This window comes from Natator depressus, chromosome 5 (assembly GCF_965152275.1).
Source record: "Natator depressus isolate rNatDep1 chromosome 5, rNatDep2.hap1, whole genome shotgun sequence".
Taxonomy (NCBI): domain Eukaryota; kingdom Metazoa; phylum Chordata; order Testudines; family Cheloniidae; genus Natator; species Natator depressus.
Window position 1 is genome coordinate 20,297,672 of NC_134238.1, and position 72,089 is coordinate 20,369,760.

The 72,089-nt window shown below is 41.7% G+C and overlaps 1 protein-coding gene across 1 annotated transcript; it reads left to right on the forward strand.

The window, feature by feature from the left end:
- The first annotated feature begins 12,517 nt into the window (after positions 1-12,517).
- ONECUT2 (one cut homeobox 2) lies at positions 12,518-57,593 on the forward strand. Its single transcript, XM_074953903.1, has 2 exons — positions 12,518-13,670; positions 54,808-57,593. Exons 1-2 carry the CDS (start codon positions 12,518-12,520, stop codon positions 55,092-55,094), a joined length of 1,440 nt encoding a protein of 479 aa, XP_074810004.1. The 3' UTR covers positions 55,095-57,593.
- The last annotated feature ends 14,496 nt before the right edge of the window (positions 57,594-72,089 follow it).

The following is a 72,089-nucleotide window of genomic DNA, read 5'->3' on the forward strand; positions in this document are numbered from 1 at the left end:
AAAGTCAGCTGAAAATGAGCTGAATAATAATAATAATAATAATATTCAGGGCGTATATAGTGCTTTTCATCAGCAGCTCTCAAAATGCTTTACAGAGGAGGTTGGTATCATTATCCCCATTGTACAGATGGGAAAACAGAGGCTCTGAGAGGCAAAGGGATTTGCTCACAGTCACCCAGATGACCAGTGGCAGAGAGGGGAATAGAATCCTAGTCTCCTGAATCCCAGTCCCGTGCTCTATTCACTAGGCAACACTGCCTCCCCGCAAACCCAAGGGAAAACAAATTTGAAATGATGACACTTCTTCTGTATTCTACCACCAAGTGGAAGAGCATTCCACTGTGGAGGGGTTTGAGTGAGCAGTAGATCCGCTGTTTTACAGTTACAGTTATACAGCCTTCAGCATCACTCATGCTAAACAGCAGCACTCTGACAGTATGGTCATATGAATGCTGTTAAACTGGGTGAGGTTGCATAACTCATTCAAGGATCAAGCCTGCAGGGTGCTGAGTACTCTGGCACCAGTCCATCAAAGCACTTAAGTACTTACTTAAATTTAGGCATATGCTTAAGTCCCATTAAAGTCAATCGGACTTTGATATCATAGAATCGTAGGAATGGAAGGGAACGCAAGAGGTCTTCTAGTCCAATCCCCTGCACTCAAGGCAGGACATGTGTGCTTAAGTTAAGCATATGCTTAGGTGATTTGTTGAATCAGGGCCTTAAGCAGGTGTTGAACTCTAAGCATGAGTTAGTTTCTCTGGTCCTACTGAAAAGAATACACATCCTTTTTCTTGTCATGACCCATTAACTGGTTTTCCCTTCTTTGTGGTTTAAAGTACCTGACCTGGTGATATGGTGAAAGCTTTATCTCCCATCCTGCTTAGGAGAGTTGGTACATTGCATACTTTGGTGGCTAATGATATTCTAAATGTTCAGTGTAGGACTGCTCCACATTGGCAGCAAAATGGCTCCAAGGTCTTGTTATAGCTGCCATTATTGTGATTTTTAGAAAAATAATTAAATCCATAATGTTCACTGAGAGGCCAGATGGACTAAACCCTCTGAAAACAATGTTTCCTAACTCATGGGGTCTGTTCAAAGGCACCCAAATGAATGGTGCACTAACAAGCCCCCCCTACCGTACCCAGGGCAAGGGACAAACCCCCCCTTCACCAAAATCTAGCCCATTGATTTCAATGACCCTGTGGAGTAAGGTACTTACTATGATGAGGGGGGACAGAATCTGGCCTTTATATGGAATTATGTGCACAGAGCACTGGCGTGATCAGGACCCCATTTTTGTAGCACCTAGATGTACACTTGAAGTCTCCTATCCAGAGGCTAGATTCTGCCACCCTTGACCACAATCGGTAACACCTTACTTCTTGAGTAGGGTACTACTCTCTGTGAGCAAGGGTGGCAAAATCTGTCTCTCAGGGCCTGATCTGAGGCTCATTTAAGTCAATTGATTTAGAGCACAGAGGGATCAAAGAACATTTTTGCATTACAGTTGAGATAATCCATCATCTCTGCCACTAATCTCAGATCTGCCTGATGGATCTGAAAAGAGGATACAAGCACTAGGCTTACAGCAGCTAACTACAGAACCTTAACAAATATGAACGCTGCCCCCAAACCAATTATAGGGTGATTTGTGGTAGCAGGACATAGAAGAGGAAGGTGATGGAGGGTGGATAGTAGGCTCTTTAGAAATAAGAAAGAATCAATAAGCAATAATGTAAGGGAAGCACAGTTAATTTTTGTTCTATACAAATATTTTAATTCACCTAAATTATGCAACAAGTATTGTAACATTTTTACAAATTTGTGGGCCTGATATTCAAAAGATGCATAATCTTTTTGAAATAGCAGTTTATTATGTTCTATAGACGAATACACAGGTAGATATGATGGTGAGTGAATGCACAGTTAAAAACATAAGCAGGTATTTTACAGTGATGTTTTCCCTTTTGCTACACAGGAAGGTACCTTTTCAGTATACAGGTAAGTAATTCACATTTTTCTCATAACACAGCTGAGGTCTTAAATCATTTTTTCCCCTGTTTTAGTGGGCAATGAGTATTATTTGCTAAGTGTTGTTAAGTGAATCACTATTTCATTGTTGTCTTATTTTTTCATGCAGCCATGAGGCCATAGCTTTTGAATTAGGAAATTGTCACTTGGAAAGTAAATCCCTTATTTTTGTTAAGGTGCACTTGCTTGGTATGAGCAGCAAATAAAATTGATAGAAGAGAATATTTTACTAGCCTCAGACCCAGGCCTCAGTTGTTTGCATTTGGGATGATGGTGGCTAGCAGTCATTTCCTTTGTTTCTTATCTATCAATGCTTATTGGTTGCTGTCAGTCTTGTTTGGGTTTTGTTTTATGTGGACCATGAGCAGTCTGTGTGTTGGAGCCCATTACTCTTCAGACAAGATCTGGGACTGTCTAGCTGGTCTTGTATAGTTTAACTGCACTGTAAGGCTTTTCAGTGTTGTTCTGTCATAGTGAGTGGTGGTGTCACTTTGGGGAGCGGGGGTTGAGGGAAGCTGTAGGGAAGCAAATAACTCTATGAGTAAAACATTTGAGTATCCACTTCAAAGACAGTCTGTGAGCCAGTGGAGCCAAGGAGCCTGCCACCCTGAGTAGAAGTAACCTACTCAAGAGCTGCTGAGGTATCCAGGCCCCACCCCTCCTGTCTTTGGCTTGACTTAATGGCTGCAGCCACCACCCTAATATCAGAAAGACACTGCACATACACTGCACCTTCCCATCTCCACTGGGTGGAGCAGGTCTCCACAAATGGTTGGCAGTTAGAGAGAGAGGGTGAACCCTGGCCCCGCTGAAGTCTACAGGAGTTTTCTAGTTGGCTACAATGGGACCAGGAGTTCACCCAGGGAACCTGAAAGGGGCCATGAGATCTATCCATCTATTCCATGGTCTGACAAGCTTCTGTGCCTCTTACTCAGACACGGTATTAGTTAGGGTCAGGGTTTGGCACTTTGCCTAGGATACTTGAATTTCTTCCTAAGAGATTAATGCTTGTTGCTTTTCTCTCCAGTACAATTGAAAATGACTTACCTTTCCCGGGCAGGCTTACATGGGCAATACCTGAGAACAGAATGTTAAGCTAGCTCTCAGGCAGGGAGACTGGGAATCCCGATATCACTCTAAGCACACACAATGTGCATACAATACAATTGCTGGTGACATGGCTGCATACTTTATTAATGTAATGAAGACAATAGCTTTGTATTGAAAGTTTGATTCTTCACTAACATAAATGTTTTCTATCAGTGTAATAAGCCTATTGGTGCTGTTATTGTTTTATTTGTCCTTACTACTAATCTTTATAATCATTTATAATGAAATGTCATTATTTATCAGGAACAAACTAAACCTTCTAATAGAGAGTGGATTTTTTTTCTCTTCTGCAATTCTAACCCTACAAAATATGTTGAAATAAAGGTTAGATGTGACTTGTGAGCTCCTTCCTAATGAGATAATGCATTCATTTTCCTTCTACCCATGGCTCTCCGAAATGAAAGGCCCATGCTAATAGGAAAGCAAGTGCTGACCAGGCCTGAAGGTGCTGACCTTTGCTTCCCTGTGCCCTGGAGTGGGGGCGGAGGAGGGGGAATCTGGCAGTCCATGGATCAAGTGACCTCCGAGATGCTACAATGGGACCTGAGCACAGCACAGTGTTCCCATGTCCATCCTTCTCAATACACAGCTCATCCTTGCCCAGTGAATGAGGGACATTGCCAGTGAGGGCGACAACTTTACTGGAGCGGGTGGTGCCATGTTAGAAGGAAATTCTTCCTGTATACACACACAGAGAGACTCACAAAACCATTGGGAATTTCTGTGCAGCTGCTGTGAATATATCATGGCAGGCTATGATCTATAAAGCTATTTACACTGGGGTAGTAGTAACAAGCAACCTGTTTTGAAGTTAACCCGATCTCTGTGCCTTTTCCTAGTTTGCTCTGTGTGTGTGTGTGTGTGTATTGCAATACAGACCTTGTTTTAAGTTCTGTTTTAGAGAGAAAGAGAAATTAAAAAAAGATATATAAATTGCATTTTGCATATATTCATGTACATAAATATACAGAAGGAGAAAGAGGAATTGCACTGTAATTATTGATTTAGTTTTGTTGAAGGAAATAATACTTCCAATAGAGTAGGGTGGAACTGAGACCCTAATGGAAAATAGTTTTACAGTGTACAGTGAGTCCTGAAGATTATCCCAGATCTCTCCCTGCCCGACCCGCAAAATCACCAGATCTAATTAGTTTCATAATGGGATGCTACTCCTCCAATTGCATCAAGGGATTAGCTGCTTTTAGGCGATATAGGATTATGTCCCTCACACACCAGCGCAGGGCGATGGAACACAAAGTTTTCAATGGTCCAAACCGCTGTTTCACCTGAGTAGAGGACAACCTGAGGACCCTTGTTAGGTTCTAGCCAAAACCGAAGCGATGGGACTTGCTGCTTTTCCACAATAATTGCAGCTGTCTGTTGCATCAGTGAATAATTAAATGGAAGAAGACCACAGGCCTCCTGGCATTAAGAAAGATTAGGAATTGGGTGGCGTGGTCTTCTTCTGAGATATTTCCTAACTTCATCAAATCTGCCTCTAGGGAAGAGGGGAAGGGGCCATTTATGCAAAATATTCTGCTTTAGAAAACCCAGGTGTGCGCTAAACACTTTCGTTCCGGGTGGTTCTTCTTTTTTCAGTTTGTCGTTGTCGCACGATGTCCTTTTCAATGCGTGCTTACCCTGGGTTGTGTTAGACATTTTATTGCTGCTAAAATCCAACCCAACCTGAAAAGTGGCTCTTCAGGGTGGAAGGAAGGAGTTAGTTTAATTCCCTGTAAAGCTGAGCTCTTTCGCGCTGTTACTATTATGCTTAAAGCAGCTGGGGAGCCGGATCCTGCGTTCACACTGGGAGCTCGGCTGAGTTATTGTTACTGGAGTTACCTCCCAAACTAATCAGGCCAATTAACCCAATTTTTGCTCCTTTAAGAGTGTGTGGCTGATTTCCCCCTCCCGCCATCCTTGACTGTTTGCAACAGAGTTGCAGAGATCCCCCCGTCCGGACTCTGGGATTTGCTTCTGGAGAAGATGAACACAAACAAATGGACATCCACAAAAGCGTGTCACAAAGTGTTTCCTCCCCGCGGCGGGCGTGCGGACATGCGCGTTTCTCCCATAGAAGTCAAGGGGGGCTTAGGGAGCCCCCTGGGGACCCAGGATCGGACCCCAAGTCTGAAAATGTTCCCCTTTTCAGTGGTTCTCAGGAGAGATTTCCCTTTTCAGTTGCCCACAGCTACATCAGCAGCCTCAAGAACACACCTGGAAAAGGGTCTCTTGCTCGAAAACATTTTCAGGGTTGCTTTTCTTCCTTCCTTCCTTGTTTGTTTGTTTGCAGCCCGGCGGTGCACTGTCCTTCCAACTCTTTGCTGGTGCCTTTTTAAAAACCCGCTATTAGGAGCCTATACAGGCATATTCCCTTGGAATCAGGCATATTGCAAACCAATACAGCATGGTGCACGGCGGGGGGGGGGGGGCTGGAGGGAGAAGCAGGCAGGGAATTAATAAACCTGGGTTGATTTTTTTTTTCCCTTTCCCCTTTGAATTTGCTTTCTCCGACCTCACCCCCGCTTCATGCCTTCTAATCCAAGATTTTTAGGTAGCTGGAAAACCATCGATTCCTTCAAACGCAGTGGTTTGGATCTGCCAGCATAATCCCCAATGGGTTTCTAAATAGTATTTCAAATCGTGAAAGAGCTTGTTACTGCAAAGTACATTTCAGAGGAATAAGTTTAATTGCATATATATGTATATACAGCACTTCTATGCGTATTTGGTAATATATGTCTCTGAGTACGTACACAGCCACATATATTCTCTTATATATCCCATTGCCTATGTATACTGGCTGATTTAATTAGAGGTGCCATAAATATTTTATTAATTTGGCCAGTCGAAATTAACATTTAACCACCGTTAAAAAGCTATTTATATATTTTCCCAAGGCAACCGATCAAGACGGCTTTCTGCAGAAACGGCTGCACTTTTGTGACTGTTTGAAAGTCAGTGAAAAGCTCCTAAACCTTGAGTTCCTTTTCAAAGTTTTGTACAACAGTACTAAAGACGAGCTGCGCTAACTAGCCGTCTTTGCTTTCCTGGTGAAACTACAGCCTTGTGGAAATCCGAAGATCACGGTAATTATGCGGCTAAATAACTAATCATACAGCTGTAAATGTCCTTATGTGTAAAGGTTTTACATAGAAATCTTTGGATGTAGACACACGTAGATGTAGATATAGATAAATGTTAGCAAACGGTGTGTATAGAGATATATAATGTTAACAAAATGCGCACGTTTAAAATCGAAACAACTTTTTAAATGTTTAACATCAGTTGTAAAAAAAAAAAAAAAAAAAAAAAAAAAAACCCCAATAGTTCCACTTTCCTGTTAATGAATAACCGGGAAAATTGTCCAAATAGAAGTCATTAGTTGATGCTGTAAGCATTCAATGCACAAACATTTGTATTAAACCTCTTTTTTAAAGCACTTTCCTGTTAAACTTCTATTGGCGTGGGTCGGTTGAATTTCCATAGTCAAAAAACCCTGTGTGCTTCCAGGGCAAATGAAACATTTAAAGAGGCAATAAATTAAAAGCGACGCCAGAATTTAGTGTCTACGGCCAACTTTAGAAACATTTCCGCTTTCAGAGAGTTAAATTTGTCTTTTTTACAATCAACTGCAACTTTTGCCTTTCTTTAGAAAGGACAACAAAAAGATTTCACGCACAACTTGCCCTGAACAAAGAGACCTCACGCCAGTTTCTTCTGTTGTAGGCTGACAACAGGGGTGGGGGGAGGACCTAATTTTATACACACTTGGGGGGCTAGTTCTGAAAACTAACTTGAGCTTTATGAATGACTATAAAGGACAGATATACAGTTAAGTATCTGAAGCACGTTGGGATCGACAGAGGAAAGCGCAGTATAAGAGCTAAGTTTTATGATAGGTAAAGTGTATGTAGCTACACTAAGTGTATCCGTAAAGTAGAATAAAATATATCTAGCTAGATAAATTAAATGTATCTGTAAAGTATAATAAAGTATATCTAGCCATATACAAACTATATCTTGATATAAAGTATATTTATAGTTAAACCTATATGTCTGTTTTTCTGTATAGCTATTTACAGATATATATGTATGTAAAATGAAAACAGACTGGTCAAACTGCTGACCATTTGATTTTTTTTTTTTAATTAGGCGATGGACAATGTCTCCCTCAAAGTCACAACAATTATCCTTAACCACAGAAAAGGGATACTTTTAAACTTGCTTTAAATTGAATCCATGATGGATACATTTTAACGCACACAGTGAGAATTGGCAGAGCTGTAGTTTGCATATGCACAAACAGAACGGATACCAATTTACAACCTTTCCTTTCCTTTCCTTTCCAAAATACTGAGCTGCCTTAATGTTGAGGGAAATTTTTCTTCTCTTTTCCTTTCTCCTATTAGGAATTTTCCTTCCTGATATTCTCACGGATCCAAAAAAGACTGAACTTTCTCTGGTCCTGTCAAAAAAGGGCCATTTTCATCTGCCTTACCAAAATAAATAATTAAATATGGCTGCAACCCTAAAAAAACCCCAAAGCTGATTATCAGGGTCCTCGATAAGATTAGCATAACGCACAAGGACAACGTTTCTCAAAGTTATCGTCTCTGCGTTACTGATTAAAATGGAGGAGGCGGGAGGCTGCAGCAGGCTGGCAGTGGGCAAAAGCGTAACATTGGTGTACTTGGGAGCAGCGAACTCAGCACCAACGAAGATTCAAACAATCCCCACCGCCCCGGCACCCCGCTTCCTTCAGCTCAGAGCCCGGCTCGCAGCCTCCGCGAGATCAGGCAGAAGAAGCGGGTCCCGCTGGTGCTGGTTCCGCAAAGGGCCTCCTATTCAAAGCCAGCAAGTCCCATTCCTCACTCTGTGCCTAATTTGCGTGTGGTATGATTTGCTCTTTTCCCTCCTTCTTTCTCGCGCTCCCCGACCCCCGCATCCCCTTCCATCTGTCAAAGTTGTAGCGGGGGAAGTTCCCGAATCCGTGCGAAGGCCAGAGATGTCTCAGAACGATGGTTGCTGGGCTCTGGTTACTTCCAGGTCCAACCTGGAGCTAAGAGAACTCATTGTCTGGTGGTCCAGCACTTTCCCGGCTTGGATTTACAGTCCAACCCCGACGTGATGAGTCCTGGCGAAGTAAAAGCATAGCAAGCAACAGTGGGATTCAAAACCGCACCCTTAGCCAAAACAAAAACTTCTCGCGTTTGGTTAAGGAGGGAGGCGATCCTGCACAATTCAGCCATTCCTCGGCTCCCAACAGTTACCCAGGGAAACAATTCTTGGTCGTGATCTAAATGATTTTTTGTCTCTAGGCTGATCACACATTTTTTCACTTGCAGGCTGGCTTTATGTACTTTTCCTCTCCTCTTACACCTATTGAATGGTTAGATATAAACAAGCTACATGTGTCAGAAGCTACAGGGATCTCCTTTGGAGATTGTGTGTGTGTGTGTGTGAGTGTGTGTGTGGATGTATACACCCCCGTACATATGCATACAAATGGCTGCACACTCTTCAGCATAGCCCTCTTACTAACATAGAATTTAGTGCTTAAAATGCAGCTCTTCATTTTTAGGTAGTATAATGATTCTTCTGCCTCTCCTAAAAATTCCCCTACAATAGTGAAATTGAATTTGTTGTCAGATTAATACAAACGCTTGAGGCCTTTCTGGAAAACCATTATCATTCACTGGCTAGAAAAAACTGCTCTCATTCCTTTAAAACCCAACAACATAAACTTTCTATCTAATTCTCCTTAGCAGAATCAGAAAGGAAGAGGATTGACTTACCCCTGAATGGATGATTACGCTGGGGAAGGGGAACTTTTTGGAAGATGTTTGTTTGATAGCAGTACAGACAGATGCAATTCATTGGCGAAGCTGATTGCCAGTAACGCTATAGATTAGCATGGGGTCTGCAGCACACAGATTCTGATCAATACCCCTGCACTCACATGCCAGATGGTTTTGGTAAGGACAAAAATAAAGTAGCTCAAATCAACTCACTATTATTGTATCTTTTTGTGCTTCTCTCATAACCCTAGTTGGAGAATAAATGTGTTTCTGGTCTTTCTACATTCAAAGAATTGCAGGCATTTTTGAATATTCTAAAAATGGCTAAAATAGTCTCTAAAATAGGTGTTGTGTGTGTTATCAGCAAGATAAGTGAAGATTGTGAGATTTGTTTACTTCTGTAAATATATATGTAGTTTATTTTACATTAATCATGTATATCTGCCAAGCTTTAGTTGCTGATATATTTAATCTAGTTGGAAGTATTTATATCTCATTAATTTGCCTGATATCTTGATTTAAGAACAAAATAGAGCATGAAACACCTTATTTTCAAAATATTTGTATAATATCTACTTTTATCACACTGTTATGCACGGTGATTATACCCTCCAACTATCTGTATCATATTTAAAGTGGAATATTACATGTGCTTTGCTATACTATTTTACAGGATAGTTTGGCCAAATATTATTAATGAAGGAATTGTATTGACCATATATCACAGTTTCTGCATTGTTTACCAATATTTTGAAAAATCATTCCAACGGGGGAAATAACTCAATGGAATCAAGAGAGTAAAATATGGACTCTTAAATTCTGCAAAGTGCAGTTTACAAAGCTCTTCTCGTGGCCTTTGGAGCTGTAGTTTTCATCTAACGGTACCATTACAAAACCCACAAAATAAATTAACACTTTAAAAAAATGTGACTGCTATCAAAATTGCCACTGTATAAATGAACCTGAATGGGAACACACAATTCAATATTTTACTAAAAGGGGAGGAGAGACTTCATTTAAAACTAGGACCTTAGACTGTGGTTCATTCAGTCTGTGCATCTCTCATGTAAATGTTTGCTAAGGGTAAACCTCAAAATGTCCCGTTTCCATTAGAAACTAAACGTGAAACCTGTCGAAATCCTGCCCGGTTGATACACAAAGGAAGAAAAAGGATTGCATGATTTCACAGAGAAACCCAGTATTGATCCATAGGTGGGAGCGTGCAACAACTCACCTTTAAACTCCGTCACACGTGATCATTCCCAAGCCCAGAAGTGCAGCTCACAGGGTATATCTTGATCATGATAGAAAATAGGTTTATTTTACAGTTTACACACTCCCACCCCCGCACCTCAAAACCACTCCCAGAAAAGGAAGAGAAATAATATGCTAATTTATTGATGTAAGAAGAGCTTCTTATTTGTGCAAGTGTGAAGTTAGTGGGGTTAGACCTTTGCATATGAACCACAGATTACAAAAGCCATTAAGAGCAGCTGTACTTCAGGATGGCTTTTTTAAAACTTCATGGAATGCTTCAGGAAATGTACAAGCACCTTGGGTATCAATGGTGACACCAACCAACTAGGGACTAAGAGCTTGCAATAGCATGAGCTCTTGTAGTGAATTATAGATGCCTGACAACCAAGGCGATCCAGCTTTATAAATATAGAGAATGAAACAATTTACTAAAAAGATCTGGCGCAAGAGGGAAGGAAGGGTCAGTTAAGAGAATACTTGCACTGACCAGAACTCTGTGAAGTTGACCCCATAACATTACTGTATATTCATGTGAGGGGATGTTTTCTCCCTGTGCAGATAGCAGGAGAAAGGGAAAGATCAAGGGAGAGTCAGAAGTGTTTTCCAGATGAATCAAACCTTTTTCTAGCCAAGATGGCACATACAGTATTTTGGACACTTTTCCTTCTTTTCTTATCAAGTTTTCTCTAACAGCTGGAAGTGGTTGGAAGGGGCTGCCTTAAGAAGACCCCCTGCTCTTCTTTTGACAGCTGATAAAAAGAAAATAGGTCACGCTTTTCAAACTTATGTCCACCCTGCCCTTAATTACTGTCTCTGTAAACAAAGGCAACATCTGCGCAACCTCAGCCTGTTCAAACCTCCAGAATAACACAGGGAGAGCAACCTGCTCCTCAAGAATCTGTTACTTTGGGGGGCAGGCAGGGGCTGTTGGCTGTAATGCCCTTTCTCTTGGTGATTGTCTTTCTTCACGGTTTACAGAGGACACAGATTCAAGGAATAGATATGGAGAGGGGCTTTTGAAGAGAGGAGGGAAAAGTGAAAGACGGGCCCTGGTCATGCCTTCCGAATCCACTGATCCATTTCAGAACAGAATTAGGACTATGCAAAAAGTGTATTACCTTCTGGAACGCAGAGATTGCAGAGCCATATGGCAGCGTGTGCTGCATAATGCCTGGCTTTTCTTGGGAGAAAAAGTGGTACACAGCTTTTTAAAAAGTCAAATGAGCCCGGAGCAGGCTGTTCAGACGTGCTGCAGAACTGGGGGGAGCTGCAAAACTTCGTCACTACAAGTAATTAGAACATGAAGCTAGACTCTTTGGGGGCATTGTGTTTACGGGGTCCTTCACTTTAGTTTAAAAAAAATCATATCTGGAGTGCCGAAAGATCCAGCTTTGTTTTGCAGTCTGCAGGGATCCAGAGAGACGGAATACTGTAATAAAGGAGCGATTTGTGAGAATAAACTTAAAACAATGCCTCTGTGCTAAGTTGGCTGGCGCTGTGCAAACGCCACCCGCCCAGACTTTGTGATGGGGTTAAAATAGTGACCCTCGGTTGGCAAGCACGGTGCAGAGACAGTTCGGAGGGGGGTGCCCTCTGCGTGACACTGAATTACAAGACAGCAGCAAACGGCCGCTTACACGAGTATTTGTGTCAAGTCACGATTGTAGCATCTTACTTTGGACTGTTACTGAGAGCAAATTCTGCGTCCTGATTCGCAGCTGCTGGGGTGGAGGTGGGGGGGGCGCTTTCCCAGGCTCGGAGACACAGCGCCTGCCTTTCCCCCGGACAAGGGGACGCTGCATCTTTAAACTCGCTCGCTCGCTCTCTCCTTGACGTTTGATTCCAGTGGGGGGGGGGGGGGGGAAGGAGCTCTGAAATCTCAGCCAAGCTTTAAGCCTCCAGTCCCACCCTTCCCCTCGCCCATTGGAGGGCTCTCCCCGACAAAGCGAGGGCTCAGCATTCCCTCCCTGGGCTCTGGCTGGGCTGCCTGTCAGTCCTGGCCCAAGCCCTGCCCAGCCGGGCTAAGCTAGGTTGTTTGAGCAGCAAACCCACTCTGGACAGCTCCAGCTACCTAAACAGAAGACGTAAGAGGAGGAAAGCGCTAGGACATGGCGAGGGAACGGCGCTGGCCCGGCTGATAGAGACTGGTGATTCCCCCCTACCCCCACCCCTCACACACACACACGCACACACCCTTCCCCCTGCCCACACACACACACACACACACACACACACAACTGAGAGGCCTTATTTTACCCCCCCCCGCCCCCCAGCTCCGAGCATCCCGCCAGCCCAGCACCCCCATGGACTGAATGAAGACTGCCTACACCGCCTATCGATGCCTCACCAAAGAGCTGGATGCCTGCGCCATGAACCCGGAGATGACAATGGACAGCCTGGGCAGTTTGCACGGGGCAGCCAGCCATGAGCAGGATTTGCTGGGCAGCCCCAGCCCGCACCACCCCAGCCGCAGCGCCGGATCGCTACGGGTCCACCCTCCTCCTTCGCACCAGGACTTAGCTTCTGCCTCGTCCCGCTCGGCCATGGTGTCCAGCATGGCTTCCCTGCTCGACGGGGCAGGGGATTACCGCCCGGAGCTGTCCATCCCCCTCCACCATGCCATGAGCATGCCCTGCGACTCCTCGCCCCCTGGCATGGGCATGAGCAGCACCTACACCACTCTGACTCCGCTCCAGCCCCTGCCGCCCATCTCCACCGTCTCCGACAAGTTCCACCACCCCCATCACCACCCCCATGCCCACCACCCCCATCACCACCACCACCACCAGCGCCTCTCCGGCAATGTCAGCGGGAGCTTCACCCTGATGAGGGACGAGCGGGGGCTGCCGGCCATGAACAACCTCTACAGCCCCTACAAGGAGATGTCCGGCATGGGGCAGAGCCTGTCCCCCTTGGCTGGCACCCCCCTGGGCAACGGATTGGGGTCCATCCACAACACCCAGCAGAGCATCCATACCTATGGACCCCCCAGCCACGACAAGATGCTCAGCCCCAACTTCGATGCCCACACTGCCATGCTGGCCAGGGGTGAGCAGCACCTCTCCCGGGGGCTGGCTACCCCCCCTGCGGCCATGATGTCCCACTTAAACGGTATGCACCATCCTGGACACCCTGGCCATGCTCAGCCTCACGGGCCCGTGTTGGCTTCCAGCCGGGAAAGGCCGCCCTCCTCCTCCGGATCTCAAGTTAACAACTCTGGGCAGTTAGAAGAGATCAACACCAAAGAAGTGGCCCAAAGGATCACTGCAGAGCTGAAGCGCTACAGCATCCCCCAGGCGATTTTTGCCCAGAGGGTGCTGTGCCGTTCTCAGGGGACCCTTTCAGACCTTCTAAGGAACCCTAAACCTTGGAGTAAGCTGAAATCTGGCAGGGAGACGTTCAGGAGAATGTGGAAATGGCTGCAGGAACCCGAGTTCCAGAGAATGTCAGCCTTAAGACTTGCAGGTGAGTTCTGGCATCAGTAATACGATCTCTGTGCACATGCAAATAGACAAAGCGTCCCAGGGAAAGAGCCACTGAAAAGTGTAGTGTGATGCTGCCGGTACAGGCTTTAGGCACAGCCTAGTGCTTGATTCAAGGGGCTGGTTTTTTAAGGAGCTGCACGATGAATAGATTGCCCTTGTCTTGATTTAACGTCTCCCTTTAATAGTCTTAATCTGACTACTTCGAGCTACTGGGTGCTACGAGACTGGCTTGTCTGGTGGCACTGCTAAGAGGACAATGGTTTGGATGTTTTGTTTTCACCCTGCTCTGTAATCTTTACACATGATCTGGGCTAGAACAGTGCCGAGTTTTTGACATTTCCTATTGCACTTGGAAAAGCCCCAATACACCCAGCAAAAGGCTCTTCAGTTTTGACCCACGATAAGGATGCATGGTAGGTACATTGCATCCTTATTTCTAGGGTAGAGGTGTTTTGTTTTGTTTATTTCTCTCGGAAAACTTCCTTGGACATAACGAGAGGTCCCGGGGTGGTGTCGGATGTATTTTATCAATTTTAGGAGAGGAAAAAGCAACAGATCCTGGGAAATCTCATATAAAGAATGACGCATTTTGTGAGGGGCAGTTTTAGAATAGCTGTTCTCCAGGCTTTGAGTGCTTCCGTTTGATATTTTTTACCCACAGCGCCAGTATCTTTCATTTCTGGTAGTAGTAGCCGTAGCATCAACGCATTTATTAGACAAATCACAAAATGTGTATTTCCTTTGCACGGCCGAGGTTGTGTGAATCATTTTCAAGTCTCCTAGATTCCTCAGTGAAAGGAAGCACATTAGGAGTGTGATACATTACGCGCCGAGAAATTAAGCTATAGGTTATTGCATGCAAAAGTATAAGGCTGCAATACCCTCTTTGCAGTCACGGGCGCTTATTTTTGTACAGAGCAGAGAGCTGGATTTGAAGCCGAGGGAGAAGACAATCACACTTGGTACATTGTTCTAATGTGAGGTGAGCTGTTTTGTGCTCCCTCTGCTGTAATCAAAGAGAAGTACAACCCTCTATTGTTCTAAGATTACAAGAAATCGTCCATTAAGGCTGCTTTTCGAGGGGGAGTGGGGGATAATAATACAGATGGTTGGAAAATAAATCGCTTTCTGGAAAAGTGTACATGGGATTATGTATAGATGTTTCTTTCCTTGATATAGTGTGCAGTGGAGGAGCGAACCGATAGAGTATTTATGCTTCAAAAAATAGACTTGTCAAGACTGGAAAAACCTATATTCTGGGGGGGGGGGGGGGGAGAGATCTCTTTTCATACAGAGAGGAGAAAGTGACTGCCTAGAGGAACATCTGCAGTCCTTTCAGCATTGCTTTGGCTCTACATCTGGAAAGAAAGACATGCCGGCAAGAATTAACATATCTGCATTAATTGGAATTTGCTTCACTGTCCCATCACATTTTAACATAATACATAAAATATTGGCAACCTGTTTTTGACACATACTAGCCCTTTACCACAAACTTGTTCCCATTATATATATATAATAGTGTGTGTGGCTCGTTTTTATAATGTGACAGCTGCGTATTTACAAGTGCATTTTAGAAGGGATTTCTTCTCTGACAACTACCTAGTTCACCTGTGGTTGGATTGATTCCAATCTGTACCAAGTAATCGTTTGGTATTATTGATTAGCAGAGGGCAAATAGGAAACAACCTTTCGGAAAGATTACTTTTTGCTTCAAAAGCCACCCTCCATTTGTGCGCAGAGGGGGTGGTGGTGGTTGTTGTGTTTTCCTGGTTGTGTCAAATCCTGAGTGAAGTTCTTTCTGGAGCTTCTGATATGATTTCTTACTAATTATAATTATTGATTAATATTAATTGTTATTATTATTACCCACTACATCGTGGAAATAAACGCAAAAGGTAGGGGAAGTTGTGTGCGTTGTTGTTGTTAACAATGTCCCATTGAAACCTGGTGTGAGATTTGAAATCCTTTGTTTCTAGTTGTGTGTGTGTGTGTGTGTGTGTGTGTAGTTCCACACTTTCTAACAAAGCTTTTTGGAAACACTGTACAATGAAAGGCAAGTTCCACTCCCTTCCTCTTTTCTCATTCGGTCTTAGGGACAATTCATGTGTGAGAAGTCCAGAGTGAATAGATCTCTTCGGCCTATCTCAGTGGTCGGTGGGACTCTTGCAGTGCGTCGCTGGTAGTGGTGTAGCTGATATGGCAAGCTTTGTGTGAACCACGATTTCCCCCCCAAGTGCAATGTACAAAACAGAGAAGTTGGGGCTCTATTCCGATTCATTTAGAGATACCGTTTGGAATTGGTCAGAGTTGCTAAAATTGCAGGATAAGGTCTGATCGTTCACTTGAAGTCTTGAATAAAGAAAAGAGGCATATAAAATATATTGCTCTTGAGAGGCGGTTAAATAGATGCATACAAGTATCCGGATTGTATCTAGTATCTAAAGTAAGGTGAGATTTTGCCATTTATTGTGTGGTTTTATTAGCAACAACAAGTGGGTTAAGGACTTCCTGTATATCATCGGAGACTATTTTTTCGGTCAATAGATCACTCTCCTGTAGTAAGATATGCCGTAGCGGGGATTTGGGTGAGTAGGTATTATGTACCCAGTGTAGCTACAGGGGCTGGGGGCTGGGGGGAGAACAGAAGCCATCTCTCCATGCATTATTGATAGAAATCTCTGCACGCCCCACAACTGGAGATGCCAGCGTCACTTTGGTTTGGGTTAAACAGGCACAAACCCGGAGCCTCTGCTTTCGGATCTATGTCCACCACTGAGGGCCTTAGAGATTTTCTGGGGGAAGGTGGCGGCCGAAAGCCACCTGGGTACATTCATTTTTACAGCAGCGCTGTGGGCTTGGTTATTTTTCCCCCTTCGATTCCTATGGCCCCGTCTGGCCAGGGGAGGAGAGAAAGAGCACGGGACTGGGAAGGTGATTTTGTTCTTGACTTCGTAGGCTATTAAAAATTCATGGTATCTTCTCTAACACACCCAGGGCGAGAGGGGGTTGTGTGTTTATCCCTTCGCCTTTTCAGCATTATGAACGTATCTCGCCGCAGAGTCTGTGTGTGTCTGCGGCTCTGGGATCCTGGAAGTAGAATCAATTTTGGGATCTTTTCGGAGGGAGGCTCTCAGGAGTGCGACGTACGTTTAATGTTACTAATCAAATTATGATGCCTTCGAAGCGGGAGAGATCACGCGTTAATGGTTTTCACCTTTGTGATACAATCACTTACGCGCGCGCACACGAAATTGAACGATTTTCAATTAGGGAAACATCACTAGTGGAGGCAGAGGAGATCTGCATACAGTAATGAGGTGACGAATATGCCAGTCGCCTTATCTACATTGGGGAAGAAAATTAAAACTAAAGCCGGTCATCTGCTACAAGAACAGGAGGACTTGTGGCACCTTAGAGACTAACACATTTATTTGAGCCTAAGCTTTCGTGGGCTACAGCTCACTTCATCGGATGCATGCAGTGGAAAGTACAGTCATGAATGCATCCGATGAAGTGAGCTGTAGCTCACAAAAGCTTAGGCTCAAATAAATGTGTTAGTCTCTAAGGTGCCACAAGTCCTCCTGTTCTTTTTGCGAATACAGACTACCACGGCTGCTACTCTGAAACCTGTCATCTGCTTTTGCTTTCATGGGGGAGGGGTAACTTGTGGCGCTAATTCTAACATGCGACTTTTCCTTCAGTTAGCTCATTTAGGACATTGTCATTTCGATTAACATCCAGCGTGTCCCAGCCTCCGTCCCTCGACGAAAGAGTGCCGTTCGCGTGGCGGATGCACACGCCAGATCCCTGCAACTGGCGTTGTTTTCTCGGCCCAGTTAGACACATGGTCCCTTTGACACCAAAGGAAAGAGCAATCATGGTTAGGTGGCGAACTCCACGTTCCAGACCCTGTCCTGCTCCTGTTGAAGTCAATGGGATTTCGGCTGCTTTCTGGGACGGCAGGGTTGGGCTGTAACTTTTCATATTTGAAGCCCTGTTAATTTATGCTAACCGCCCCCCTTCCAGCTAAACCGAGAGAGGGTAGAAAAGAGGTAAAGGGACACATCTAATAGTTGTTAATGATTATGGATAAGATTTCCTAATATTTTAACCTATTCCTATAATTACATTAGACAGAGAGTTCACATTTCTCTGCAGCTATGTCAGTGAGAGAAGAGACATTTATGAATATGTTTATGTGTGTGTGTGTGTGGACACATAGAATCTCAGCTCTAGCTGCACATATGGGAATAGCCTTATGCCTGTATGTGTAGCCACATCTTATCCTATAATATCATATTGCAATATTCTATTATAACCAATGAAAAACACAATCCTGTACCTACGGTGTCAAGTCACTTGAGTCAATATGCACCTTCCGCCCTATAGAAACGTGCATTAACATTTGTACATAACCCAGACATACTTTTGCTTGATGGGCTGATCAAATTAATAATTGAAGGGCTAGCTCACTACTGTCCTTGTCTTTTCGAGTCCCCTGTGAATCAATAACACCTTTCTAATATGCATTAGTGCTGGGTCCCTGAGAGCATTGAGGGTAGGAGAGAGAGAACACCACACGCGAAATAACCTGGGGAACAGGATCCCATAAAGCGAGAAGGCTCCAACATTTATTTTTATTCCAGTCTTTCCAACCATGTGGTTATGTCACTTTTCTCAAACAAATGTGTATATGGAGAGAGATCGATGCTGATAATGTTTAGAAGATTAAAAGAGCATTAATGCTGGCAACAGTAACATAAACGTGTGGACCCAGTTTTCATTGATCTGGAACCTGATCCGGCTTGTTTCCAGTAAAGCTGATGGCTCTGGCTTTCCCAGCACAAGACTGCCCTATCGTGTGTGTGTGTGTGTGTGTGTGTCGCAATCCTTCCCTCTCCCCATACCTTGCGAACCTTCCCAAAACGTTGGCTGAGCAGATTGTGAAAGATAATGGCCAACATGGCGATTCACCCTACAAGCCACGTTTCGGTTCCCCGAGGGAGCCGATCCTGCAGCCCTGTGGGGAAGCAGGCTGCAGGTCGGGCCTCGGGTTCGCTCTCAGCTCTCCCCCAGGAGTGGTGCCAAGAGGCGACCATACGGCGGGGTGCTTTGCTTCAGTGCGGTACTAAGCTAGCAGAAGGACAGGCCGGCGTTAGAGGGGAGGCTTTTCACTTGGACCAGTACAAAAATGACCCCCGTGCCTGTCTCATCCTCCTAGGAGATGGCTCAGTGTGAAAGCTGCCAGCTCCGGACAGAAGCTGTCTGACACGGCGTCAGGCTAATGGGGACAGATTGAAGTGGGGCTTCCATCACCCCTCTTCCCAATGCCTTCTCTCAGCCCCCAAATCTGGACAGTTGCTGCGGTGCATGCGCAGTCGTTGCTTTCCCTAACTTTGCTTAAAAACTCTGCATACTATAAATGACTGTATGTAGGTGATGTCCATGTACATACAGCAAGCCAGCCGTAACTAGTCACAGGAGCTAACAAGGAGTGTATGCTCTTAGACCAATACAGAGGGTTTTAAAAACTCCCTACACAGGTAAATTACACAGTAGACAGTTGCTGTCTGAGCAATAACAAACATTTTACACACTTCTAAATAATCGGCCTTCTTTTTGTTTTTCTACTTCTTTATGCTCATTTTTTCAAAGCTTCAATACAATCAAATATTTTGGGGGTAACGATCCGATGAAACCACACAAAAGTTTCAGCGTTAAGGGTTTATTTGACATCCCTGTGTAGTCTAGCGGCGAGGGAATGGAAATTATTTCACTTCTTGACCCCAGAGGACTATGGCCTCTGAAAGCCCTACCCAAAATTGTGAATAAGGCGGAAATTCCAACTTTAAACTTGGATTTCTTTCTTTCTTTCTTTCTTTCTTTCTTTCTTTCTTTCTTTCTTTCTTTCTTTCTTTCAGGTTTAGGTAAAAATTTATACATTTGATCTCTCTCTCTCTAACTCTGTGTGTGTTTGTGTGGCACACTCACGCACAACACACACGTTCTTGCTATATAGTTCTTTCCACCCTTCTCCCAAAAATATTTCAGTTCAGAACAAAACCAGATGTATACAGTGGATCCGAGTTCGTTTGTTTGTGGCTAAGATGGAGCCTCAAAATGAGATGGATGGTGGGGTTTTGCGTTTGTTTGTTCGTTCGTTTGGTTTGTTTGTTTGTTTTGATAATTCGTTTTTTAAGGGTATTTAGATCGCCATCTAAAGAATTTTGTGTTTTGAATTGGAAGTAGCCAAGCATTCTTTAAATAAAAAAAACCTTTACATATGACAAACTAAAACCAAACATAAAAACTCAGCAACGACAAATCTGTCTCCCCCCGATTCTCCTTCTAAATGGTGCTCTCCAGGTGTTTTTTCCCTCGTGGGTAGGTGGATAGCCTCTGGGACGGAGGGAGTTCTGCAAAGGACTTGTTTGTCGTTTCATTTTTGTGGCTTCCTGCACAGAATAGTTTGGCAAGTCCCTCAAGCCGTGGTTTTCAGCTGATCTGAGCCGGGCTCCCAGGCAGGTAAAGTCTGCTGGAAGATCCTAGCTAGCCGGGTGTAGAAGAGGGGAACGGCTTAGCCCAGACCTAGCCCCTGTACAATGTCCGATGAGACGTGATGGGGCAAGGCAGCTTTGGATTTCCATTCGTGCCACGAGTGTGTTCCTGCCGCTTATCCTTCTCCAATCGCATTACCGCATTGCCACCGGCTCTGGAGCTAGCTGCTGTCTGGAAACACAAGTCTCCCCCAGCGCTGTCGGTGCAGGGAGGGGTCACCTCCACGGATCCGGGGTGCTCTGTGAACCTGCAAAATCTCGGAGCTGGCAGAGTGGGCTGGAAGATACAGATGGTCTATACTGTACTCTGGCTCCCCGGTAAAACCAGGGCGCGTTTACTCCCTGACCTCAGGTGGTAACAGTGAAACGCCCTTGATGGGTTTTGTGTGTGTGTGTAATATATTTAATTATTGCTTATAAATCCTACCCCCTCCCTCCAGCAGCCCACTTTCTGTAACCGTGGCCTACGCATTTTGTTGCTTGCCTTTAGGGCATTGCAAGCAGGGAGCCCCACCGGCTCAGGGAGCTCGTTGAGGGCAGAGCTCTCGTGCCAAGAGTGCCCTGTTTCACGCACATCCCATCCCAGCACCCATCTGTGCCATGTGTCCGTCCAGCCTGGCCCCTGATTCTCCCGGGGAGAGGAGACCCGCGTACGCAGGCCCGGAGAGATTCCCAGCGGGGAAGGACCTTTGTAAAAGACAGCGTCCTCCGGGCCATGGATCTCCGGCCAGCCCGTGTGACCATGCAGCCTCGCTGCCTCAGTGTTTGCTTTTCCCTTCTCCTCTTTCTTCTTCTTTCGACCCTGACTCTCCCCTTGAATGAGAGGAAGAACCCAAACGCTGCCCAGGTTACAATAACACTGCCACCGCATGCTGTCCTCTTTCCTGCCAGCTCTACTCAAATGTAGCTAAGCTGTGTTGTCTTCCGGGAGAACCCCGTCCCTGCTCGTCAGGGAACGCGAGCGGTGCGGCTGTTCCTAGTGTTTATTTTTTTCATGGATTATGAAGAGGTCGGTTGCTCATCTCCAACCGTTTCTGTACTTGAATTATCAGAATTGCTTAATAGCTTTATGGCCTTCCGTGCATAGATATCAAACTATCTGCAGTGTTTGCCCAGCTCTTAGAGATGTATAAGAAGCTCAGGCGGTACAGATTTCAGTCATGATCTCGGATTTATGGAACATAAATATAGCTAAAGCTCACTATACATAGATCTCTATGGGTCAAATCCCATTCATTTTGCAGCTGATTTTAATAAGGCCAAGATTTGGCTCCCATGTCTCCCTTAAGGAATTAGTTGTTCATCAAATGTTTTGAAGACACAAGAACATTATTTCCATTGTCTCAGTGTGTGCGCATGTGTGTACAAATCTTTCCAAAAGTTTTCTATAGTGTGAGGTCCTATACGTATTAAAAGGAGGAAGCTTGAGATAGTAATATTCTAAGGAAAGGCCAGAATCTCAAATAACAGTTGTCAGAATGTCTAAAAATAGACATAAGAGTTTATGGACCGCATTGCACACAAAGGGACCAGTTTGTAATGCTTACCAGGATACAACTCCCATTGTTTTCACTGGGAATTTTTTATTTCTAAGGCCTGCAGATTCAGGCCCAAAATATTCAAAGGGAAGACATATTTGTATTCATGCAGGGCTGCTCTATATCATTTTCGGATGAATTATTCTCAACAGGCAGGCAGACATTGTTTGGGTTATAAGCATACCTCTAAAGTAATTTAAACACACTTGGGCCTTAGCTCATGTAATCAAATATACATATACTTTTTCCTGTAGGAAGAAAATAGTTTAAATGTATATAGTCTATATTTACTTTGGCAGCATGTCACAAATACTAATCATATGGAACGAGGAAAGGGAATGGGAACATGTCAGGAAAAAGAATCATACTTTTTGTAGAGGACAAAATAACTATATTTGTTTTTAACGAGGAAGGAATGTGCATTCCTGTGTATCCACCTCCCTTTTTCAGAGTGTGTTTATCATCTCAGTATGTAACGTAGGCACTCCTGTCATCGATTAATTTCTGTTAATATTAAATTGATCAGGAACCTGCAAACCTTACTTAACCAAAAGTCCCACTGAAGCCAGTGGGACATTTGCCTGAATAAACAGTGCAGGATCAGGTCTTATGAATAATAAAATAGCCATTTGCAATTGGAGTCCTGCCTGTTGAGGACTGCTGGCTCAGGAGCGGCCAAAGTGCTGGTTCTACAGAGCTGTCCAGTAGCTTCCCCAGTCAGCTGGTTTTGGTTTGGATTCTTTGGACCCGATTCTAATCTCCCTGACACAGAGTGCAGTAGCAGCAACGCTACTGAAGTCAATGGATTTACACTGGTGCAAAACAGGTAAGAGATCAGAGTTAGGCCCAGTACATTGGTTTGAATGCTCAGACCCTGACCCTGCTCTGTCTGAAGTCATTGGCAAAGCTTCCATTCATTTCAGTGGGAGCAAAAGCAGGCTGTTTGTTTAGTGATTGTGCATTACTACCCTTTTTGAATTTTACTGATTTAAATGTACTTTCGTGCAGTGTTCGGAGGTGCCTGTGTTATTAATTAGTTAATTATGCCATTAAGTGAATGGCTAAAGTCAATTTGTTAAAAATAATAACAATAATAATAACGAATAATAATAATGACTCAAGCATGGCCTGTGTTGACTGTAGGTTCCAATGTTCCTATGTCCTTGGACCAGACTTTCACATTAAAGATAAGAGGGCAGCTTCAATCTGCTCCATTTTATGCAAATTGATATGACCCTGGGACTTCTGCCCAGTTTCCAGTACAGCTACCTCAACTTGCAAACTTCTCATCTCCCTGGTCTACACGGGAATTCTCTGAGTCTGTTAGAGAATCTGTTGTAAACACAGATCCATTGATTTGCATTTGTCAGAGAGGAAAGTTAAACCAGTGAAAAGAGAAGCTCTTTACTGTTTTATGCAGGGCCAGGGAAACCTTTTGTGTTGATCCTATTGATCCAATCTTTCCCTTTAAGGAAACCACATAGTTAAAGACACCCCATTCAATAGATTTAGCCTTCATGCTTGCAATATTCTTTTAAGTGGTCTCATGTAGGGTAGTATGGCAGCATTAAACCTGAGATCTAAACAAAAGGCAAGATAGAAAAATACAATGGGATTTTAAATATTAGAAAACTAAGGGCCCATCCTGCAGCCTTTGTCCCAGTAAAACTTCCATTAAAGTCAATGTTGAAGTCAGTGGGAGTTCTGGCTGAGAAAGGACTCGAAGGGCCAAGCCCTAAAATATTTGCCAAAATGTGCAATTATTTCTCCTTCAGATATGTTAATTTTTATTGAGTCTTTAGTGTATTTACATGTACAAATATTCTTACAAATTGTAAGGTAGCCTTAATACATGTGTTTTTCACTTGTATTTCAATGACAATTGGTTTTTCAAATGTATGTCCAGGCCAGAATTTTGAACTGCTCTATTTAAGTATAGAATATATTGAAACCAATGGATTTGCAACCATTTGCATCAGCTGAGATCTCTTCCATACAGTTTTCATGTGGCATTTTGGGGGTAGATACGATGTTAGATGGGCCCTGGCAAAAGTCCATAGGATTGTAAGAATAAGATAATACAGGACATAGTACAGGAATGACTGCTACATTCCTTGGATAATACTAACGTGTTATGCTAATTCCAATAACTACAACCTGTGAAAGGCCCTTTTGCTTACCGCACTAATCTGCTAGATCAGCCTCACTAATTCTGTGCCTTTTAACTGCATGAATAACAAATAAGGAGACATTCTGTTTTAATTCTCTATTTGATCTGGGCTTAATAGTGCAGTTCTTAAATTTTTGTCAGGATGAAAAATATTAATGATCCCTAGGTGAGTTAATGTATTTATCTGTTTAGGGAGTTCAAAGGGCAGAGTTCAACTATGGTTCAGGTTAATTGAACACAAAGCCATATCCTAATGTCTGTGTTGACTGCGAGGTACTAAAAGTCTGAATATTATCACTTAAAAGGTGCACCAAATCTCTGTTAAGCAAATACTGCACCAAATGTAAGGTAAGCAGACATATGAAGAATGCAATTAAAATGGCTCTCATTACAAAGTCTTAGGCAAGCTACCAAGCTCAACTTGGTTATGAAATGCCTGGTAAAACCTTTGAGTCCCCTTGGGTGAGAAGTGTTTTCTCATTGGAAAATTGCTTTATTGGTACCAGTGACCTGTAGAGCAGCTGCTGCAGCTTGGACTGAAAATCAGCTCTCAGAATAATGTGCTCCTATTAAAATGGATAAGACATTTGTTTACACAGTCAGGGCTTGCAGAAAGTGCAGTTAACCCCATCCAAATTGTTTACTGCTTTGAAAAGTCAATGGTCACAATTAGCCCTCGTGTACAAAAAATGATAGTTCACAGGGAGGGCAAAACACTGTGTAAGACCAATCCTGCACTCTGTAAATACTTCTGATTTTTCTGGGCTGATCAGCAAAGTGCTTGCATAACTTATTTGCATTTCCTGATTGCTGAATCATGTTGCTGATGATGAAACATTTTTATACCTAAATTCCATCAGTGATTCATCTGTGCAAAATACTCCCACTGACCACTTTTTATTTATATTCACTTGATCACTGTGCATTTCAGCAAACACGAATGTGCAAACAGTGCTTCTATTTGGAATATAGTCTGGATAAATGCAGGATCAAGATAAAGACAAATATGCAAAAACTGCTGGAGACAGGCACTGAATTCTGAGCTACTATTTTCCCAGCAGAGGTGGAAGAGAGTCCCTTCCAGCTCTGAACCATAGCACCACCTATTGGTGGCTTTATTGTCACACGAAAAATGCCACACCGGGTCAGACCAAGGGTCCATGGAGCCCAGTATCTGACAGTGGGCATTCCCAGATGCTTCAGAGGGAATGAACAGAACAGGAGAATTTCAAGTGATCCATCCTCCATCGTCCAGTTGCAGCTTCGAGCAGTTGGAGGTTCAGGGAAACCTGAGCATGGGGTTGCATCCCTGGCCATCCTGGCTAATAGCCATTGATAGACCTATCCTCCATGAACTAATCTAATTATTTTTTATCCTTGTTATATGTTTGGCCTTCACAACATCCCCAGGCAATGAGTTCCGCAGATTGACTGTATGCTGTGTGAGGAAGTACTTCCTTATGTTTTGTTTTAAACCTGCTGCCTACTAATTTTATTGGGTTACCCCCAGTTCTTGCGTTATGTGAAGGGGTAAATAACACTTCCTTATTCACTTTCTCCCCACCAGGCATGATTTTATACACCTCTATCATACCCCCACTTAGTCATCTGTTTTCTAAGGTGAACCCATTCTCTTTAATCTCTCCTTGTATGGAAGCTGCTCCATACCCCTAATCACTTTCGTTGCCCTTCTCCAATTCTAATATATGTTTTTTGAGATGGGCTGGCTAGAACTGCATGCAGTATTCAAAGTGTGAGTGTACTTTGGATTTATATAGTGGCATTATGATATTTTCTGTTGTATTACCTGTACGCTGTTTATCTTCAGAAAGTGGGCCAAAAAAGTTAAGCAGTTAAATCCATATTCAAGCACCTAAATAAAGGAAGTTTAATTTTCTAAGGTGCTGAGCATGCACAGCTTTGCATTGACTTTAATGGAAGCTATTAGTACTCAGCACCTTTGAAAGTTACTGAGGCCCAGATCCTCAAAGAGATTTAGGTGCCTAAATCCCACTGATTTCAGTGGGAGGAACATCTGGGCCTAGCAGCTTCCGTTAAAATCAAAGGAAGCTGTGGATGCTCAACATCTTTGAAAATCAGGCCACTTTTAGATAGAGGCCTAAATAAGGACTGAGGTGACTGTAAGAATTCTGCTTTGAAAATCTTAGCCATGAACAACATTCACTGTATGCACAATTGCTAGCAAAATCTGTTCTATTCTGTTCCGGTTCTTAGACCACCCTCAACACCATGGTATCTGACCACCTTCCAGAGGTGCATTAAGAGATATGGCTAATATCTGTCATGTGTGGTTTGCTCTCACTCTCTCTTTCATGCTTTTCCCAAGGGAGAAATTGTGTGTGCAATGGCTTTTATTATCGTAGTTGTTGTTAAGTGATAGATGTATATTGCTATTAGCAAAGGCAAGGTCAAAGAAGTGTACCGTGCATTGGGTACAGAAAGAGGTGAGGTTTGTGGTGGTACTTCGTTCCTGTGGAAGTTTGTTCCACAGTCTTGAACCAGCACCCAAGAAAGCTCTTCTTCCTCTTCTTTTATTATCTGCCTACCTGCTACATAGCTGCAGTGGTGATTTCCCCAAGATTGCTACTATGCTTTGTTGCTATATGGTAAAATCATTTATTTGTATGTAATGGGCAATATCTTGGAACTTCTGTTACCAATATAAGATATTCACCAAGATTAGAAAATTCAATATGAAATTTTTAATCAACAAAGGAAGATTCATAGATTCATAGATATCAAGGTCAGAAGGGACCATCATGATCATCTAGTCTGACTTCCTGCAGAATGCAGGCCACAGAATCTCACCCACCCACTGATAACAGACAGAAGTTCATGACGTTAAATTAATTAAAAGCTAAGACATCTTAACAGCAATTACAGAGAAATTAGAGGAGCACACTGCGATACATAACAGCATTCTTTGGCAATATGAACTGAATGTCGTGAATGCCATTGCTGTGTGGAAGGCAAGCGTGTGTGTGTATTTCTTTGCACAGTAATACCGAGCATACAAATACTTTTTGCAACTGGATCTTCATGTTAATTTCAGTACCATGAACAGTTACTGCTTTGCAACCTTAAAAATATCAGGTCAGTGTTCTTCCCAAGAGACCATGTGGGGTAAGAGCTGGGCCAGCATGCGACTGTGAGGCCCCAGATCTGCATGTTCCTGCAGACCAGAGGGCTCAGTCCTAGAGGCTCTTTCTTCTCCCTGGGATGTTGCTAAGTAGGCCCTTTGAGGGCTAGTTTAATAAAGAACTAGAAAGGGGTGAGGAATGCTGGTTAGGATACTGGGACATCTTTCTTATTTAGATAAGGAGAAACCTATTGGTGCAATTTCTAGGACACACACAGACATTTATATTTATTTCACTGCCTTCAGCAGTAAGAATAAGAATATAGTTTTGCTATGACTTCCTTATCCTCTCTAGATGGTCTTTGAATGCATCCTGATTCACTGTTCATTGGTTCATTTTTACCATCTATGTCAGCATGTCTGTCTATATTTTAGCTAAATTTTAATGGATTTGTGGGACTATATATTTTATCTTCTGTAGATGTAGCTCAAAATTAAGAAGTAACAATATATATAAATGTTAAAGGAAATACATTAAATATTTGTAAATAGTATAAGTTTGTAATAATAATCTCTTGAATTATATTTTTAATGTTGAACTAAATATCTCAGTTCTTATAAACTGTTTTGAAGGTGCTTAGTGGCTCTAAATGTTAGAAGTAGTCTCACCAGATATGGATTGGTGGGTAGTACCTAACATCCATGTAAGAAATTGTGTTGCCATGTGATAAATTGCATTTATCATGTGCCAGCTTTTTAAAGTCCTACCTTATTGCTCCATCTGATCCCCAAATACACTGATCACAGTTCTGCTCTACTTATAAAAACACACTGATCACAATTCTGCTCTCCTTTTAATTGAAGGTCATCTCTGTTAACCAATGAGTTTTTGTCAGTCTCTTGATTGGTTGCTCAATGAAGGTCTGACTCTAATTTTCATTAGATGTATTTCTATTTCCCTCTCTCTCCTTTTATTTAAAAAAATCACTCTCTGTATTTTTTTTCACTCTGGTTATTTCTGGTCTCTGTTTCTTCATTAGATATTTTTCTCAGTCACTCTTCTCTTCTTCCTGACCACTAGCATTCCAGCTGAACTTCTAGAGCTCTAATGTTCTAAAGTAGAATCATAGAATATTAGGGTAAGAAGGGACCTCAGGAGGTCATCTAGTCCAACCCCCTGCTCAACCGATCCTCAATTTTTGCCCCAGATCCCTAAATGGCCCCTGCAAGGTTTGAACTCACAACCCTGGGTTTAGCAGGCCAATGCTCAAACCACTGAGCTATCCCTCCTTTGCCCATCCCTAATTCACATTCAGAAAACTTGTAAAAAGAGAACAAAAGTGTTCTTTGGCGGTCACTCTCTATTGTCTTTCTCCCCTTGTTCTTCATGAGGCTAGGTAGGCTTGACGAAGACTTATACTGCTGCAGAGTGCCTGTAGGTGCACTCAGAGAAGCACAACTATTGGTGGTCCTTGCTACACTTTTGGAAAAGATATAGTATGTGTGGCCCTCAGCCACAAACTGGAGGTCATGCCTCCATCCCTTCCCAACACACATCACTCAGCTATGGTCAGCCTCCCCCGCTGCACCCTCCTCTGGGGCATCTATCTCTAGTACTAGCAGGCCGCTCCTTGGTTCAGAGAGACGAGCAGGTCTTTTATGGCTGCCTTCAGAATGAAAGCTGTTAGGGTGGAGAGGGCACCTCTAGCACAAAGGCAGTCATAAGTGGGACATGAATATGTTGAGACAACATTAGGTTTGTGTGTACTAGATATTACCTTTTTCTCCCCGGTGAAAGATCCTGGTGTGCAGTCCCGCTCCTGCATCCTTTTCCACACAAACTTCTCATTGATTTCTGGGTGAGTTTTGCATGCAGGATTCTGCTCCTTTCTCAGGTGGGTTCAGCAATAAGGCAAAATATTCAGGAGTCAACCAGCGATTGCATTGATTCTGAAGGAAAATGCAAAAGAAAAAAGCCATTAGGGTAAAAAAAAGCACAAAAATCAAGCAATTCCATTGTTAAAAAGAGGGTTCAAAATACTGGTGAAGTGCACAGCTGAAAATGTGTTGGGCTAGCACTGGATGCAGGCTGTTTTTTACAACCCACATTACTTTTTAGACCAAAATTGTCTCTAAATAACTGAGGAATGTATTGATGAGCTGAGCATGATTTTTTTCCAGCAGATCGCCTCTTGTCATACGGAGAGAAAAAAAGCTAAGGGGCTAGACTGAGCCATTAGGCTCAGCCTGGAGTCAGGGATGGTGCAAAGGAGAGGAAGAGGTGCTCTAGGAAGGGATGGTTCTGCAGAGAGACAATTCCTCCCCTGCTCCTCCTTCCTCTGGGAGGGGGGAAGTTACTACATCCCTTTCTGGAGGTGCAGATTACTCTCCACTCTACTCCCCTCTCTACCCTTCTTTGCCCCCACAATTCACTTGCTCACAGTCAGATGTATGAGCTAGGGTGACCAGATGTCCCGATTTTATAGGGACAGTCCCGATATTCGGGGCTTTGTCTTATATAGGCACCTATTAACCCCCACACCCTGTCCCCATTTTTCACACTTGCTGTCTGGTCACCCTCGTATGAGCAGGCCCTGTTGGTCCCCTCAGTAGCAAAAAGCTACAATCTGACTGAGTTGGCCTTCCTCAGCTGAGAAAGGTTCCCTCCCCCAACCATCCTTAGCAAGGGCTGGGAACAATCTACATAGGCCCTGAATAGAAAGACTCTCAGTGACTTCGGATCAGGCCTATAAATGGCTTAGTTGCTGACCATAAAAGTTTTCTGGTCCAAAAGTTACACATAAGGACTCAAATGCACAAAAGTCCACTAGTCCCCATTGTGTCCCATTAATATGAGCCATTCCGAGTAAGTCATTATTATTTCTTATAAATTATGAATCACAATCTTTGGAAAACATAGGACTAGGGATCTGGAGATCTAAGTACCGCTCCCGCCACTGACTTCCTGCGTGACCTTTGGCTGGTCTCAATTTTCCCTTGGGTATAACAGAATTATATTCACTTCATGGAGGTGTTGGGAAGGCCTAATTCTCTGCTGATTCCAGAGTGCTCTGAGACCTTCTAGTGAGTACAGAGGGCAAAGTCATTAATAATTAGCAATAATGAACATGGTTTGAACCTACTGTGCTGAATGGCACAAAATTACTCTTGATTTGATTTAGTAAATGTAGCATGAAAGTCTGAACAAACATGGTGAGCTCCTTCCTCATTTGTGCCCCGTGAACATGGCATTCAGCTAAGAGAGGAAAGCTACAGCAAAGATGTTTGACCTCAGCTCCCCCGGTCCTGAGGCCAGTTCTGTGCCAGCCCTGCCATAATTGTGATCAGCCTTAGGGTGAATTGACCCATGATAGGAAATAAATTCAAAATGTAATTAGTCAAATTCAATCACCAAACTTTTTTGTTTAATTGAGAGATGGTTTCCATGACTTACAGTAAATGTGTTACTGTCTTCAATTTGTAAGTTTTATTTGATTTATTTTAGGCCTGCTTGCAATGTGCTGTTAAAGCGGAATCTGCTATACAATCTACCTGAAGAATTGTAACTCAGGAACAGATTGGTGCATCAATGAATTGTACAGAGCTATACAATGGATAGCACCAATTCTTACATTCAGAATGATGAAAGAGTTTTGAATGCAGCTACCTTTAGAAGGTTCTACCAGTACACCAAAGCAGTTTAGTATTCCAAACCAGGGGTAATACATTTTTAATAACTAGAGGGCAAGTTACCTGCCCAGTGTCAGGCTTGAGTAACAGGTGTATTAATGTACTAGGGGCAGGGTCCTTGCAGGACGCAGAGCGGAGCTGCTCCGTGGAGGCTACACAAGTCCAAGCTTGAGGCTCACAACCACTCAGTGGGAAGGACGACACTTAAATAATCTTGTACCCACACCACACCTCAACTCATGCTTGCATTAGAGTGTAATAAATGGGCCCAATCATTATTGTTGTTGTTGTATATTACATTATTGCTTAGACACCCCAGTCAGGGATCAGCACCCTATTATAATAGGTGTTGTACACACATATAGTAAAGAATAGTCCCTACCCCCCAAAATAACAATCTAATCTAATCTAATCAAATCGACTCTAATCTAATCTTTAAATTATAGGTCATATTTATAAGGGACCTATCACTGAGCTACCTTGAGACTTGCTAAACACAGCACATGGACTTAAAGAAAGAAACACCTCAACATCTTCCTTTTCTTCTCTTTCTTCCTTCCATCCTTTCTTTTGTTAATATTAACAAAACAGTTAATATTTTAAAAGAAGCTGAAAGGGGAGAAGAATAGTCTTTATGAATATATTTTAATACAAGAGATGAATACATTTAGGATCTGATCTGAGGCCCATTAAAATCAATAGGAGCCTATCCCCTGGATTTTAGTGGACCTTGGAACAGGCCAATAATGAATAAAAGTGTAATTTCTATGGAGTGAAGTATCTTTCTAAAATAATTAATAACGTTAACAAGGTGCTGACTATTAGATTTAATTGCTAATCACTTTAGAACTGGCTTTGTTGCTGAGATTCCAAATATCGGAAGGGTGGCAAACACCGAGGGTAGAGAGGAATTATTTCACGTGGTCCAAGGTATAGTTGGAATCCTTGAGATGAAATGAAGAAAGGGAAAGTTTAGGCTATCAGGACAATTTTCCTGATAATGAGATCTCTGAGGCTGTGGGAAGTCTCCCAGCCTGGGTTAACAGGCTCATGCTACAGGGGCTCAAGATAGCGTGGTAAAAATATGAATGTTCCAGCTTTGGCTGGAACTGAGGGTCTCAAGTCTACCTCTCCCTCTATGCTTGAGATCCTGAACTCCAGCCCAAGCCAGAACAGCCACATTGCTATTTTTACCGTGCTACCTGGAACAATACTAGCACAAGTCTGATAATCTGCACTGGGAGACTTGCATCCAGCTGCAGTGTAAGATATACCCACCTGGGGCAGTGATGGAATCCCCATATATTGGGGCATTTGAAAATAGCCTGGGAAAAGCACTAGAAAATATACCATAGGAACATTCCTACACTGGCATGGGGATTTGGTTAGGTGACCTAAGAGATCTTTCCAATCCATAAAGTCCATTGCCTGATCTTCCCTGAAATAACAGAATCCACACTGGATACTGCATTTTCATTTGTGTGTGTATTTGATCATGATGGACAAGTGCCTTTAAAGGGCATTCATAAGGATAAAAAAAAAGTCAAGCATGTTTAATGTATGTGTAGCTGACGGAAATAAGCAGATAAACATGTACATGCTGCACACCCTACAATGTGTTTATTTGTGTCTGCATTCAAATTGTTTCTTGTTACATAATGGTTTTGTACACAGTGGAGTACTTAACCTAATTTATATTGATCTCAATTGCTCTCATTTGTGCATACTTAATTCAGAGAGATAATCAAATTGATTTCTGAGGCCTACTTTTTAAGAGATTGTACTAACACAGACATACAAGAGGTGCCCTAACTAAATTATATCAAAAGAAAAACATTTTAAATCTTTGGAAACTGTTTTGATGGTCATTTCATTGTGTTTAGTATTACTAACGTAATTACATTTCCTCCACACTGAGTTCTGTTTGAAATCAAATTGAGAAACATTTTTAAGCTCCATCAGGCAGATAACTTGGTTTAGCTGAATTTGTACTGCACACATATAAAACAACATATGAGAGATCAATATGCATGTCTTACCGTTGCAAAAGATATGGAGAAATTACTTAAATTTAAATTAGAAGGACTGTTTAGTTTTTCATAATAGGTTTGGCTCCTTTACCAATTAGCAGTTATTTCATGTGTTCATTTCACAGATCCAAAAAATTGTGGCTTCTTTTGTCGCTATTGTTCTAGTACTAAAAATCAGCAAGTATTGGAGTGTCTATGCACTGAGGAAGGAGAGGATTTGTTTAGGGAGACTGAAGGGAGTAAAAATTAGGAGTGGGGTGATGGTGTGAAATTAAATATGAAATTAAACAGTAATAAGTCATCAGGACCAGATGGTATTCACCCAAGAGTTCTGAAAGAGCTCAGATGTGAAATTGCAGAACTACTAACTGTGATATGTAACCTATCATTTAAATCAGCTTCTGTACCAGCTGACTGGAGGATAGCTAATGTGATGACAATTTTTTTAAAAGGCTCCAGAGGCGATGCTGGCAATTATAGGCCAGTATGCCTAACTTCAGTACCAGGCAAATTGGTTGAAACTATAGTAAAGAACAGAATTATCAGACACATTGATGAACACTGTTTGTTGGGGAAGAGACAACATGGTTTCTGTGAAGGGAAATCATGCCTTACCAATCTACTAGAATTCTTTGACGGGATCAACTAGCCTGTAGACAAGGGTGATCCAGTGGATATAGTGTACTTAGATTTTCAGAAAGCCTTTGATAAGGTCCCTCACCAAAGGCTCTTAAGCAAAGTAAGCTGCCACGGGATAAGAGGTAAGGTCCTCTCATGGATTGGTACCTGGTTAAAAGATAGGAAACAAAGGGTAGGAATAAATGGTCAGTTTTCAGAATGAAGAGAGGTAAATAGTGGTGTCCCCCAGGGGTCTGTACTGGGACCAGTACTGTTCAACATATTCATAAATGATATGGAAAAATGGGTAAACAGTGAGATGGCAAAATTTGAAGATAATACAAAACTCCTCAAGATAGTTAAATCCAAAGCAGACTGTGAAGAGTTACAAAGGGATCTCACAAAACTGGGTGACTGGGCAACAAAATGGAGATGAAACTCAGTGTTGATAAATGCAAAGTAACGCACATTGGAAAACAAAATCCCAACTATACATATAAAATGATGGTGTCTAAATTAGCTGTTATCACTCAAGAAAGAGATCTTGGAGTCATTGTGGATAGCTCTGTGAAAACATCCACTCGACATGCAGCAGCAGTCAAAAATGCGAACAGAATGTCGGGAACCATTAGGAAAGAGGTGGATAATAAGACAGAAAATGTCATATTGCCTCTATATAAATCCGTGGTACACCCACATCTTGACTACTGCATGCAGATGTGGTCGCCCCATCTCAAAAAACATATATTAGAATTGGAAAAGGTACAGAAAAGGGCAACAAAATGATTAGGGATATGGAACAGCTTCCATATGAGGATAGATTAAAAAGACTGGGACTTTTCAGCTTGGAAAAGAGAGGACTAAGGAGGGATATGATAGAGGTCTATAAAATCAGAACTGATGTGGAGAAAGTAAATAAGGAAGTGTTATTTACTCCTTCTCATAACACAAGAACTAGGGCTCACCCAATGAAATTAATAGGCAGCAGGTTTAAAACGAACAAAAGGAAGTATTTTATCACACAACACACAGTCAACCTGTGGACCAATTTGTCCGAGGATGTTGTGAAGGCCAAGACACTAACAGGATTCAAAGAAGAACTAGATAAGTTCATGGAGGATAGGTCCATCAATGGCTATTAGCCAGGATGGGCAGGGATACAAAACCATGCTCTGCAATGTCCCTAGCCTCAGTTTGCCAGAAGCTGGGAATGAGCAACAGGGATGGATCACTTGATGGTTACCTTTTCTGTTCATTCCCTCTGGGACACCTGGCACTGGCCACTGTCAGAAGGCAGGATACTGGGCTAGACGGACCATTGGTCTGACCCAGTATGGCTGTTCTTATGGTCTAAAAAAGGAAAATGTCTGTGAAATGTTTGATACTGTTAAATAGTCTCCCAAGAGACATGGTTAAAGCTCCCTTGCTTCATTTATGTAACATTAGAGATGGAATGAGGAGGGGTTCAGAATGGATTAGGTTTATGTTGGAGTTTGTATTTAAAGAAGAAACAGCAAGGGCTGTGTTCACCCATTTCATCCCTCTGCAGTTAATTGGGCAGGAAGGAAGACAGGAAAGTGTGCAGACTAGGCAAACCCATATAGATCCCTCAAACCCAAGTTAGACTTAGCAGGAGGCGTATGCTGCATCTTGTAAAGGCTGATGCAGTTCCCTCCCCACCAAGTGAACAGAGGGATTGTGCCTCAGAGCTGCTCCTGGGGCAGTGCCACTACGTGCTTTCCCTTACTTAGCTCACATGCTTATATGCTTTCCTGAATCAGAGCCTAATATATGATGCATCTTGCCATATGCAGACTTTATTGTGGTTATACTAATGTGTGTGGTTTTGAGTTGAAGCTTTATTTCATTCAAAATCAAAACAAAAGAGAACCAACAAGATGTGTATATGTCAAAGCTAAGTAGCCACATGATCTTATGGTTGTAGCCCTAGACCTTTCTCAAGACTCTCATCCCTTTCTCCTCATTTGCTGCGTCATGTCTAAAATCTAAATTGTAAACTCTTTAGTGCAGGGCCCCGTCTTTTGTTTTCTATGCAAGGTGCACAGTTAGTGCACAGGATAGCTGCACAGAGAGACAGAATTAAGGTTGCAGAGGCAACCATAAATCTAGCTTTCCCTAACTTTCAACTTGGCTTTGCAATTTAAATAAGGTTCCTTTAACATAGTGTTTTGGTGTATAATTATTATAACCAAAGGTAACTTTTGGGTGAGCTTGATAATATCTAATGATAAAATACACTAATACTTTGCTAAAACATTTTTGCTTCTACGTTCAAATAACACTACAAATTCATAGTACTCAATGGTGGCCTTTGTCAAACCTGTTTCATTAAAGATTTTTCATACTAATTACCTCAGCTTTCCAGTTAATATATTTTTTACGACTCATTAATCACTTATGCTTTTTACATGTATGGTCACCTTCTTGCAATGCATGCAAGAGTTGATGGCATTTTTTATCCACGAATAAGGGCTCCACTGTGCAAAACATTGAGCTCTGGGCCCCAGCCCTGCAAAGAGACACACGTGCTTAACTTTACATGTGGGAGCCCCCAGTGTTCACCACTGAAGTTAATTGGAGTTTTTCCATTGACTGAAATGAAGTGGGTGCAAACCCTTTGAGTAGTTCCATTTAAATCACTGGGACTATTAATGAGCTTCAAGTTAAGCTTGTAATGCTTCATCAGGCCCAGAATGCTCACTATGCTCCTGTTCCCATTAGTTACTTTACCTAGTGGAAGAAGATAAGATCTGAACAACTCTGCTTGGTGTGGCAAAGGCTGTACCATGCTGAGCACAAAGCAGATCACACTAAGGGGAGCTGGTTCTGCGTATACCCTTCAAATATGGGAGGGAAGTCATACTGAAGGAGACAAATGGGGCCTAAAGGCCAAACTAAGAATGTGATCCCCAGGAGTGATACTCCTTCTCTTATAAGTCTGCCTTTGTGTAAATCCTGGATTGTTCCTAACTAGGATAAAGCTTACTTGGAGTCGGACAGCCACTTTTCTATCTTTTAGAGGTGCCAAGATAAAAATCACCTAGAAAATAGATATCCATTGCACATAACAAAACATGAAGGCAATTGCAGTGTACAAAAAATGTGAACAGCTCTGTCAAAAGTCAGGTCTAACCAGCTCAAAAAGGGGCAGCTCAGAAAAGTGCTTTAATCCAGCATATCAAAAAAATAGAAATCAAGATTTACAAAATAAAATAACAACAATAATAAACACAATGAAACTGAATTTCCTCCCATGAATACTATCTATTCAAAATGACATATGTCATACATATTCCTGTGTTTGTTTGTTTGTTTGTTTGTTTGTAAAGAAAATCCCAGTCCAATCTCATTTTTCAGGGTCTTTTTTTTTTTTTAAATAAAATAAGTTTCCATAGTAAAATGTATGCACAATGCAGGCTTACTCTATATAGAATTTACAGAACAATTGTTCTGATTTTCTCTTTTTTTGTGGGGTCGTTGCAAATAGATTTAAATGGATTTCTCGGTGATGATAGGTTTTTTTTCACTAAGAAGATATCCCATCAGAAACTCTTGGGCTCAGTTCTGATCTAATTCAAATTGCTTTAAACCAGAATTGAATCTATTGAAGTCATATTTAGATTGTAAGCTCTTCAAGGCAAGGATTCTGTACTTCTCTGTGTTTGTAGAGCCTGTAGCCCAATCAGGCTCCAGACTTGTTTGATCCCCAGACACCACTGCAATAAGAATGATTAATAATAGTAATAATTAATAATTGGAGTTACAGTAGTATAAAACCAGTGTGAGTGAGAGCAGTCATGCCTTAAAGTTTCAGATATATATGTTTTATATTTTCAGTGAATCATTTTACTGGTTCTTTAATCAGTTTTATGGTTGTGACAAAAACATCCCCAAAACAGAGCAGTCTGACTTATGTTCCTTGACAACTGTGGGCTTCATCCTCAGACATTAGCATCTAAATAGAACATCCAGATGCCATTAAAAGTGTCTCATCAGAATGGAAAATGGACTTTTAGGTTTCTAAATAAGCATAAGTGCCCTCATATGAAATGTGGATGTTATAATTAGCTTCCCAATTGAGTTTGGAGTTTCAAAATTGCCACCATGAGTATTATTTTGTTATAGTGTATTCCTGGGGCTAGATTCACAAAGGGATTTAGGCACCTAGAAAATCACTGGGATTCACAAAGGCTGAACCTAGATTCCCTATACAATGAATGGGGAGAGACAGGTGCCTAAGAATGGGATTAACAAAAGCAAAAATCTTGCTGCCCCACTTAAGATAGCCATTTGGAGAGACCAAAGAAATGGTTATGTGCTAAACACTGCCCCTCTCAGGGAGATGGACACTGGGGTGCAGAGGGGCACCTATCTTCACTTGGGATTCACAGTCGTGAACCTTCTCCTGGAGTCAGACATCTAAATGTTTGCAGCAGCAGGATGTAGAGTTAGGTGGCTCTGAGTATACGTACATGATTCAGCCCTGAAAGCAGGGAAGTGCCTATCTTCCCCCAGTTCATGAATCTCACTGGGGCTAAGGTATCTGAATGCTTAGAGTGAGGCAGCCATGCACCTGCTCAGAGGCAGAGACATAGGTGTCTAGGGAACTTTGTGTGCAATAACTTAGGGGCTAAGTGAGTTTAGGTGGCTGCCGAGAGTGGGTTTGTCAATGCCAGTGGCACCTAAGTCTGGGACACAAAAATCTAAAATAGCTGTTAGGCTTTTAAGTGCCTTTGTGAATTTAGCCCCTGCAAAAATAATTTATGTCATAGAATCATAGAATCATAGAATATCAGGGTTGGAAGGGACCCCAGAAGGTCATCTAGTCCAACCCCCTGCTCGAAGCAGGACCAATTCCCAGTTAAATCATCCCAGCCAGGGCTTTGTCAAGCCTGACCTTAAAAACCTCTAAGGAAGGAGATTCTACCACCTCCCTAGGTAACGCATTCCAGTGTTTCACCACCCTCTTAGTGAAAAAGTTTTTCCTAATATCCAATCTAAACCTCCCCCATTGCAACTTGAGACCATTACTCCTCGTTCTGTCATCTGCTACCATTGAGAACAGTCTAGAGCCATCCTCTTTGGAACCCCCTTTCAGGTAGTTGAAAGCAGCTATCAAATCCCCCCTCATTCTTCTCTTCTGCAGACTAAACAATCCCAGCTCCCTCAGCCTCTCCTCATAAGTCATGTGCTCTAGACCCCTAATCATTTTTGTTGCCCTTCGCTGGACTCTCTCCAATTTATCCACATCCTTCTTGTAGTGTGGGGCCCAAAACTGGACACAGTACTCCAGATGAGGCCTCACCAGTGTCGAATAGAGGGGAACGATCACATCCCTCGATCTGCTCGCTATGCCCCTACTTATACATCCCAAAATGCCATTGGCCTTCTTGGCAACAAGGGCACACTGTTGACTCATATCCAGCTTCTCGTCCACTGTCACCCCTAGGTCCTTTTCCGCAGAACTGCTGCCTAGCCATTCGGTCCCTAGTCTGTAGCGGTGCATTGGATTCTTCCATCCTAAGTGCAGGACCCTGCACTTATCCTTATTGAACCTCATCAGATTTCTTTTGGCCCAATCCTCCAATTTGTCTAGGTCCTTCTGTATCCTATCCCTCCCCTCCAGCGTATCTACCACTCCTCCCAGTTTAGTATCATCTGCAAATTTGCTGAGAGTGCAATCCACACCATCCTCCAGATCATTTATGAAGATATTGAACAAAACCGGCCCCAGGACCGACCCCTGGGGCACTCCACTTAACACCGGCTGCCAACTAGACATGGAGCCATTGATCACTACCCATTGAGCCCGACAATCTAGCCAGCTTTCTACCCACCTTATAGTGCATTCATCTAGCCCATACTTCCTTAACTTGCTGACAAGAATACTGTGGGAGACCGTGTCAAAAGCTTTGCTAAAGTTAAGAAACAATACATCCACTGCTTTCCCTTCATCCACAGAACCAGTAATCTCATCATAAAAGGCGATTAGATTAGTCAGGCATGACCTTCCCTTGGTGAATCCATGCTGACTGTTCCTGATCACTTTCCTCTCATGTAAGTGCTTCAGGATTGATTCTTTGAGGACCTGCTCCATGATTTTTCCAGGGACTGAGGTGAGGCTGACTGGCCTGTAGTTCCCAGGATCCTCCTTCTTCCCTTTTTTAAAGATTGGCACTACATTAGCCTTTTTCCAGTCATCCGGGACTTCCCCCGTTCGCCACGAGTTTTCAAAGATAATGGCCAAGGGCTCTGCAATCACAGCCGCCAATTCCTTCAGCACTCTCGGATGTAACTCGTCCGGCCCCATGGACTTGTGCACGTCCAGCTTTTCTAAATAGTCCCTAACCACCTCTATCTCCACAGAGGGCTGGCCATCTCTTCCCCATTCTGTGATGCCCAGCGCAGCAGTCTGGGAGCTGACCTTATTAGTGAAAACAGAGGCAAAAAAAGCATTGAGTACATTAGCTTTTTCCACATCCTCTGTCACTAGGTTGCCTCCCTCATTCAGTAAGGGGCCCACACTTTCCTTGGCTTTCTTCTTGTTGCCAACATGTCACATTGCCAGAGGTTGGTGGAGTCTGGGAGCTGACCTTGTTAGTGAAAACAGAGGCAAAAAAAGCATTGAGTACATTAGCTTTTTCCACATCCTCTGTCACTAGGTTGCCTCCCTCATTCAGTAAGGGGCCCACACTTTCCTTGGCTTTCTTCTTGTTGCCAACATGTCACATTGCCAGAGGTTGGTGGAGAAGGGAAACAGTGTCTAGCCACTTGCTCCAGCTTTTTACATGTATGTCTGGTGGGGCTCACTCACTTGCATCAGTGCGGAAGGTTGACACTGTCTTTGGCTCCAGCCCCTTCTGCCAACCGCCTCCCTCTGGCCCCAGGTTGTCGGGGTCTCAGGCCTTGGCCAAGTCACCTAATTTCACGCCCCTTCCGGGGTACCATAAATCCAGCCAAAACTGAATAGTCCTCTGCCATCTTGAGATACTGAAGTCTTGTCTTCTCTATTTACAGACCCTATCTCGGGGCTTCCTTTCCAATAGCCTGCACTGCCCCGGTTGTGTCTGTGTACCCCAACCCTGGGATTCTCTCCATCAGACATACCTGTCTCCTCCTCTGTCATCTCTCTCTCAACTGAGCTCCTTCAGTCTACTTATTATGGCTTAGCTCCTTCCCCTCCGGCCAGGTGCCAATTAGCTACTCACCTCCCCAGGTTCCGGTTCCTAATTGGGCGTATTCACTAGCAGACCCTATCTCAAGGCTTCTCTTGCAGGAGCCTATGCTGGCCCTGTAGTGTGCTGCCCCATTGCCTCTGTTTGTGTATCCTAACCCTGGGCTTCTCTCAGTGAGACACACCTATCTCCTCTGCCATCTCCTTCTCTCAACTGAACTCCTTCAGTCTACTTATTATGGTTTAGCTCTGTCCCCTCTGGCTTGGAGCCAGTTAGCTACTCACCTCCCTAGGTGCAGAGCACGAGTAACTGGATGCATTCGCTAGCCTTGCAGATGATGGGGGTTAAGCCTCATGACAGTACCATAGGGCAGAATGGCCCCATATGACATTTCTTTTCCTTTTTTTCAAGCTCCAGTAGCTTCTGCTTCTGAGATATATCTTTGTGCATTGACAGGCTTCCTGTATTGTTGCTAAAGTTAATAACTCTGTGAAGGATTTCACCACATCTCAGAGCCACACCATGTTGTTTTTCTTAATGATGCTCATATTTGGCTGTTCCAGGGAAGTGCCTCATAAAGGCATTACATTCTTCTTGTTTCCTGTGTTCTTCTCTTAAGTCTGGGCAGATGACTACATTAGAGTGATCTGAGGATGGACATTGAACTGCCAATGGAGTGACGTATTGCCTTCAAGACGTGTTCCAAAAAAAAAGTTTTGTTGAATGTCAGCTGCACCTATCACATTTGCCAGTCAGAGACAAACTGGATCCTTGATAGAATAATTCTTGATACTTTCTCCTCCACTAACCCTTTGTCTGCATTTTCTGTTTGGATTATAAGCTTTTCTGGAGCAGGACTCTGTTTTTCTATGTGTATGTACGATACTTTGCACAGTTGGGCCCTCATCTTAATGGAGGCCTCTAGGCGCTGCTATAATAAAATAATAACAGTAACAAGGATGATGACGAGCAGGAGAAGTATATGTTTTTGTCATTTGTGCTTTCATCTTTCTTACATTTCTAGGTTGTTGAACAAATTGGGACTTTTTGATATTACTAAAGAAAAGTGACATACAATTTTCCCTGTAAACTAGTGCCGGTATATAGTGCCAGTATTTTGTATTGCTTCAGACAAAAAGGCATTTGCCTTAATTCCAGTCATACATGTGCTCTCCTAACTATTTACATCTAGAGCTGTGTGGTGTAGTGTAGTAACTAGTTTCTGTGGATAATTCTTTCTTTGTAGATTGTGCACAAGCAATTTGTTGGGAATAGTCAGTCCTCAAAATTTGAGTTATTTTTTTTTAGTTTTGACTGGATATATAGCCACATGCTATGTTTCTGCTGGAAAAAACATAACTCTTAGAATCAAGTTTCTAGTGCACGTATACATGTTCCAGAATTCGAAACAAATTGCAACATTCTTCATTATTTGCTTTAAATTCACTATTTCCACAAATATTCCTGCCAGCTGACTCATTCACTAGAAAAGGGGCATAGGCATGGGCAAAACTGATTCACGTAAAAATCTGAACAAATATTAGAGGAAAAGCATTTTGCACTAAATGTCCAGTTCTAATGACAACTCCAGAATGTATCTGGTGATACATACACAGTCAACTGGTCTCTTAAAGATGCCTTGGAATATGTAATATAATACAGTAAAATTCTCAATGCCAGGTTGTCTGGGTGGCTCAGAGGATGTGTACTAGGGTAGGAAGATTTTCACCTCTACATTATCAGTTTGTATCTAGTCCTGGGTGATAGTGACCAAAATTCATTACCATCTTAAAGCCATCCAGTGGCCCAGATGGAATGACTTGGTGGTCTTAGTCTAAATTTGCTGGACACAGGCGTCTCATCACAAAATCACCACTGCAGATGATGCTAACTGGCAGCCTTTCTGGCAAGCTCTGTAGAGAGACCAAGGATGGAATGAGCCTGGAACAAGAATTACCCTCTCATTCCTAGACTTCATCCCACCAAGTCAGGTCCAATGAGGGGAAGTTTGTACTGTTGTTCAGAGTGACTGTACCTGTTCAGCTGATAAACAGAAGACTTCATCCTTCAGGCAGCTTTCATGAACACTAAATTCACTTATAAAAGAATATTTTCAGAGCAAAGTTATTTAATAGCTGCTGTATATGTTAGAAAGGAAAAAACGAGAGCCTTATTTTGCTGTCACTGAGTTCTAGATCCAGCAAAGCACTTTAGCACTGCTTCACTTCTAGCCTGTGAGTCGTCTCACTGAAGTCAATGGAATTAAATCGGAACTTGTGTGTCAGTGCTTTGCTGGATCAGGGTTTAACACCAGTTTAACTCCATTGACTTCACTAGAGTTTCTCTGGGTTTGCAGTGGTGCAAGTGACATCTGTGTCGGAACCTGAGTCTTCGGCCAAATTTTGATACAGATAGACCTGTGAAAAGCTGGAGTAACTATGAAGATTATTCTAAATTTTAACCACTGTAACTGAGATCAGAATCTGGCTCTCTATGGTGGAAAAAAATATATCTTTTAATCCATGAAGGTTGATTAAAAATACATAACTGCACAGCTTGATAGTCTGGCTCCATTTGCTCCTGTCTCAGCCTCACTTTTCAGATTGAACTGCAGACTTCCCACTGTGATTCTGCATTCCAGTGCCTTCATATCTAAAGTGACATTATAAGAAAGCAACCATGACAAACTCTTTGGTTTTTTAAATTCTGGTGATTTTTTTAAAAGTTCTGCTGTTTCAGATCCCATTATTTAGTTTTTTGTTGTTTAAATCAAACCCACTGTCCTTATTTAGGAAGGACGGTCCTTCTTTTACAGAAAAATGTTGAAGGCCTGATTCACCACTGTGCTGCTACCATTTTATGCTAGTGTAGCTCCATTGAAGTCAATGATTTTATGCATGTGTAAAACTGGAGTAACACAGTGGTGAGTCAGGCTATGACCCTTTTTCAAAGTGTTCCTATAGAAACTCCTATTTTCTCCAGCGCAGCCTAGTGCAAAGAAAGATGCATCTGCGTTTCTTGCTCCAAATGTCCACAGTTAAAGCTCACAGTTATTGCCAACTACCTATTGTCTTTTACAGACAACATTCAATATTAATTCCAGTACATAAAATCAAGACTTTTCTAAAACCAAGATGGCTCCTTCCTCTCCCTCCTTAAAAATGAATCTCGCTCTGTAGGCAAGTTTCCTAGACAATAACTGTATCTCACAAGAGAGTTCCCACTCCATTTTTCCTTTCTGATAAATGCACATCAAGGAAAACATTTGCCTTTATGGTTCCTTTTCGAGAGCAAACTTAACAGTTCAAGGAAAGTATTTACTGAATGCATTGAGAAGCACGTAGCTTTGCATTATTTATTATTAGATACCAATAACTGTAATACACAGAATGTCTTTGGACATAAATTAGTGATGTTAGAAAATATCATAGTCCTCCCAATGTCCCAAAACCTATTACAAACTGCAGTGAATATGTAAGAGCGCATCATATTCCTTGCCTTTCATTGGCATATCATGGAATTGGATTTGAGACAAAAGACTTAGTAAAATACAGTGTGGAAAAATCCAGTATGACTACATTAAAACCTTCTTTTTCTCTCAGACATATAATAAAATGTTAATTTGGATAGCATTATCTGGTAGCTAAAGGGTGGAATAAAAGCTTTGGGATACAGAAGAGACCTCTCAGGGGGAAAGAGCATGAGTTTGAAAGCGTGTTTATAGAGAGCTCCAGAGGGAATAAGGAGGGAGTTCATAGGTGACAGAACTTGTGTGGAAGAGAATACTCAGGAGGAGAACTAAGGAGTGGGCTGGAGATTAGACAAATGGAAACCCTGTGGGGAAGCACTGGGAGAACGTGAGGGGAGGCAAGATCATGGAGAAGTCTTGGTGAGGGGACGAGAAAGCTCAGTGGTCATTGGGGGAACAGATGGCAAACCAGGTTCCTCCTATGAGCCCTTACCACATTAGCAGGGGAAACCAGTGGTTTTTAAATCATACATTCTCCACCCTCAAATTCCAGACATCTTTTCGTGCTTTAGATCTGGTCCATGACTGAAATCCAGACATGTCCTAAGGCTCCATTTACTCCAGTGTAGCTGCACCAGCTTACACCAAGGCTGAATTAGGTCATTACATGTTTACCTCTGTCCGAGACTTCAGAATGCTTTTTTCCCTTTCTGGACTACCTGATGATTGGAGGAAAATGTTGTCTTGTAGCAAAATTATCACAATGAAATCTTCTGTTTTCATTGGGCCTGATTCTCCCTTGATTTACACCAGTATGAATCAGGAGTAATCCACTGAAACCTTTGGTATTACACCAGTGTAAAACCAGTGTGAGATCAAAATCAGGGCCATTGTGTTTTCAAAGTAATATCACAGGAAAAGTTGTGTTTATGTAAAAAAATAGTGTAAAGTGTTTTGTGATATGGTTTGCATTAAATGTGCCATACAAAATATAGTTTTGTACCATATCACACAAGATAATTCATGCAAAATTTCACATGATGCCCAGGAAGAAAATGATGGCTGATGATAGAAGGAGAGAAAAGGGACAAAACTAAGAGGAGGAAGGAAAGAAGAGGTGAGAAAAGAAAAACATGGAGAGAAGGTACAGTAAGAATGGAGAAAATAGAGAGAGAGAGCAAGAAAGAAAGGAGGAAAAAAACCAGTTGAACAAGTGGAGAGAGAAAGAATAGAAGAAAGAAATCAACCTGAAATAAAAATTAATGAAAAATTTAGCTAGTGAGATGACATGACGAATGGAAAAAGAAAGGCAAGTTATAAAATATAAAAAGCAACAGGCGAGAACAGGTTGTAGCCACACATATAGAGACAGTGACATGCTGACAGCATTTTAATAAGGAGTTTGTTCAAAAAAATTTGGCCAGTCTTCATCATGCATGAGATATTTCCTGAACTAAACACTGGAATATGCTCCCCAGTGCACAAAAACAAAACAAACAAAAAACACCATCAACTTCATGCTTTTCCCCTCTTACTCTACTCTCCACCCCTTGCCCCAAATACGTTAGTTCAATAGGACTTGGTTATTTGGAGGTGGGCAGAGGGGGAAGGAATGTGTGAAAAATTATTTCTGTCCCATAAGTCCATAATTTCCATAATCTTCCCCCATCAAAATAAAAGTCATTAGTTCCCAAACCAAGTCTAAGAAGAAGTTACAATATAATACAAAAAAGAATCCGGGGAAAGCAGAGATGTAAAACAATAAGACAGTGGAGAAATAAACAAGACCTGGAAATATAATGGAAATTAGATAAATGAGGATAGGGGACATTTATTTTTATCATAAATAGAAGAAAGAGCTTTGAGCTTTGTTTTGTTTGTTGTCATAATTAGAGAAGGCCCCCAAGCTATACCGTTCAGATCCAATCTAAGCTTTTCCAAGGTTTGGGGGTGTTTGGATCTGGAGTTCTGATTCATCCCTTTAAGTCAGAGTCATGAAATTCTGGATCCAGGTCTAAACTTTCCCAGGGTTTGGGGTGTTTAGATATCGGGATATAGTTTAGTCCTGTTACGGAAAAAGAGGCCAGTGGGAAAGCTCAGGTGGGGCACTGAATCCCACTCAGAACTTGCCCAAAGCGCATGGCTGTTGAGAGAAAGGACTGGTTTGTGGTAAGGCACAGCGCTAGGCCTCAAGAGATCAGGATTCAATTCCTGGCTTTGCTACAAACTTCCTTTTTGACCTTGTGCAAGACACCTGGACCCGGATTTTCAGAAAGAGCTCAGGACCCAGAAGCTACCACTGTGACACTTACACCTAAGCTTTCAAATGAGCTCAACACTCCATCTGCTGAACTCTTTTGAAGTTCTGGCACGCTCTGTGGGTGCTGAGCTCATTTTGAAATTCTGGTCTTTAGTCTCTCTGTGCCTCCATTACTCATCTGAAAATGGAAATAATCATACTTCCCTTCTCTTTTGTCTATTAAATGTGTAAGGTCTTCAAGGCAAGGCAGTCTCTTGCTTTGTATATGTACAGCACCTAGCACAATGAGACTCCAACTTTTGTTGACTATTGTAATACAAATAATAATAACCTGGGGGGTTGGTTCAGGCCCATCTCTAGTACCAGAATAATATAATAATAACATTACACATTTAAACGGTCTTTTCCAGCCAAAAGCACTTTCCAAATGCTGGACAAAATCCTCCTTTTGTTAACAGTGGCCACATACTGGAGGAGGACAAAGGGAATTGGCTTTGCTGTAGGTCTCAGAGCCACCCTCCTGAGGTAAGGTAGGGTGACTCATTGTGACCAGGGGGATACATGCTGTAGTGCATGTTACCTCTGCTCTGAAATGGAAATATATGTGTCCCCACTCAGGTATGTGCTGCAGCATATGCAAAAAGGATTAAGAAACCATGGCTTCAAACCAGCAGAATTTATCCTGAGGGTCTATGGATCACCAGCAGGCTTGTTAGTAAGGTCTTCTCCTAGCACTCAAAAGCTCCAGGAAAGTGTCCTCCACTGGTGGATTGTCAGAGAGGCACTCCTTGAGCACCCTTTCGCCACTAGTCCATCCCTGCTACAAAAGTGCTGTATCTCTTACATGCCGTCAACTCTGGAGCGGGAGGGTGGACAGCAAGTGTGGCCCTGACTTTGCCTAATTTTACAGTTAATCTCTCCTTTTGGACATGCGTAGGGTCCATATACAGTTATGGGTCCACTATGACTTACACTGAAGTCTCTGTGTGTTGCATGAAAAGGAATCATGCCATGTGCACTAGTTTTCTTTCTGATGCTTATGCCATAAAAGCAATTCCCGCTTACAGTCTCTGAGTAATGTATTCATTGTCCCCGCATTTGACATGGCAGCTGTCATTCTGGCATAATGAGGAGCTCTGTGAAGCTCAAAAGCTTGTCCCTTCCACCAACAGAAGTTGGTCCAATTAAAGATATTACCACAACTAGCTTGTCACTCTGGCATAAGTAAGGGCAGAATTGTGACCATTCCTTTCCTTACTCCTCAGCATAGGCTAAGAGCGCTGCAGGTCACAGGATGGGGAGTCAGAGCAGCCTCCTGCATGCCCATTCCTTATTCATCATAGGTGGGCAGGAGTGGGCGGGCAGGGAAGGGAGGAAAATCAGAGAGGCAATAGTGACTCTGAATTACAATCTAATCCAAAAATACAGGTAGAGATAAAGAATTTCATTTCAAAGGGCCTGACTCTGACCTTACACTCAGTGTAAAAGAGGAGTAACTCCACTGAAGTTAATTGTGTTACATTGGTATAAAACTGGTGTAAGAGACAAATCAGGCCCAATTAATTCAATTAAGTGCACACCTTCTTGCACAAATCCAAAGAAATATGGTGATGTGCAGAAATGATCTTGTCAGTGCAATCTCAGCTATATACCCAACTGAGCAATCAGGCACACAGCTGTGCCTTATTGCAATAGGTGCAGGTGGATGCACCTCCATCAACATCAATTTAGTTTACACCCATTTCCATCCAGTGTGAAGGGAGGCAGATGAGTCAAATCCCAAATCTGGAACTGTTCCCAGTTCCAGAGATGCTAAATTTTCAAAATTAAGTGCCTAAAGTTAGATTAGCTCCAACAGCACATCTGCAAATCCAATCACTTATCTAATAGGAATATTTTGGTCTTAGCATGTTACCTAAGCATGTCAAAATGTGGATTTTGTGCAGTTACCTCTATCAGTCTAGTTTTAGCCTTGGACACATTATGAAGATGACATTGGTTTTCCTGCTAGAAGTTCTCCTCCTGCTAATGGATAAAAAATCAGCTATTTATACTGAACTTTTTAAGATCCATTAGCAGCCTTTGATGTAATTGATCTGTTGACCCACCCACCCTCATGAATTCTGACAAGCGTGGATGGAATTCCTCTTGGGTGGCTTCCTCCTTTTCTTTGTGAGATGGGTAATGCTCAGTGTGAGATAATTACATTCCCTTACCCCAGGCTCCCTTGTGTAGGATCCTGCATGGGGGCACTGGGACAATTTGTATATTAGGGGTGCTGAGAGCCAGTAAACCAAACTGTAAACCCTGTGTATAATGGAAACCACTTCAAGCCAGAGGGTGCAGCAGCACCCCTAGTTCCAGCACCTATTATCTTCAATACTTCTATTCTGTCACCTCTGCAGTTCACAGTTTATATGAGTCTGCTGGCGGGATTGGTCAAGACTGACCAACCTGATTGCTTTCGATGATGAGATAACTGGCTCTGTGGATATGGGGAAAGCAGTGGATGTGATATATCTTGACTTTAGCAAAGCTTTTGATACGGTCTCCCACAGTATTCTTGCCAGCAAGTTAAAAAAGTATGGATTGGATGAACGGACTATAAGGTGGATAGAAAGCTGGCTAGATTGTCGAGCTCAAGGGGTAGTGATCAACAGCTCGATGTCTAGTTGTCAGCCTGTATCAAGCGGAGTGGCCCAAAGGTCGGTCTTGGGGCCGGTTTTGTTCAACATCTTTATTAATGATCTGGATGATAGGATGGATTGCACCCTCAGCATGTTCACGGATGACACTAAGCTGGGGGGGAATAGGTAGATATGCTAGAGGGTAGGGATAGGGTCTAGAGTGACCTAAACAAGTTGGAGGATTGGGCCAAAAGAAATCTGATGAGGTTCAACAACGACAAATGCAAAGGCCTGCACTTAGGACGGAAGAATCCCATGCCCCGCTACAGGCTGGGGACCGACTGGCTAAGCAGCAGTTCTGCAGAAAAGGACCTAGGGATTACAGTGGATGAGAAGCTGGATATGAGTCAGCAGTGTGGCCTTGTTGCCAAGAAGGCTAATGGCATATTGGGCTGCATTAGTAGGAGCATTGCCAGCAGATCGAGGGAAGTGATTATTCCCCTCTATTAGGCACTGGTGAGGCCACATATGGAGTGTTGCATCCAGTTTTGGGGCCCCCACTACATAAAGGATGTGGAAAAATTGGAGAGAGTCCAGCGGAGGGCAACAAAAATGATCAGGGGGCTGGGGCACATGACTTACAAGGAGAGGCTGAGGGAACTGGGCTTGTTCAGTCTGCAGGAAAGAAGAATAAGGGGGGATTTGATAGCAGCCTTCAACTACCTGAAAGGGGGTTCCAAAGAGGATGGAGCTCGGCTGTTCTCAGTGGTGGCAGATGACAGAACAAGGAGTAATGGTCTTAAGTTGAAGTGGGGGAGGTTTAGGTTGGATATTAGGAAATACTATTTCACTAGGAGGGTGGTGAAGCACTGGAATGGGTTACCCGGGGAGGTGGTGGAATCTCCATCCTTAGAGGTTTTTAAGGCCAGGCTTGACAAAGCCCTGGCTGGGATGATTTAGTTGGGGATCGGTCCTGCTTTGAGCAGGGGGTTGGACTAGATGACCTATTGAGGTCTCTTCCAACTCTAATCTTCTATGATTCGATGATTATGAGATGTTTTGAGCTGCAGAACCATCAGTATACTGTAGTCAATTGAAGTTAATGGAGTCGCATCGACTTACACCTGTTTGAATAGGGCACATCGTACACCTGATTGCTCAGTTGAGTGCACAATTGGGATTGCGCCGTGGAGCTCATTTGTGCACATGACAATATTTAATTGGATTTGTGCATGAACGTTCATTTCCATTTATGTTGCTGACCATGGTCCTGTTAGGAGGCTCCCCCATTCCTCACTTAGGCTGCAGAGGGAGTTTAGCCTGTCAGAAGAGTCAGAGGCTTTGGAGGCTGCTTCCATCCCCCTCTAATCAGCCCGGACAAGCAGGTCCTTCACTGACTCCCTTTGGAAAGCCTCATAGACTAGTCACAGGCAGTATCTTAGTCTGCACGAGAAGTTCTATATGGTTTCCTGCGGGGCCCCACGTCTGTAATCACCCTGTGCTTCATCAAACAATAGTGGGCCATCCAGAGAGCTGTGGATGGGTCGTGTATGAGGTGGCTGAACATATATACAGAACAGCCTATATGCACTGTTGTGGTGGACAGAATCCAGCCCATTCTGCAGGCAGGGCACAGGGCCCGTCTGCAGCCCCAGGCTGAAACAGGAGCCATGACACCTAGGCACCCCCTTCTCTTCTCACTTACTATTGAAGTCAATGGAGTTTTGCTACTGTAAAACTGGTATCAGAGGAGAAGCAGCCCCCCCCCCCCCCCCCAGCTCTCCTCAACCTGATACTAAGGCCCGCTGTATTCTGCTCTAAGAATAGCAAGCATGGAGCTAGTCATATAGAGTTCCTCAGCTATCCCAGTCCACGGTTGCCTTATCCAGTACATTGGAAACACTGATTCCACTGAATTGGGGCCTGCTATGGCCCTTTGGCCTATGATGGAATTTTGTCGCTAAACTGCTGATCCACCCTAACAAATGACATTGTAAAAAGAGCCTTTTGGAGTTCCATATTCATTGTAATATGCGGGCCAAATTATGCCATCAGCCGCATCTCTGCCACCCATTGTCTTCAGATTGAGCCCTCAGCGACACCTGTGCAACCCCACTAGCCTTAAATTAATCTGAGGACATTAGTTGGCCTGAAGAACCTGTGACGAGTTTCAAGCAAACCAGCTCTAAATAGGGTTTCGTTGAGCCTCATACCATAATTGACAGGTTATGTTGGATTTTAAATTAACCATAAAACCTGTTTCTTTACTGGGTGTGAATCAAATAACCAGTTTATCTGTTACAGATAGAAGGGGGAGTTGGGAATGGTGTCTCTGCTCATGTTGCTAGGAGGCTGGAGAGAGGTCCCTTGTGGAGCGTGGTGATTTAGGAAGAAAATGTTAATTCCTAATAGGGCTGGTTGGAAAACAATTCCATTTTGCAAAAAAAAAGGGGTTTATGAAATGGGAGGCTATTACAGATACTCTATCCCCGAGTGTGCATATACTTGATGTGGATTTTTTAGCAATAGCAAAAAATGCCATGAAGGGGTTATCTCATATGTTTTTTTCTTCTAACTGCAATTTACAGTAATCCGTGGAAGCTTGAAACTGAAATCTGGTTTCATATGACAAAATTTTGTCTTCTGTCGCACACAAATTGATTTGTTATTGTAGGGTTGTTCATGAATTTGGGGCACCTACGCTTGATCTTTCCTGTTTCATAAGAAGATCATTGAAGTATTTGTGATTTTGACGGGGAGGTTTGAACTGACATACCTAGCTCAATCTTGCAAGGTGCTGAGCATTCTGGTCCTAATCCAGCAAAGTATTTAAGCATGTGCTTAATTTTAACAATGTGATTAGCCTCATTGCTTTCCATGGGGTTAGTCGTTTATTTAAAACTAAGAATGTGTTTGAGTGCTTTGGTGGATCAGGGCCAGAGTATTCAGCACCTTGCAGGATCAAAGCCAGAAAGAATTGCGTAGAGTTTGCAGACAGACAGAGGAAAAGAAAAGGTGAGTGACATTTCGGGCCTACTGACCTTGACAATGGCCCTTTTAAGTTGTTGATCAAAAAATGTTATTCTGAGGCTGATTGAATCAAGGTTTTAAAGGGCATGCTAATAATTCTCTATCTAAGGTAGCTATCTAGGGTTTCTCCATAATGCTCAGCATCATAGAATGCAAGCACTGCATCTAGATCACCTCATACTGCACAAATAAATAAATAAGAAGGATATTGCATCATTAAATGTACTTTTTAAACAGGGGTTTTAGTTTTAACTGAATTTTCTTGGTTTTGTGTTTTTAATATTAAATAATTAACATGGGATAATACAATTTGCATATCATTTGAGGAATTTATAATTTGATATGGGGAACTGGGGGTTTTTTTTTTTGTTTGGATATTTCTGGGGTTTGGTTGGTTTGGTTTTGGTTTTTGTGGGGACTTTGGGCTAGGCTAGTCAAAATAAAATTGCTGAACTTTAGGTCTGCTTTCCATTTGAATAATATTAAAAGACTGGCTTGACCTCTAAGTCTCATTCATGCTACACCTTCCCAGTAGCAATGCAGGAATTTCAAAAGGTCCAGAAGTTTAGTTCATGGTCTGATAAACATCAAGACTTTTGATTCTTAGCTGAACTTTATTGGAACATCTCAAGTCTGCACAATGTGCCTGGAAATCTCAAGAGAATAAACATGCTTGACAGCTTTCTGGTACTTCTTGTCCCCATTTGGGCTATAAATAGCACCACAACTCTTGGCCAGTTTCAGCAGCTCTTTTCCTGGTTGTAGCTGGTACAGATATGGATGAAAATGACAAATAATAGGAGATGTGGAGAAAAGTATCCAGACAGTTCTAAATTTCAAAAGATGGTTTAGTTCGGCTGAAGTTTGGGGTAAAGTTGGGGTAAACCCTTCCAGATTTGCATCTACAATAAGAGCTTTAAATGGTATGAATGAGTAATTTGTAAAAAAGTAATAATAATACTTTTCACTCCTATAGGGCCTTCCATGCGAGGATCTCAAAGCGCCTTAGAAACATTAATGAACTAAGTCTCCCAACACCACTGTTAAGTAGGTATTCCTTGTCCCCATTCTACAGAGTGGGAAGCTGAGGCCCAGAGAGATTAAATGGTTTGCCCAAGGGCACACAGAAATCTGTGGCAGAGCTGAGACTGGAACACAGCTCTTCAGAGGCCTAGTCCTGGCCTGTCCTCTAGAATGCTTCCTCTACTTTTCCACATTTCAAGTTAGCGACACAGGTGTCTGACAGAATTTGGGGCCAAACCATCCTCTCTCGTGACAACACACAGGAAGAGGAAAGCTAGGGGAAATTCGAGTGCAGAGCACAGAAAGCCAGAATTTTAAAGGTATTTCAGTGAGTGAAGATGTGATAGGTGCCAAGGGGGATTTTCACACTAAGGTGTTTTTGAAAATCCCACTAAGCCCCCATCTGCATTTTTAGGCACCAAAATACCATTAAAAATCTGGCCCAGACTTCACAGTTCAAGGCATAGGAGTTGGACATAATCCTCTATCCAGACGTATGTCCTGAGATCTGTGGGGGGAAGTTCCATAGATTTTTAGGGGATTTGTGCAGACAGACTCCTCTCCATGCTAAACTGTGAGCATCCCTTCCTAACCTTGGTGAGTCCATGCCTTTCTACTCCCTCTTCAAGGTTTGCAGCAGGAATTAATGCTGGAACTGTCAGCATTCACTCCCTCTGGAATTTCCCCATGGAAATTACGTTGATTTGCTAGCAGATAATAGTGTGGAGGGCTGTCTGCTAGATTCAAACTGCTACCATGCTGACGTATCCTTTCAATCCACAGAGCTCCAGATGGATGGTGTCTGTGTGGTGAGGCTTTGTAAGAAGGGGGGTGGATTATGCTGGTTCAGCTCTCTACCTTCTCCTGTACGTTTACACAGCAGATTTTTGCCTTCACCTCACCACTGCAGTGCAGTGCCTTTTGCAGTTTACTGGAGTGCATATGTAATTTTAGGCCTAAGAAAAGGCTCTTTGCCCCAACATGCCCATGGAGTACATGCTCTGCATGCATATAGTAGTCATTTCCATTTTGTATTTCTTCTGTGCATAGATCCACTTCCTAAATGGTTCCATTGACATAATGGACTAACAGCCTCCACAATTTCGTTTGCAAAATAAAATCTGAGCCCGTTGTGTGTTATAAGAGCGCGCAAAAAGTATCTGAAAACAGTGACACTCTCTGTTAGCTACTGGGAAAGGCGAGGCAGATATAGTTTGAATTTTCTTTTCTAGGCTGAAATTTTGTATTCTACATTTCAGATCATGAAGCGAATTTTATGGGGGAGTTATGTTTCTGAAAGGGGGCCGTTTATAACAGGAATAGACCTAAAAGCCTACAATTTTTAAAGAGGATAGTGATTTTTTTGAGAGCCTTAATTTTTGGATGACACCTGAGGGTGCCTAATTTTCAGTGGATGGGTGCTCAGCACCTAGAATTGGAGTGACTCAAAATCACTAGTCATTTTTGAAAAATCAGGCCTTTTAGCTGTGGTTGGGACCAAAGTCACCCCTATAGAATTCCTCCTAGAAAGCTTTTTCATGTACTAATTGTTTACTCAGTATTAATTCAGATCATTGATCTCTTTGGTTTTACTGCCCACACTAGGCATATCAGTGACTCGCATTCTTAAGAGATGAACCTGAGAACGGTGGTTATTGACAGTGCTGCAATTTGCACAATAAAGTTTAACAGTTTACATCCACTGTACAGTTTTATCAGTGTTTTCACTGTATCACCTGCTCAGTTTATTGGTACTTCTGTATACATTGATTCTTTTTCTCTCTCTCTCTTTTCTGGTTATCCAAGCATGCAAACGCAAAGAACAAGAACCGAACAAAGACCGGAACAATTCCCAGAAGAAATCTCGTCTGGTTTTCACTGATCTCCAGCGCAGAACACTTTTTGCCATCTTCAAAGAGAACAAACGTCCATCCAAAGAAATGCAGATCACCATCTCCCAACAGCTGGGCTTGGAACTTACCACTGTCAGTAACTTCTTCATGAACGCTAGGAGGCGCAGCCTAGAGAAATGGCAGGATGATTTGAGTACAGGGGGATCCTCTTCAGCCTCCAGCACTTGTACCAAAGCATGATTGAAGAAAGGAATCTAAATTGGGCACAACTTAACCATAAAAAAAGGAGGAGAAAAAAAAAGGAAGAAAAGAAAGAAAGTATGGATTCTGAGTGGGGCCCTTCACTGGTGATTTGAAAGCACAATTCTCTTGGAAAGTAATTCTAGTCTAGCTGTAAACATAGGACACCTTTTTTTAATGGCTATTTAGTCAGTTTTAGAAGGTGCAAATCACAAATTAATCACTTTCTATATAGTATTACATTCAAGACAGGCTAAGCATATTCAAAATATAAGTGGGTCATTCATGACACAAATTTTTCCTGAGAGCCAATGAAGACTTACACTATGGATCAGCATTGAAGGCGATAGGAGTACGGCAGCATTGCCCAGAGTTGGTAGCTAAACAGAAGTACGAACATGTCTGACCTACTTTGTTTTCCAAATGCTTAGGCTTGCCACACCACAATATACCAAAGCTCACACCCATAACATGACAACATGAGAACTGAGCACAAATTTTAAAAGATGGAAATTGAAAAATCCAAGAACCTGTTTTGTAATCTCAGGCATTGTTTTGGTTAGATGTTTCAGAAAAAAATGGATCCAATTTTATGTTTTGGGTTTATTTTTTAAACTTATCAGTGAACACTCACATGGTCTTGGATCACTAAAATTCAGTTCACTTGAGCTCAAAGTATCAAGCACAAAGACAATAGATACAGAAATAGAATGGTTCTGGACTTGCTACATCTGTTCTTTCAAGACACTCTAATTTATGAAGTTGTTAATGAAAAGCATGTGACCACACAAGCTTCAAGCACATTTTGCTGTTTGTCACAAATTCTGTGTTTGTACATAATGCAGATGCACACTCAGGAGGTCAATTTAACTGCTACAGTGCATGGAGCAAACACAACACTGAGAAAGCTAGATTTCTTTAGGTCATTCATATGTCTTTTTTAGTTATTAGCATCTAGTTTCTCCTTATCATTTCATTGTTACTGAAGTCTATTTAGGTGGGGGTTTTTTTTTGTTTTTTTGTTTTTAATTGATGTATTCTGTATTCGAGTTCCTTGGTATTTTCTTAGCAGAAAAAAAGCATCCACTTTCAGGATGTCACTGACCATTTAGATGTGCTGCATATGACTTAAATATGACATCAAAATCTATCACATTTCCATTACCAATTAATTTAACCTGAAGAGAACACAGTACACCAAAGATGCAGTATATTGCAAGCCAAAGACATTTATAACTTGCCATTTATTTCCATCATCATCATAGTATTGTGATTATTTTAGAAATCAGAAAGCCTTGCAAACTCCAAAAAAAGTATAACTCTATCATTTTAGTTTGCTGTACAATTGAGCAGAAAGTGGATGCTGACAAAATTAGCAAAGTTGTGAGTGGAGTAGCAGAGCTAATAGGGCCATACTAGCTGCAGTTACAGTAGTCGTCAAATAGCATAAACAATCCTTATCACTGAAATTGTTACGGTCACTTGATGTGCATATTTACCAGTGAATGGCCCCTTTTGAAACACCAGTTGAGTGTTCAAAAGCAAGCCAAACGCTGTAACGATTCTTTAAAGACACTTGAGACTTTTTTATGTACTACTTAATCGAAACCAAAGAAACTTTTTCTGCACCTACTTCTTCTGCAACAAACTGTTCCATTTTAATAAAATAAAATAAAATAAAAACCAAGGAAGCACGTCAGGAAACAAAAACAACACAACACACTGTGTTTTGACAGACATCTTGGACATTTTAGGAAGCAGATTTCAAAGAAAGGGTTGACAAAAATCAAAACAAAGTAAAGCCAATGTGAGTGCTGCTTCATCTGACAACTCAGTAATCTTAAAGTTGAAGATTGTCTTTAATTTGTGCCTATGCAGTTTTTTCAAAAGAACAAGGAACAGAGCAACCGAAACCTCAACAGCTACAATACCAAAGATGAGGATTTCTCACAACTTTTGTTTCAGTTCATTATCTCCTCTTGCACGGCTAAAATGCTTATAGCACCATTGATCTGTGTAAAGGTAATCAGTTCTGTTTCTTTGAGCAACAAAAAGGGTGGTTATTAACTTTTTTTTTTTCCGTTTCTCCCCCCACATGGAATCTTTCAAGGATTCCATGGACTCCAAGTATAAGGTGTTGGGATACTAAACTAATCTCTCTTCTCTGTCCATAAGAGTATGTGGGAAAATGTCAGTTGAATATTATTTGTTTTTAACAGGTAGAATTGTTCTCTTGTAAGTTCAGAGCTTTAAACAGCCATCCCATATGGGAAAAAAAGCTTAACTGACCAGATCCTCTTCCCCTTCCCCTTAAATGAATCTTGCAAGATAGGTACTGAAATACTTCGTTGTAAATACCGCATATCACTAGAGATGAGCCTGAGTCACAAAGATCAGATCTAGAATTCAAACTGGATCAGAGCTTCCAATAGTTCAGGTGATTTGCATTCATTGTTCTGGTTTGAACCATTATACTTCCAAATAATGAAATTTGGATCCAGGGCCAAATCTGAATTTCCTCAAAGTTTGGGCGTGCAGGGGAGGAGGGAATCTGAGGAGGGTTGCAACCAGTGTCTCAATTCAACTCCATCTCTACACATGATTTATGGCTTCTTTTCAGCTAACACTGCATATAAAAGTAATATAATCGGTTTCTACATTTTACTTTTTTTTTTTTTTTTAAGAAAAGAAAGAAAAAACAGAAAAGGTTTCTGCACCGGAAGGATAGTTAAGGACCTTTCCTTAGAAATAAATTCAAGATTGCTACCTGGGAATCAGTATCAGCAACTAACCTGATAAATGCTAGCTTTGGGGGGAAATTATTCTTTCCACATAACTCTTTCGTAGAGAAGGTTGGTCATACAAAAGTCTCCAAAGAACAAGTGAAGCCTCATTATCAGAGATGGAACTGAGTTGCAAAAGTCAGATCTGGACTCACACTTTTCCAAAGAATCAGGGTGTTGGGGTTTAAGGTTTTGATTTGGCCCATAATAGAAAGAGGGTCCAGCTTATGAAGCTTTGATCCAAATCTACACTTCACCTTCAAAGTTTGGCATGAAGGTAGTGTTCAGATCAGGGTTGGTTTGAGAAGGCCGATCTCCACACATGTCTTGAGTACGATCATTGACCATACTAGCAATTTGCCATCCCAATACTGTTGTTCATTTTCTAGCAGTCTTATACAATGCTGCTTTTCTTATTGTTTTTCTCATATCCCATTCCATAAAGTTATATACCCTTCGCTGTTCTATAAAGGGGATGGACACAGTACTTTAGTTAAAGCACAGAATGTCATTTCTTAACCTCTTTTAAATTACTGTCAATTTTCCTTATGATTGCAGTGAATTGATGTGTATGTCTGACAAAAAATAATATCCCAGCCATCATTTAAGGAATGTGGTCAAAATGAGCTGTCCATGCCAAAGTAAGTTTTCCATACAGAAGGCCTTCTAACATTAAGCACATCCACCTGATGGTGGGTTCTGCCTTTTGTTTAATGTCTCCTTTATAATCAAGGGGAAAGTGCCATGTTTCCCTTATGAGGTTTTATGCTTGAAAATTAGAGTGATTTGTGAACTTTTAATGAGTAAAAGGAGAAAAGTGAGTAAATTCTCACAACTTCAAAGACCATTTTACTTCATATGCACTGAATCTCAGTGAATTTTCTGGAAATTCCTGCCACATCTCTTTCTCGTTGTTTGAGGCCAGATTCGAGTACCCTGACCTTTGCTGAGTAGTATTGCATTTTGTGAGCAGCCTTATGAATGTCAATGGGACACCTTGTGACATATGTTGCTACGCAACATGACAGAAGCAGAATCAGGTCCTTGATTGTTTCAGACCAAAATAGAACAATTTATTGTCTAAAATCAAAACACCTTTTAGGCTTTATTTGTCTCATCTCACCAATAAAAAATACAGCAGATGCCCAGCTATCTCTGGAAAGACCGTGGCCAGGAAATTTGTGTCTAAGCTTCATATCTCATGGGGCTATGCAATAGCTGTTAACCACGCAATGAAAAAAAAGCTATTTTTATTCAAGGATGAGTGTAAGTCTCTTTTTATTTGACTCTAGGCCAGCAGCTGCAGCCAGAACAATCCAGGTTACATACTGAATTATTAACAAACCAAAATTATCCTTAAGATAAAATGTGATATTTTTGATTCCCCACAAATGTTTAGATGTGCTTGGTAGACAAAATAATGGCTCAAATTCCAATCTTTAAATTTAAACTACTGGAAAACAATCACACACTGGAAACAATATATTGATTGAACAGTGGTGGCTCCCTGATTTTGCTGTTATGATTAGGGTTCCAACCCTGCGGCCTTTGCTCAAGCAAAATTGTAGTATAAGATTTTGCCTGAGAGAGGGTTGCATTTTGAGGCCATGGTCATGTCAATGTTCCTATTATATGCCTATTTGTCAAAATTATTTTGATATGGACATATGAAAATACTGCTGCATTTTTGACTCCCATATATTTTATCAACCCATATTAAGTCTTCCATTTCATTGTCAACTGTAGCAGGCTTTTTATGTAGCATATAACTCAGAAAATGAGTGTTAACAGTATAAACTGATTGTAGATATATATGTGGGTATGCGTATACATATGTATGATATACAGTATATCCTGTTTATACTAAAAACAATCCAAAATGTGTGTGTTACATTTATATGCCATCTGTTTATAACTCTCTACAGCTATATGGCTAAAACTTGTATCTTTTTTGTTTATTTGTTCGGATGCAAAAAAAACTAACGTAAAAATAGTATCCCAGCATCTTCTTTACTATATACTTGGAGTCACTATCATGGGCACATCCAAGATGAATTCAACTTTCAAGAATCCTTGGATATTGTTTAATCATCTCTGAAGGAACAAAGAATGTGCTTGATTACTTCGGTTGAATAGCTTTATTCTGGATCTCTCTTAACTAAAGCTAAATCCAAAGACCTGAGAAGGACTAAACCAGCAAAGCAAAGCTCAAACCTACTTAAGGGAATAGGAATCTCCTCTTCCAAAAGGAGACATGGTAATGACATAGCTTTGGAAAAGTTGTGCTATCTATGGGGGGGTGGCGGGAAATCTGATGTTTTTCTTGCTTGTCACAACACCTGAGTATTTTTAAAAATGGGAAAACTTTATAGATTATACTGGGCCTAATTTATATTTATTAAGGGGAATTTTTATTGTTTAAAAGTTTTAAAAAATGGTAATCTTTGAGTGATTTTATTTTTTTCCTGACTCTTTTGGGTTGTGACCCAATATATTAACTATCAGTGATGTAATTTATTTAAATTAGTCTCAGACCAATCCTGAATCTTTATTCAGGCTAAATCCCCATATGGTTTCATTTTATTTTAATTTTCAGTGGGAGTTTTGCCTGCTTACAGACTGCAGGAACAGGCTCAAGTGATAATCTTTTGTAACTATTTAATTTAATCATTCCTGATTACTTTGTCATCTGAGTTAATTTTACGTATTTATCAGTTCTAGAACTGTAGCGCATCATAGATGCAATGCTTATATTAGTATATACACTTTAAAGTTAGTATTGCTTCATAAAGCAGCCAAGTTCTGTTACAGACGGGAAAATAACAGGTTAAAAAGGGATTTTTAAGTTTTATTTCTTCTTTTAATCGATTTAAATTGTTTAAATATCAATAATAATTAAATTATTTAAGTTAATCCCCCTTCCCATCTCATTAGAAAGTGGGACGTACCTTTAATTATTATGACACATGAAGCCTTCCCAATATACCTTATTTATTTAACTTATTCAGCATCTGCGGAAGATGCCCTTGTATAGTTTTATATTTTTTATTTAAAACAACTTAAAGCACTACAGTTTATTTGCTGTCAGAACAACAGAGCGAATTTTGTGGACAAGCAATGAATATTCAACCTATAACTGTGCATTCAGAAACAATAGAAAAAAGACACTGAGATACTTTGCCTGAACTTTGTGGCTTCTAAAAACTTAAGCTGGGGGGGGGGAGGAGAGAATATAACGACAAGCAAAAACAGAGAAACCCTTAAACTAGCTGCTTCCAAGAATGAACTCTGCGTGTGTGTGGGGGGCGGGGGGAAGAGGAAAAACAAAGAAAAAATAAAGAAAAAAACCTTTCTATTTCTAGTGAGAACCAAAGAGGCTACCTCACTGACTTTTTCCATTTGTAATTTTAATCGTGTTGATGATACCAAAGATACCAAAGATTTCTTTCTCTGTGCGGTCTGCATTTTGCTCGTGCTCTTTTATAGTTTTCACCTTTCTCTCTTACATACAGTAATGTACAGTTGCAACTCAGATACCCCAAAGAAATTCCTGTAGTGGGGGACTGCTAATTCTGATGAGGGCATTTTCTGTGTTTGTCTTACTCATTCCTGCCAGCTAAAAATGTCCAAGGCCAAGTCAGGCAAGTTCAGAGCCTGGTAGAACCACTTTACTTCTCCCACCTGTCAAATTCAAACTCTGGGTTGGTATCTGATTTTTGTTCTTTGACTGTTACCTTGGTAAAATAAATCTATATCCTGTTATCTTGCCAAATGCAGAACTCCAGCTGAAATATTTGGGGTTTTTGCATTTGAATCCATGGCAAAAATTGGACCAGTGTCTCTATCTCTGTTTAACAATGTTATGGGTCTGATCCTGTAGTCCTTATTCAAGCGAAACTCCCATTGATGGTCATTAGAGATGTAAGTGCAGTGTCAGGAGAAAGCCACACAGTTAAGAAAGTACTTGTCTCTGCTCATTGCATGATTTAGTAGATACTCCACACACAGGGCTTCCATTGACTTCAGTGGGAATGATATACGTGGGGCTCAATCCTGCAAACTCACACAAATATCTCTAATTCACATAAAGCCAGATTATGTGAAGTACAGCACTATTTTTAGTGGATGGTAGAGAGGTCAGGAAGTAATTGCTGCCCTATGTATAGCGTTGCGCATATGACTGTGTGCATTATGGGATTTTTTTTTTTTTACTTCCTCTAAAACATCAGGCATTGGGTGCTGCAAGAAGCAAAATACCAGATTAATTAGGGTATGTTTACACTGCAGTTAAGAGATGTGATTACAGCATGTGTAGCCATACCCGAGCTAGCTTTCCTCAAGCTAGCTTGAGTAACAAAACAATAGCAACAAAGCCAGGGCAGCCCAGTTGACTGCATGGGCTAGTGCCAGCCGCCCAAGGCCCTGGGTACATAATTGAGCAGAGCTGTCGAGCGTGCCACAGATTCACTGCTTTTGTTATGTCTACATGTGCTGCAATCACACCTCCCAATTGCAGTGTAGACATATGTCAGTGAAGCAAAGGTCAAACCTAGTACAGTAAATCCTCTGGACCAGAGTCTTATCTGAAGAGCCCCAGTGTAAATCTGGATATCTCCCAGGAAGTCATGGAATTACTGAGACTTTACGCCAGTGAACCAGAGATCAGAAACAAGCCCTGAGAGTCTAACCAACATATTAGATAAGAGAGAAACAAAGACTGCTTTCTCATTTTTTTTTTTTTTTTTTTTTTTTACAATTGCATTTTTTCACATTCTCATCTGTTGAATTAATTATTTTTTCTCAGGTTAGCAGAGAAATGAAGACACATTATGCTCCATTAGTAAGATGCTTCTAAGTGATTACTTAACAGTTGTTTGCCTGTTTTTGTCATCAGGGAATAAATAGTGCCCTTTTGTGCTTGTTTCTTTTAGCCTGTTATATGATTGAATGACTATTAAAATCCATGCATCAGCATGGTTTACTTTCTGTATGCAGTGTTTAACACTTCACAGGTTTATATTAAATAGGTTTAGACATAGAGGGCCCCAGTTCTGCATTCACTTGGACCCTGCACAATCCCATTGACTTCAATGGGAGTTTTGCCTGAGTAAAGAGAGCAAGACTGTGCCAACATACGCAGAAGATTTGTAGAGAAGTAAATCCAAACTCTGAGTTCAGTTACACAAGAGTAACTGAGTTCGCTCTCTGGCCTGTAGAAGCTAGGGCCTGTTCCTGCTCCCAGTGACATAGAAAACTCCTCAATCGAAGGAGAATCCGGCCTTGCAAAGATACAAAGGCCCCGGTTCTGTAACAAGGATTGTACCCATGCAGACTCTCACTGGGTTCAGTGGGACTCCACTCAGGCAGATATGTCTGCTAGGGTCAGGGACATAAAACTGTGTAATAGTCTAATGCACTTGCATATATTATAGTGATATTTGAGCTTTACAATAAGGTGTTTGCATCAGCAGTGCATTTTTTATTCAAAGTATTTTCATCATCAGTTCAACCCAAAAGCTCCATTTTCGTATTAAACTTGCTTCCCCCTTCCTTCCCCCCCAAAAATAACAAGTCTTTTCTTTCTTGGAAAAGACAGTGGCTTGATACGTGTGCTTTTGATATCTGTTTCTTATCTATCTGTCCACCTTCTAGATGGAGCTATAATAATTCTCAGGATTCCTTCTAGGTATGGAGGAGATGATATATTCCTTGTGTTAAGTGAAATCTTCCATACTATACCACCCCCTTTTACCTCCCAGCATACATCTAAGACCATTGACAGTTTGAACACAGAAAATAGTCCGAATTGGCAGGATCCCCTACAGCAATTGCATTCCTTACCAGACTCATGCTTCACTTGCAAAGTGTGACATTACCACGGGACGAGTGCCTTCCTTGAACCAAAGCAACGATTTTGCCAGTCTAGACCTCTCTGTGCTTTTTTAAATTCTTCCTGTGAATACCTCAGCTTCAACTGGGCCGCCATATCGTACCTGGTGGGCTTATTGTACTGTGGTGCTTTGCAATGCAACCCCACAAAGAACAATATTTGTAAAAATACCAAAGGTTCTTCTTCTTCTGCTGCTTCTTCTTCCTCCTCCTCCTTTTCTGTTTCTTCATGGTTCCAAAGCTTTAATATAAAACTGGGCATGTTGGCAACGCAGACCGTGCAATTCCTTACCGAATTTTCTCAGATATACCTCATAGATAATAGTGTTTAGAGTAATGTTATTATAGCGTATGTAATAAATTATTCACTGTTTCTTTTTGGTAACTGTGATTTAAAGAAAAAAAAAGCTTTATACGTTTTAGGTTGTGCTTTTGTAATAGACAAAAAAGGTGCGCTAAAATAATGTACGTCCGTCTTTTTTCCCTTTGGATTTTTTATTTATTCTGGATTGGGGAAAGTTGCAGAATGAGCCCAAAGTTTACAGTTTCATATTTTGCTGAAGAAACAATCTGTGTTAATTTGCTCTGTTGAAGAAAAAAATGATTATTTTCTACATTTGTGCTACTTGGTCTGAACAACTAATTGTTCTGTGTTACAGTGTAGTATTCTAATTAGCAACTGCCAATCAGTGCTATAATTTGTATGCATGAGGCAAAAAAAGTTTAGCAGTGTGATGCATTGTGGTTCTTAATTGCAAATTTTTTTTTCTGTTCAGAAATAGACCTTAACCTTTGGTTTAATGGAATTTATGCATGGGAGTCTGTTATCTGTTAGCAGTTGTGGAACAATTGTGTATACATTTAAACTGTGAAAACATGCACAGTTCTGCCTCATGCAGTTGAAATACTTGTTTATATGAGAAGTTACGTCACTATTCAACTCTATCCTGATCAGGCCATGTTTAAGAAAAAACAAAATCAAATTGGATTCCAGTTATAAAACAAGAAATTTTATTCAAAGCAAAGTTTGACCAATTGGCAGTGTCCCATGGCCAATAAATTTAATTTATGAGTGGGTCATTTCAAAATACGTCTTAGTCAAAATTGAGTCTACTGTGCATTTTTTCCAAAAATAAAAGGAGTTATTTTGGCTTTATGGCGGAAAGCTTAGACATAACATGTAATACCCTCAAATGTAAATGTAGATATTATGGAGCTTCATAAAAATTCCAGACTTCTTCCACTGATCTTGCTGGGAATAACCATTCTGATTCCTTTTGTGCTTGGTTCCTTCTTGTATTTTATAATAAGTCAGCACTCAGCATGAACCAAAAACTTCAGTATTAGCCGATCTAACGTAGAACAACAATTCAGACTGCCTCAGTGATTCAGTCTAAAAAACATAGTTAGAATCCCCTCCCATCTGTCTTGCCTATGCAACTGTATTTCACGTCTCTCTCTCGTCTGAAGTGCATACATTGGCTTTATTTGAATCTTACTGAAAAAATACTGAAGCTCTTTTTTGTTCAGTCCTTTTGGGACACACCCAACCCTCATTGCCCTCAGTTTACGGTTAGTATTTAATAAAATACTTTGTACCCAATTTAAAATTATCTCTATATCCTAAACTAATCTACCCTTCAAGAACCCACAAAAACTAATTTTTGGCAAATTTAGTGTTTTTTATATTTGGGTTCACTCACTCAGTTGCAAACTTTTACATAAACCTAATTCATTGATCATGCTAAACGTAAAGCCAAATCAACTGCTAAATACACTTTACTTTGCGTAGGAGATTGCAATTTAGGAAACAGAAGGTGTAAAAGCGGCAGTCTACTATACACAACATCTAAATTTAACATCAGTACAGTGTTTATATTATCTGGCATTAAGAATATATTGGAGATGTGCTTTCATTAGTGCAAAGAAACATATTTTTATTTGGCCTTATGAAGTAGATTGTGATAATGGAAGCTTTGTAATATAGTCTGTTTATTTTTTCCCCTTATTTATCTGCCAAAGATGTTAATGGATACAAGAATTTTAAATAGGTTTTGTAAGACAGTTAATGATTGTAATAGTGTTTAATCTTCCAGAAAGCTTTATATGTTCTTCCGCAATAAACAGAATCAATATTTGTTTCAGTAAATTCGACTCATGCTAACAGATCCACAAACTATTCCTGCTTAATGCAGTTATTAAAATATCTATACATTAAGTTCAAATTAATTTTTCAATCCAAAGGAAACAAGGGGTATGTGAGACAATGACAATGTCCATTACTGTTTATAACAAACAGTAGATGGTCCAGCTTAGTAAGATTTGCCAAGGTACTTGTATTATGAAATTTAAGGTATATTTTATTATGCCATTTTATGTCATTTTTTTTAACTTTGTGGAGGTGATATGTTGAATTGAGTGTAAGCTGAGTTTTCCAGACAAATAAAGTAGCTACAGAGTGAATGTTATTTTATTATTAAAGGTTTTTACTCAATGATTTGTGCCAATAGATGTCCTTTATCTTAATAACAAATACTGTATAATTTTCAATTTTTTATTTATAGCTATTGATGTAAAAAACCACATCCCCATGATTTGCCAAAGTTCAATAAAGGAGGAAAACCCAACATTTTTGCTTCCTTGTGCAATGAAAAGGTCCTTTATTTTCAGGTGCCTTTTATAGTTATTAGAAACCCACCTAGAGTCTGATCCTGCATCACTGAAGTAAATGGGAGCTTTGCTATTGATCTCAATGGGCACAGGATCAGACCCTGAAATACCACATTTTGTAGCAGACTATAAAGCAGAGCTGGGCACATTTGGAATACTGCAGAGCCTGATCCTGAGAAATGCAACCTTGTATGCAGGATCAGGCCCCAAGTGAGCAGATGTATTTGTAAAAATGTCATAGATTTTAATCTAGGACTGTGACAAACTTAGCTAACACCAGAGGTGAATTATAAAGGAATGGGGAAGATCAGGGCATAAAGGAAAAAATCTTAATTATGCTGCAGACTCTCTCTAATGGACCCCCTTTCCAAACCTCTTTTCCAAGGCCCCAATCCTGCAGTGACTTACATATGTCCTTAACTGTGTGTGCTGATTGTCGATCCATTGATCTCAATGGGACTACTCAGAGTCCTTAAAATTAAGCATGTGCACAAGTCATTTCAGGCTCAGGACCTACTATGAAGCTTGAGAATGAGACAGGTTTGCTTGCTGCAAGTTTTATGCATTCTTGTTGGCAATGCAACAAGTCTTGGCCTTTCACTAGTCCATTAAAGTGCAGAGGAAAGGACAATAGGCAACTGATGACATTGTTGGCACAGCTGCTGGGGGAGATGAGCAGGACATACACCTTAATTTTTACTCTCCTCACAGGATGCAAACCCCTCCATCTTTTTCTATACCTCTGCATCTTTACTGTTGAATACAATTCACACAAAAAGGCCCAAATACGTCCCTCTTGTAGTAATTGGACTCCAACCCAGGGATGAATTTTACCCCCAGGTTGTCTTTATAGGGCTTTTGCCATTGCTCAGGGCAAATCACCACACAGAAGTCAGCCAAGGTAGAAGTCATAGTTGTCCCTTTATTTTTTTTCAACAGTCTCTCTGGTCTTCTGAAACTGACATTCAAACCCTAATTCCCTGGGGTACCTCAGCTAGTATTAATTTGCTCTCTAGGCCAACAATGACATACTTCAGTGACAGGCTTAAAAAGCAAATCACCATGTCACCGTATGTGGAAGTTGCACAGTATTGTGTAACTCACTTTATCACAAGAAACTGAAGTAAAGTACACACAAGCTAACACCCTGAGTCAGCCTTTACTGTGTGAATCCACCACTGTAGCAGTAAGAAGCAGCAGAGGTGCTGCTCTAGCTGAGGTCACATGTCTTGTTCCCATAAAATGACTTGCCCTTGTTAATGTTGTGCAAGTCTCTGATCATGGATCTTTATCCCAGACTCAGAAGAACCATGTATCATTATTCTCTCTCTTCCTGCATGGCTCCTGGTTTATTCTAAAAGAAAAAAATAATTTTAAGGATTGGTGTTGGGAAGGTACCACAAATTCAGTTAACCTTCATTTTACTATAGCTATGGAACGTCTTATTCTCCTTGAGTGGCCTCATTCAGAGTTGATAAGATGCAAAATAAATGAACAAGGAAATGCATTTAAAAGGTGAAGTTTTCCTTTGTTTATCTCTCTGAGTAAAAAAGGCATTTAAAAATAGCCCTTTCCTTCCTTGGTCTCTGGGAGGAATTGGAAGATACACCCCAGCCATCATTTTCCATTGCTTTTTCTCTGAAGTAAGTTGACCTGTTGTTGACCACAGTTGTTAGTAACCAGTTCTGCTGAACCTGTGCCCAACAGTTCTACCACTAGCACAGATGAGACAAAACGATGGTACCATGCTTCAAGAAAACTTCCTGCAATGGTGGTGAAAGTAGTTTTGTCCCATCCAAACCAGCAGTTACACTGGTTACAGAACAGGTCAATTGTAACGTGTTGTTGACAACCATTGTCAGCAAAAGGGTAGTTTGGGCTTCAGAGTCTAGAACATTTTGGGGGGACTAAAGCATTTTAACTGTGCACTTTGGTGCTAATTCGCTTCATATTCCTCTCTTGAACTCTTTGACTCAGATGCTGCTCTCATTTAATTTCATTGGGTGTCACTTCTCCGTCCCAAAGCAGAATATGCCTTTTGTGTTTGATTTTAAAGAGCTCAGGATGTTATTTTGAGTCTCCTCTCTCTTTTCCTCATTTGGTCTCTTGAATGCTTTGAGACTGATGGGGAGAGTAGAAGAATCAAATTCTCTTTCAGGCATCAAATTTCATGTCCACAAGTCTGCTGTCCCTTAGGTGCCATAGTTCCGGGCAGGTCTACACTTAAAACGCTGCGGTGGCACAGCTGCACCAGCGCTTCAGTGAAGATGCTACTACTCTGACCGAGGCGGCAGCTCTGTCCTCCTGTTGACGTGGCGCTGTCTACACTGGCGGTTAGGTCGGAATAACTGCGTCGCTCCGGGGTGTGGATTTTTCCCACCCCTGAGCCATGTAGTTATACTGATGTCAGTTTATAGGGAAGACCTGGCCTCAGAGCAGTCTTCTAGATGTTCCATCTGTGCTTGCCTTCACGGCTCCACATTTTCCTGGCACAGCTGTCCCCTAAACTTGCCTTCTACATGTAACAAAATAAAACAATCCATTTAAAAACAAAGCCAATACCATAGTCATCTTGTTTCAACCATTTCCTTTGGCAGCTCAGCTGGTGTCCAGGCTTTGCAAACCAGCGCCACTGGTCTGAAGTAGCGGTTTGTAACTTCTCTTGTCAATGCAAGACAAGACTTGAGTGCAAACCCATTGTCCACATGCAGCTGTGTGACTAAAAGTCATTCCAGTCTGTGAGCGACACAGCAGGGTGGGCCTGGAATGAGAAAACAGAGGGGAGCAAGAGGGACTCTGCAGCTCTGCTTTAAAGCTCTGCATTAATTTCTTATTTTAAGAATGAAAAAAATGGCCATTTATGCACCAGAAACTGAAAAAAAAAATCAAAACATCCATCACTATGGGCCTAATTCATAACCCATTTAAAGCAACAGTACGTGTCAATGACAACACAGCCAAATTCTATACTGTATAGACCCACACTCTATAGACCCATTAAAGTTAAGTGGAGAATCCAGGCCAATATATATATTTTTAAGCACTTTTTAAAATGACAGCACCTAAATTTCCTAACACTCTGTTTTCCTTGAAAAATGCAAATCAGAGGTGCTACTTTTCAGGCCAGAGCTTGCAGTCCTGACACACGCAAACTGCCGTGGGTCGTGGTTTCTGTATTGTTTGGAGCGGTGGCAACTTGGCTACATGAAAACTGCAGGAGAAAGCTCCATAAAAAGGGGTTAGGTGCCTCTCAACACAGTACTGAAACTGGCATGACCATCAATGGGAGCTAACATACATGTGCGTGTGGAAAGGAGTATTCCTCTCAAAGGTTAATAAGTGCTGTTAATTAGCTGGCACACATGCAACTATAAGAACAATGCATTTTCTCACATACATCCTTTCCTTCAGTGTAGGGATACAACAATTCTTTCTGAGCTTTGTTCCAACAGGAATGTTCCATATTCTGCATCTGTAAGTCATCAAATGAAAAAAAAAAAAGTTTTGCAAAAAGCTGTTACTGGGGTTATATGTTTCAACTACTGCATTGACTAAAACGTGAACATTGTGGTAGTTGTTGACACATTGGGGCACTTTAAACCCTTTGCTAAATTCCCAGTCCTTTCGATAATTCGGTTGAGTTTTGAGAAGCTATTTTCTATTTGCTGTGTTTTCATCATGATGCCATTATTCTCCCATCCTGATGTTTTTGTCTACAACATTGCTTACACTGGATTCTTTATATTTTTATTCCTATCATTAAATGGTAGTGCTGTAAATTCTGCAATTAATGTCAAATAAACGGCTTTAATTCACCTACAATGGATCACAATGCCTTCTTTTCCTTTATACTGAGGTAAATTTAGCCAACACTTTCTCAGAGGACATTTAAGTTACATTTGTGCTACTGAGCCAATAAATAATACTCCAAGGTTCAATGTCTTTGACTAGGAAACAAGACACAGAGATCTCCCAAATGGTAACAGTTCTTAGTGAAACCAATGTTTGTGTCATGCTTCATATGGAAGAAATAATCTAAATGCGCAAGGCCAAAAGAGTACATAGCCAAGTAACAAGCATTGAACAGCCCTGTCAATGCCAGCAATGAAGAACATCATGTAAAGTGTGTTTGCTCCTGGTTGCACCAAGTGAAGGTAAGGTATGTGGATGTGTGATTTGCATGCATAGAAAACCTTTAAATAGTTATGACCTGATATTCTGAGGAAGCCATAAGGAAAATTTTGTATGTTGAGTTTAGAAAGGCTTTTGACACAATCCCATATGACATTTTTATAAGCAAGCTAAGGAAAAGTGGTCTAGATGAATTTCCTGTAAGGTGCGTGCACAACTGGTTGAAAGACCATGCTCAAAGAATAGTTATCAATGGTTCCCTGTCAAACTGGGGTTTCACAGGGGTCAGTCTTGGGTCTGGTACCAGTCAATATTTTCATTAATGATTTGGATAATGGAATGAAGAGCGTGTTTATAAAATTTTTGGATGACAACAAGCTGGGAGTGCTTGCAAGCACTTTGGAGGACAGAATTAGAATTTAAAATTACTTTAACAGATTAGAGAATTGGACGGAAACCCACAAGAAATTCAATAAAGCCAAGTGCAAAGTCCTACACTTAGGAAGGAAAAATCAACTGTACAACTACTAAATGGGGAATAACTGGGTAGGTCGTAGTACTACTGAAAAGGATCACAAACTGAGTATGAGTCAACAGTGTGATTCATTTTTTAAAAAGTCTAATATCATTCTGGGGTATATTTAACAGGAGTGCCGTAGGCAAGACACGGTAGGTAACTGTACTAAGTACTGGTGAGGCCTCAGGTGGAGAATTGTGTCCAGTTCTGGGCACAGGGCCATCTCTAGAAGGGTGCGGGGCTCAGGATATAGGCACCGAGTTTCTATCTGCCAGGGGGTGCTCCCCCTGGCTCTGCCCAGGCCCTGCCCCCACTACACCCCTTCCCCCAAGGCCCCACCCAGTTCCACCCCTTCCCCTGAGCGCGCTGCGCCCTAGCTCCTCTCCCCTCCCCCGCAGCACCTCCTGATGCCGTAAAACAGCTGATTGGCAGCTGGAGCTGGGAGGGAGGGGGAAGTGCTGATTGGCAGGGCCTGCTGGCGGGCATGAGGCACCTGGGGGAGTGGAAGGTTGGTGGGGAGGGGAAGGTTGGTGGGGGGCTCCTCCTCTCCCTCTCTGCCCACCTCCTCATGAAGCACGGGGCCCCGCCAAAGCAATGGGCCCAGGATGGTCACCCTGATTTGCCGTACCCTGGGGACAGCTCTGTCTGGGCACCACACTTTAGGAAAGAGATGACTACATTGGAGGAGAGTAACAAAAAATGATAAAAGGTTTAGCAAACCTGACCTATGAGTAAAGGTTAAAAAAAACTGGGCACATTTAGTCTTGAGAAAAGGAGACTGGGGCTGGGGGGAACCTGATAACACTCTTCAAATACGTTAAGGGCTGTTCTAAAGGGTGATTAATTGTTCTCCATGTTCATTGAAGGTAAGACAAGAAGAAAGGGCTTTATACAGAGATTTAGGTTGGATGTTAGGAAAAACTTTCTAACTAGAAGGGTCGGTAAGCTCTGAACAGGTTTCCAAGGGACGCTGTGGAATCCCCATCATTGGAGGTTTTTTAAGAA

Coding starts and splice junctions, on each gene's coding strand:
- ONECUT2 (XM_074953903.1), top strand. CDS start 12,518: ATGAAGACTGCCTACACCGCCTATCGATGCCTCACCAAAGAGCTGGAT. Junction 13,671..54,807: donor GTCAGCCTTAAGACTTGCAG/GTGAGTTCTGGC, acceptor TGGTTATCCAAG/CATGCAAACGCAAAGAACAA.